Raw genomic sequence first — 60,928 nt, forward strand, 5'->3', positions numbered from 1 at the left:
GGCTCCGCTCCGGCTATGGGATGCGTGCAGGATTGAGTCTCCTTGGGGAAACGTAACAGCTATTCTTCTGAGATTTCGGCCTGTGTATGAGGCTGGTGAACACTCACCATCATGTTTAAATTGGGGAGCTAAGAATGAGTAGTGTAACTCGGTCATGAAAACCTACGACGACGACTGGGGGTTTGTCGTGCTGACCACACGTCACCCCGTAATTGGTTGTATGATCTCCCACCTCTGAGTAGGATCATGCGGCACGTGTTATGTATGTTTTTAGTTTAATCATTTCAAGGTGTGAGAAGACTTTGATTGTCAATTCTTAACTATGTTAACAGAAAATAGTAAATAGTTTTTCATTCAGTGAACTAAAACAATACAAATTGAATGTTCCAATATATTACTATCAGGGAAAAATGTATTTCATTTTTAAAATATATATACAGGGTGATTCTAAAGGTATAGTACAAACGAAAACTACAGATACCTCCCATGAAATAGAGACGAAAGTTCCCCTTCCACTTTGCCGAGAGATGCCTCCGTGAGGAGCTAGACAACGCCGAAAACGTGTGAAAATGAACTTCACAGCCAGTACCAGTGAAGATAGAAAGGCGGAACAAACGAAGTCAAAAGGAACACCAAAGTCGCCCATCCGAAAAACACTAGGCGGCAGCTGCGCAACGCATGCGCATGGGGTTCCACAAAGGAAATAGGAGTGTCCCGCAAGTCAAGTGAAAGGAAAGGGTAGCGATCAACAACGGTAGGGAGAAAAGAAGCTATGAAGCATGAAGTAACAATTGCACAGCGGGAAACAAACACCATGACTGAAGCAGTGCAGTCGAGAAAAGTAGTGCGGGGTTGCAGATCCACGGGAGGACGACGTAGGATGTAAAAACACACCGAGAATGCAAGCAAAGTGGTCCGTGACACTCGACAGGCAACAGACGCGTACATGGTTCGGGGCAGAAATGGTAGCGCTGGCAGTGCAGCGCAAGGGGAGTCCCCAAAACACAGTGGGGAGACACCGCAGCAAGAACAAAGCACGGTGCAACAAAAGAGAAAGAGGACCGGACGGGGAATGGTACCTGCCAAGGAGACAACAAATGCGGGACAAGGGATTCCCCGTAGCAGCACCGAGGGGATGTCACACAGAGGTCGTGCGCCAGCAAGACAAACAGCAACTACGGGCACAGGAAGTTATTGCTAATGAAAGGTGCACGTGCAGATAGGACCACGTACCCCGTACTGACGTTGTAACAAACGTCGTGATGGGGCCCAATCAGCCTCTTAGAAATGAAGCCGGAGGCACATCGCTGGGTGGGAGCGGGCGAAAGGCTGCTGGAGTGTCGTACGGACCCCACCACTCCGTACGGTGGACGACACTAATGGACGAGGTCGGAATGTTTCCAACCCGATCACCAGGTCCACCGTTCCCAGACCTGACGCGGCTGCTTGCTTCCGAGCGCAACCCCAGCCGAACAACTCGAGTCCCTCCTCGGCCGCAGCCTTCCCCTCCGAAACCAAGCGTTGCCTCACACCACCGCAGCCGCACACTGCCACGTGGGTGTGAGACCAGGCCGAGCAAGGCTGGACAGATAAACTGCGTGGGAGAATCGTGTAATGAAGCTACGTGGGGGTATGCACGTCTGTTCAACTGCTGGGTTACCCCACATTGGTGTACACAAACACCACACGATCGTACTTAGTGCTCCCCGTCGGCTTGAGCAAGACGGACGAAGTACGTGTTGTGGGTGAATGGGGGCAAGAATGAAGGACGCTACATATGTTCCACGATGACAAGGCCCCACCTGACGGCAGTGGTCAGGTAGTGAAGAGCACAGGCACGGGTGGCTCAGGAACGTCAGCTGATTGTACCACAGCGCCGTGCGGACTGATTGGAAGTGCAGCGTCAGGGAGCGTGTCAGTGAAAGAGCCGGTGCGGTGGTGGTGTGCTTGACGTACAACAATTGAGTACATTGTTTCGAAGCCGTTGTGACCAGTGTGTGTGTGTGTCACCTGTGCACTGCAGTACAGTATTCCATAATTGGCACTATCCTCACCGTACCATGGAACGCTACACATTTGTAGAACTGAGGGACATGCATTTTGTCTACGGCCTTGCAGATGGCAATGGCCGAGCAGCTGCATGCCTTTATCGCGGACGGTATCCGGAGAGGCGACAACCCGACAGCAGGTTGTTTTCAAACGTGCCCCGTCCCCTAGCCCGCCCGTTCGCCTGACCTCACACCAATGGATTTCTTCTTGTGGGGCCATGTGAAAACACTCATCTACGAGACCCCGGTGCCTGACAAGGAAACATTGGTAGCGCGGATACATGCAGCATCGGCCGAGGTGTGTACCATGCCAGGGATTTTTGATAGGGTTCACCAGAATTTCCTGCGATGCTGCAATGCCTGCATTGAATGTGGTGGTCGTCAATTTGAGCAACTTTTGTAACAACGTCAGACCGAGGTACGACTACGTACTACGTACTATTCCTATTTGTAAGTGCACCTTTGCGTGGCAATAAACCTCCTGTGCCCGTAGTTGCTGTGTTTGTCCTGCTGGCGGACGACCTCTGTGTGACATCCCCTCGGTGCTGCTATGGGGAATCCCTCGTCCTGCATTTGTTGTCTCCTTGACAGGTACCATTCCCCGTCCGGTCCTCTTTCTCTTTTGTTGAACCGTGCTTTGTTCTTGCTGCGGTGTCTCCCCACTGTGTTTGGGGACTCCCCACGCACTGCATATGTTTGTTTCCCGCTGTGCAATTGTTACTTCATGCTTCATAGCTTCTTTTCTCCCTACCGTTGTCGATCGCTACCCTTTCCCTTCACTTGTCTTGCGGGACACTCCTATTTCCTTTGTGGAACCCCATGCGCATGCGTTGCGCAGCTGCCGCCTAGTGTTTTTCGGATGGGCGACTTTGGTGTTCCTTTTGACTTCGTTTGTTCCGCCTTTCTATCTTCACTGGTACTGGCTGTACAGAGGTGTGAAGTTCATTTTCACACGTTTTCGGCGTTGTCTAGCTCCTCACGGAGGCATCTCTCGGCAAAGTGGAAGGGGAACTTTCGTCGCATACTAAGGTATCTGTGGTTTTCGTTTGTACTATACCTTTAGAATCACCCTGTATTTATAAACAACATGAAAAACCCAATAACACACAGTTTTGCCTGGGTTTAATCAGGTTTTATCTGAAAAAACCTCATTTTAAGTTTGTTTAGCTTGGTCCCCTGAAAAACGTAAAATTGAGGTGCCACTGTAGTATTTATGTTTTCTTCTCCATTTTCAGACCTTAAGAAGTCTATATTGTGTAATGCACCTAAATGCATTCTGCACACAGAGTGGTTCAGATCTCACTTTAACCCTGTAATGCCCAAGGTACTAACTTGTTAAGTTCCATAATTACATTTTCTATTTTTTGGACCCTTTTGGACAACATATAACAAATATATTCGATTTTTTAATTTTTTTTAATTTTCTAAAGAAATAACAATTTTGTTGCATTCATGATACACTGGGCATTTATTATTATTACATTTACAAAAGAATCCTGTTCGATGCCCACACGTGAGCAGTTACAATACAATAAGGTAAATGCTCACATGACTTCTGTTACACATGATAGTTGTAAAAACAATTTCTGTCTTTGTTGAGGCATAGATTTACTTTACATTTAATACAAGATACATATGTGTAACCCTGAGGACAAAATTTACATCGTTGTCGATTATTTTCCCATTGAGGAAAATGATTTACTGCGTCTCTCCGTATCTCTTTCATTGGACGATGCGATACTGCCTTCCTCTTTTTCACTTCAGGTGGACTTTGAGAAAGTCTACCTTTTCGTGCCTTGAAGCTTACAAGAGATTCTGCCAGAAGGGCTTGAAATTTTCGTAAGGGTAATTTGTCCTTATGTGGTATACTACGGAATTTGCTGTCTCTGCAGTATAGAAGCCATGCATTCACAAGAGCACTAGTTAGAAGATGATACCACAAGTACATATACCACCTTCGACTCTTTATAGAATATTTGTACAAGCTTACTAAACAATTATGAAGATCAATGCCACCTGTTGAGTTTCGGGTTCTTTCAGTTCTTCAATTACACAAGAAATGGAGTCAGGAATAAAACAGTATTAGCAACACGAACGTAAATGTATAATTTAGGAACACAGTAACATAATCAGCACAATAACTTACATTGTGATATGAAGATACAAAGTTGCGTCGCACAGGACGGCTATATCATATTGGACATGTTTGACAGGAAGAACGCACAGACTAAACACCAACAACATTTAATAATCAGGTCTGGCATTCGAGTTCAATCAGCATACGACACTCTCCCCCCCCCCCCCTTAGGTTGAAGAGACTCCCGTTTCATGTAGTTTGCCCATATTGGTCAGGCGGTCGTCTTGGTCTTTGTGATCTCCTAACCGGTTGATTGTCGCAGGCCGCATTCGGAGGTACCACTGGATCCTGATAAGCAGGCACTGGGAGATAATCTTCCTCTCCAACAAGCACTGGGTTTTTTCGGACAAGGATGTCTTTTCCGACCTTGTCGGGATACTTCTTGATCTTCGAGAGATGAACAACAATCGTGTCATTGTCCACAATCACCTTCGCCATCTTCCGGCCCATCAATTTAACAATTTCTGCGATTTTGTATTTGGATCCATGGCTGAATTGTTTCTTGCATTGTTCAACAAGCACCTTTTCCCCCGGCATAAACGGAACGGGACTAACAGGCTGATTGTCGAAACCATTTGGTGCGTCAAAAGCGGAAATGTCCATTCTTGGCCGAAACTTGAGCAAACGTTCTGCTGGACTACATCCGTGCACTGGAGTATTCCTTAATCTGCCTAAAAGCTCAAGAACGAACTTGTCCATCTCTCTCAACGTGATGTATGAACGATTCGAAAAGTTCTTTTGTAGTAAATTCTTCACCACCCCGACATTCCTTTCAGCTAGACCATTTGATTGAGGGGTGTACGGAGCTGAGTGAAGAAGCTTGATGTTCTTCTTTGAGCAATAAGAATTAAAGTCTGAAGATGCAAATGGTTGGCCATTGTCTGTAACATATGTTTTCGGATATCCAAAGCATGAGGAAAATTCCTCTAAGTAACCAATCATGGTGTCAAATCGCATATTCTTCACTCTCCACACAGATATCCAATGAGAGTAAGCGTCAACTAGCAACAAGAAATCCATGTCTGAGAAATGGAAGAAATCAAGATGAACACGCTCAAAAGGCTGCGATGCAATAGGCCATGTTTCGAATGCGGTACCTGGTACATTGGGCCTGTTATTGTATCGCAAACATGTGTCACACGAAGATGTAACCCTTTCAATATCTTCATTCATCGTGTTCCAGAAGAACGATGAACGAGCTATTTCCTTCATTTTGCATGTTCCCTGGTGGAATTTGTGTAACAGAGACTGGACACTTTGTATACAAGATTCAGGTACAACTAGTCTTTCGCCCACGAAAATACATCCCTTCTGTATGTGGACATCATATCGCCTGTCGAATATTTTCCTGATAGGATGACTTTTTGTTCTCCCTATGGATTGTGGCCATCTCCTTTGAACATATTCGAAGACTTTAGAAAGCTCAGGATCACGTTGTGATTCCAGCGAAATGCGCGTCAACACCGAAGATTCAATAAGATTAAGGACAACTGGCTCAGCTGTCAACTGACATGCGAAATCATCATGATAATCATGAACTGGATCATCTGCAACACAAATTCTAGATAGAGCATCAGCCAACTCAACATGCGGCGTGTAAACAGTTCTGAAGTCATATTCTTCCAATACTAACTTCCATCTGTTGATTCTGCTGATGGCTAAAGCAGGCAGGTTACTTCTAGGATCCAGCAGGTGAGATAAAGGTTTCGAGTCGGTGAACGCAACAAAATGTCGTCCAATGAGATACTTGTGAAAGTATTTGACTCCATGGACTAATGCAAGTGATTCCCTTTCTAATTGAGTGTAGTTCCTTTCCGCAGCGGATAAAGTACCGGCCATACACATGATAGGCTTTAGGACTCCGTTTATCTTGTGCATTATGGCTGCTCCCGTAGCGGTAGGAGATGCATCCGACATGAGGTATAAGTCTTTATCAGGATCATATACTGTGCGTACTAAGTCCTTAGATAGCAGATCCTTGACATCCTGGAATTCCTTCTGATGAACATCTGTCCATGACCAGCGCACCCCATTCTTCAACAAATCATATAAACTGGCAACACAGTCAGCTAGGTTTGGCAGGTACGAAGCGTAATACGTGACCATACCGAGAAATGACTTCAATTCGCCGACATTAGTGGGTGGCTTACATTGAATTATTTTATCAATGTTTTCTTTCAGAGGACGAATTCCCTCCTGTGAAAGAGAATGTCCCAGATACTTCACATTTTGTACAAAGAACACAGACTTTTGTTCATTTATGCGGACGCCATAATCGGAGAAAAGATTTAGCACCTTTCGTGCGTTATCATAGCACTCCTCAAGAGTAACTCCTCCCACTAAAATGTCATCTTGGAAAATGGAAACCTTGTCTACACCCATCAATATCTGCTCCATCGTGGCTTGAAAAATTGCACTGGCAGAGTTTACTCCGAAGGGAAGCTTCAACTGTCTGAATAACCCGAATTCCATGTTGAAGACAAGAACCTTCTGAGCCTGAAGAGATAGGCGTAACTGAAGGTAAGCCCTTCGAAGGTCAAATGAAACGAACCAACAGCAACCAACCATCTTGTTGAAAAGATCCTCTATTCTAGGTAACGGATGTCCCATCTTCCTGAGTTGCGGATTAACAGTGTTCTTGTAGGATACACATAATCTTAATTCACCGTTTTTCTTACGAACAACAACAAGAGGAGAAGCCCACGATGATGATTTGATCGATTCAATGACTCCATCGCTAACCAACTTCTGTAATTCATCTTTGACTGGGTCCTTTAGCGAGTACGGGACGTCATAATATCTCTTGAATACTGGTGTAGCATCGTCCTTTAATGGCAAATCTATCTCAAAACGCTTGATCGACTTGGACATGTCACCATCAAAAGGTATAGGGAAATCTTTCTTTAGATTCGCAACCAGTTCCTTTATTGATGACGATTCAAGAGTATTTGAAACCGTCTGAAGAGTATGTGAAACAAAGATGTTTCGCCATTCAGGCATGAAAACATCAATCCAAGACAAACCCATAATCGAACGATTCAATTTTGTCTTAACAACAATCATATCTAAGTTATGTTTCATTCCTCGAAATATAACTTCAACATTAACTTTTCCTAATACACCAAGATGGTTGCCATTTGCTGCTTTCAAGACGATAGGAAAATTGCATATAGTGCAACCTCGCAATGAAGACTCAAATTGTCTGCTATCAATTAAAGTATAAACAGAACCTGTATCCACTAGGAATGGAATCTTAGAATTGTTAACTTGTAAGTCGACCAACAACGATCCCTGTGTTTGCCAAACAGATTCACTCTCTTTAGTGATGAAGGTAGTGAAAATTTTTGGACACAGAGCATTACATTGGACACTAGCGGCGCTGTAATCAACAAATTCGCTCTTAGATTTTTCTTCTTGATCATCTGCAAATTTGTGATCTATGGGAATGCACGGCACATTAAAATCTGAAAAATCAATGGATGATTCTCGGACCATATGTTTGAAATTGCTGTGATTGTTAGGTACAATGGAAGGTTTTGAATTATCTTGCATATCAATAGATCTTTCATTGATACCTGTGTTAAGCACAATGTTAGTGCCAGAAACCAATTTGCTTTTACTAGAATTGTTAAATTCTCTCTTCTTGCAGGCAGTCAAGAAATGATTTTTCTTTTTACAATATCTGCAAGTAGCCCCAAAAGCTGGGCATTTCCCGTTAGGATGAAAAGAATTACAATTACCACACGGTTTACCAGAATCATTGTTTGATTTGTTACCAATATACCTTGAATCAGTTCTATTTTGTCTGATGTTCATTCGGAATTTGTCCTTGTACCTGTTTTGTATTTGCGAAGTGACTTCAGTTGGAGTTTCAGAATATTCCACAGCATTCTTTGAGCGACTTTGATTAATAATTCCCTCATTTAATTCTAGTTCATCGAGATACATGGCCGTATCTATTGCTTTTTTTAAGGTCAAATCAGGATCTGATAACAGTCTGTTTCTAACGCGCACACTTCTCATACCAAGAATAAATACGTCGCGACACATTGAGTCGATGAGATCACCAAAATCACATTTTGAAGCTTGTTCTTTGATTTGCACAATGAAATCCGGAATGTTCTGATTTTCTTTCTGTTTAATAAGAAAGAACTTATGCCTTTCAAGCACGAGATTTTTCTTGGGCTCATAATGGCAGATCAACATTTGTTGAATTTGGGCAAGACTGAGTTCTGATATAGATTATGGTTGTATGAGATTATATAAATCAGCATACGTTCTGTGCCCTATTGCTGCTAATAGAATATGCTTAGCCTTTTCATCTGGAATGTCTGAACCTTTGCAGAAATGCTCGAATCTATCACAATATTGCTTAATACTTTCCTGCTCCCTGCAGAATTCGGAAAATTGAGACAACCTCTGCATTGTATATAGAGATTTTTACCTCCAACAGACAACTTGAAGAACAATAACGAGAAATGTGTAGAATTACGAGAAGTAAGTATGTTCCAAGATCCTCGTCGCCATTGTTGAGTTTCGGGTTCTTTCAGTTCTTCAATTACACAAGAAATGGAGTCAGGAATAAAACAGTATTAGCAACATGAACGTAAATGTATAATTTAGGAACACAGTAACATAATCAGCACAATAACTTACATTGTGATATGAAGATACAAAGTTGCGTCGCACAGGACGGCTATATCATATTGGACATGTTTGACAGGAAGAACGCACAGACTAAACACCAACAACATTTAATAATCAGGTCTGGCGTTCGAGTTCAATCAGCATACGACACCACCCATTATTGAATTGTACTCTTGTATGATGTTTGGGCATGGTACATTTAGAAATTGCTTCATTTTCTTTTCCCATCTTCTAACTTCTATTACTGGTTCCAAACTAGCATAGGTAGATATGAGTATCACACTACGATTGTCATACCATTTCACTATCAATATTCTGTCATCTGTGTCTCTTCTATAATCAAAAGCTCCTCTGCCATTTTTCTTCAAATCTTTGTCACATAGTAGAGGACATCCATGTAACCTGTTGACACGTATGGTGCCCAAATAATGCAGCCCTTCTTCCAATAGTTTATCGGCCAATGGCACAGAAGAAAAAAAATTGTCAGCACAAACAATGTAGCCTTCGTTTCTTGGTACTTGCGAAGTCATTTTGAAAACACTGTCTCCACCCAGTCCGTACAAATATGGATTGGCTGACTTGCCTTCATAAACTTCAAATTGGTGAAGAAATCCTGAGCTACTTGCTCTTCCCCACAATTTGAATCCCCATGGATGGGGTTTACCCTTTATATATTGTCTTAACCCTGGACTTCTTGTGCCTGTGAATGGCACAATGATTTCATCAACACTTTGATGTTGTTCTTGACTAATTTTTGCAAAATTATTTTGTAATTGGGAAATGAATGGACGAAGTTTCCACACTTTATCCTTTTTCTGATCATCTGACACCTCTGCATTATTTGTAAAATGAATGTACCTACACAACTTTTCAAACTCATTCCGAGACATTACATCTGCAACAAGGTGATACCTACACTCTCTCTCCCAGTAAGATCGAATGTTAGGCATCTGAGCAAGACCCATTCTAAAATACAAACCAATAAACTGTTCAACGAGTTTGGAATTTACAACATACACAGAACCAGTTTCTTGCAAATAATATATACTAGTTTCTTTGGCTATTTCTTCAATCATTTCACTAGTGATAAACTCTTTGAAGTACAGTGGGATCCATGAGTATTACCGTGCAAATTGTCCATGACTATTTTCATTATTATTTTTTTAAAAACCTATGTGTTTTTAAGCGTCGGATTTTTATGTATGCTGGTGAAGAAGTTGTCAACAGCTTGTTTTGAGTTTTCTTTTAATTCTTGAAGCTGTTATTGGGTCAAATAAAGTGCACGAACATGGTGATGGACAATTTGCAAGGTAATACTCATGGATCCCACTGTACATGTATGGTGTCCACTCATCAGAAGAATGACATTCAACATTACCTTTAAATTCAGGGTATGGTTTATTCAAAGGTACCTTCCTCCATTTGTAGGAACTTTGTCTCTTACTAGAATTATTATTTGACCTGCTGTCGACACTGTTGCATGGATCTGATTCAGAATCTTGTCTCTTACTAGAATTATTATTTGACCTGCTGTCGACACTGTTGCATGGATCTGATTCAGAATCTGTAGTCAGTTTCATCTTCTGAATTTGATAGAGACTGGGTTTTGTTTTTATGGACTTCAGCTTCTTCTTCATCATCATCATCACTGAACTCAAAATCACTTTGGACATCATCAAGGGCACTAAGAATGTCTCTGGCATCAGTGAAATGACCTCGGTACTGTAAAATATACAAACAAAAGTCAGTTTAGTTGCTGCTTTATATTTTTTTGTCACTACAGTTAATGATACATTATACAATGCATTGTGTATGTATGTGACATAACATTACAACAACAACCAAGATTTACATAATTTATTCAACATATCAGATATGAAATTAATGCGAAATAACATGTATATCATAACTTCTCTACTTTCAAATTGTACCAAGAGTTTAGCTTCATTGACATATCTGTTTAGTTATAAAATGTCATTATAATCAATTGATATCAATTTTCTAGATGAAGGACAGTCTGTTTATTATTATCACTTTCTGCTTAATACCCCAGTTATAATACTAGATTTCTTCTTGAAATAGTTCTAAAGCAATAACACATGCAAAGATAAAAATTTAGAATTAGAATAAAACATAACTATTCCAAATAATGTACATTAGTTGCAGATATGCAACACTGAAAACATAGTTGCAGATATGCAACTCTGGGAACATATGGTGCAATTCTAAATGGAATTCCCAATGTTGCATTTGTGCAACATTTTTTATAACTATATTTTCTCAAAGAATGTACACTAAAATCACTAATATACAGGGTGTCATTTTAATGGCACAAACGGACCACAGATTCGTGTAGAGGACATGAAAACAAACAACTTTTCTCAGTGACATTTTTCACGTTGGTGCGTCAATTCGACGCTACAGCCGTTCAAAAAAGACCGTTTTGCCGCCTGGATGCTGGCAACCCAACACAACATTTGATCGTATCTGTGACGTCATTTCCTGCGGCGAAACAGCGCATGGTAGGGTTGCAAGGAACACACAAATTTTGTGAAAAATGACAAACTACCAACCACATTATTAGCTGTAAAACGAAGCGAGAAACGCGTCCAGTACACCGAACATCATAGCCTACCAGCCAGAAGATTAGCAGTCATCTATCAGAGGAAGGGGGAAGTGAACCAACGATATGAGAAATGGTAAAAACGTATTCAAACTGAAGAGTCAATATCGGATTTTGTCTCAGCCTACATGTCAAATATCAACAACAATAACTTTATTGTACAGTGGGATCCATGAGTATTACAGTGCAAATTGTCCATGACTATTTTCATTAATTTTTCTCTTCCATCCTGTGTGTTTTAAGCGATGGATTTTTATGTATGCTGGTGCAGAAGTTGTCAACAGCTTGTTTTGAGTTTTCTTTTAATTCTTGAAGCTCTTATTGGGTCAAATAAAGTGCACGAACATGGTGATGGACAATTTGCACGGTACTACTCATGGATCCCACTGTACTTACAACTTACATGTGGCTGTTTACGCCCAGCTACATGTCAATTATATTTGCAAATCTCGTTGCAAGGTTGATATCTACAGGTTTGTGTCCAGATGCCTTGTGGTACTTTGTGCTGATAACGGAAGTATCTGAGGTTCACGTTGTTACATTACGGCTAAAACACGTACAACCACAGTAACATTCTAATGATGAATCAGTAGCGAATATACTGCACTGTTCACAGTTGCAAACTATTACATGTGTATCCGGTGCGTAGATAAACACAGTCGTCGGAGAGTTTCTTTTACTACTATTTATATCCCTGTATTTTCAACCATTTTTGTCAATTGCCTCATAATGCCCTGAATATACATTATATTATGTGTTGCTTACCTTTGTGATATTGAGTTCTTTCATTTCTATTTTGTCATCTGTTCTGTCTGTCACAGACAACTAGTATCAGAAGGACGAAGTGGATAGACTAAATTGTAGATGCCAACTTGGTAACTAGATTTGCAAATATTTGACATGCAAGCTGATAATAAATTCGATATGACCACTTTCACTTGAATTCTATTTTCTGTCTACCATTTTTCGTATCGTTTGTTTACTTCCTGTTAGGTTACAGAACGTTTTTTCTCGTTTTGTGTTACGGTACATAATGTGGCTGATTGTAGCTATGTCATTTTTCACAGAGTATGTGTGTTCCTGGCAACCCTGGAACGCATCGCTTCACGACGGGATATGACGTCACAAATGCTATCAAATGTTGTGTTGGGTTGCCAGCATTCAGGCGGCAAAACGGGCTTTTTTGAACGACTGTAGCGCCGAAACGACGCTCCAACGAGAAAAATGTTACTGAAAAAAGTTTTGTTTTGATATCCTCTATAAGTTTCCGTGGTCCGTGGGCGCCATTAAAATGACACCCTGTATAAAAGAAATGTGAAAACAAAATACTAAATTAACAGAAAATTAATTATCTCCCAAAGAAAACTCACCGTGATGCGTTTGGTTTGTCCATTCAAAGATGACCCAGACGTGCCTGGTACTGCATCCATATTGAAACAACACACAGTGACAATTGACTAACAGTTTTCGATGACGGTAAAGGTTATATGTCAACAAAATATGTTTTTTGTACAGCACAAAAGTCAAACTTAGCCATAGACATTTCATATTACTAGAGAACTCTATACAAAACTTTAAAATCGGAATATGAGATGACGTTGCATATATGCAACGTATGGCATTACTGGGTTAAACTGTAGATCACAGAGTTGCTCTTCTTGTTCTTCCAACAGAACTGTATTCATGAATAAAAGATAAAATGCCAACCCTGCCGATGTCTGGGTGTGCATGGGCATCATGAAAGGACAGCACTTGACAACATGATTCTTTTGGAGGATGTGAGTACAGTAGAAAATCACAGGCGATAGAGTAGGGTGGGTGTGTGTGTGTGTGGCAGCACTTGGAACCCCATCTTTGCAATGGCGGTGGTTGTTTCCAGATTGCTATCCACTATCCAGGCATATGTTATGTTGCAAAAGCACACCTTTCGTCCACATCTGTTGAATGGCTCTACTCAAAATCTGCAGTGTGTGGCCACATAAAATAAATAACCTGTGGGTCAACCGCCCATTGAGGGCCAGGGCCTTCCTACCAACTGCCAGCCTCACTCACACACCAGAGGTGGGAGATCATCCGACCAGTTACAGAGTGATGTGTGGTCAGCAAGATGAACCCCCAGTCATTATTGTAGGTTTCCATGACCAGGTTACACTACTCATTCGTAGCTCCCCAATTTCCTCACGATGGTGTATGGCCACCAGACCCATTCATAGGCCAAAATCTCGGGAGAAAAGTTGTTACGCTTCCCCCAGGAGGATGGAACCTGCACTCGTCTTGAAGCCAGAGCCCAGAGCATGATGCTTTAGACCGCACGACCATGGTGTGAGCAGGGGCCACATATGCTGTGGAGGTCCCTGGTTCGAGCCAGTCGATGAGGATGATGCCCTCAGTGTTCCAAGAGCCCATTTGCTTGCAAGCTGAGGATGCTGTCCGGAATTTCTGGTGTTTCCATTGCACAACTTTTGTCTCTGGCTTATGGTATTGGAGCCATTAACAAGGAGGTTCCTGGTACTGCAACACCCACCATACTTCCCAGACTATTGCCTGTGGATCTCTGTGGTACTTGCACCCTCCTAAGAGAACCATGTCATCCAGTGTTGTCCTTGCTGACCACCTTCCCTGTTGTCAGCGCACACAAAGGAAATGCACTGTGCTCATGTGGTTTGGCCCGCTTCTGTTGTGCTGATATCAGGTGATAGACCAAGATACTAGTGACTGCCATGGCAAGACTAGGGTTACCAGACGTCTGCTTTTTCCCGGACATGTCCTACATTTTAGCCTTATGTCTGGCATCCGGGAGGCATTTGAAAAATATCATTATTGTCCTACATTTTGAGCATCACATAATATTAATTAGGATGTGTTTCAGTTGAAAAAAAAGAAATGATGCAAGTTACAAGTCCATGGACTGCACTCCCAAACTCTATAGTGGAAGTTATTTTGATTCAATCATTGCCCAAAAAGAGAATAAAAGTTTATGCTAGAAGAGCAATGTAAACAATTATGAACAAAGTTTTGAGTCCTCATATTGATGATGTAACTGTTCAATGCATGAGGGTAATTTCTTGCTTTGGGGTTGATAGTGATCGAACCAGATGTTTCCCATTCTTATTCAATATTTGGATTGTAAAGCAGGGGTATAGAGAACAAAGTTATTTAGGGTGTCTACCAGTCATGAAAGTCAACAAGTAGGTCCAGAAGTAAATAAATAGTCAAGAAATTTTACTTGTCAACAATTTTGCTATCACAATGACTGATTAGTCGATTTAGTTTATTTTACTTTACTTTACTTTTCTGCAGCTTTGGCTAATCGCGAAGATGGGGGTGGATGGTGGTGCGATAAGATGGATGTAGGGACAATCACAAACACATAGGGACAACAACAGCCCCACATAAGATTATACTTTCTGTGAGTATGTACAAACACCAGAGCATCGCTAGTCTGCCAAATGCATTCTAGTATTTATTAATATATAAAATAGGTCTAAATCTCTTATACAGCTTCAGTTTCATTTCAACTGGGCTTTGTGTTTTTTTCATTAAATAAATATTTATTTTCTTAATTGATAATTTCCAACTTTACCTAAGTAGGGATTGAATAAATAAAGGTTAAGAAAAATGCCTGAAAAACTCAAGAATTTTTGTTATTCAACTAAAAGCTACGCAAGATGAAACTTCGGGAACCATTTCAAATACGGTAATTGCTGAATATTTGTTAGCCATCACAGGACATAACGTAAATGTTCAGACATTATACTTTCATTACCATCAGCACAACGTACTCACAAGAGAAATATTTCTTTTCATAAAGTCTGTAAAAAGTTTGGTACTGGTCCACATAATTTCAAAGAGTTTGACTGTCCAATCTCTAGAGGCACATATTTTTGGTAATTAAAAAAGCAAAATTTCGGTACAAAAACTGAGTCAATTTCGGGTTCAAAAGCGGTAAATAAAATGAAATTTCGGTGTTATAGCGGTGAATAATCACATGAAAAGTGCTATATAAAATGACATTTTGGTTTTAAAATTGTGAATATAATCCTAAGTTTGATTTAAAAACTGCACTTATTACACAAAATAAACTTATCCCTTCTAATAGCACATTTATGTAGTTACCAGAGTATTAAGTTTATTCCTGTGTAAAGGCGTTTATTTTTGCTTCTCAAATATTTACAGCAGAATTAATCACTTTTCTGTGAATTGCATAACTTGCAGGATACTTCAGACTTCAGAAAGTGTCGTGTCGGTATATAAACGGTAAATTTTGTGTTTAAGAGTTCATTTCGCATTATTTCGTGACAAAACATGGTCACAAAATGCATCTCACACCTTTCAAAAACATGAAAAATTAACACTACAATGTGTTTTTTCACATTTCGTTTTTTCATCAAAAACGAAATATGCATGCCCCTACCAATCTCATAAATATATATAGTTTGACTGACCTGAAATTTTGAGAAAAATTGGCTCATCTTACCAGTTAAAACGTGTAGTAAGAGTGCATTGTTTAGTATGATTACAAGTTTGGAAGTTTTGCATTAAAGAATTAGTTAAGAAATCTTTTCTTTAACTATTAAGAAATCTTTTCTTTAACTAAAAAGTGTCTATTTTAAATTACTCTCTAACGTGTTTTATAGAAATATGTATTATTTATTGTGAATGTTTTGTGTCCTACATTTCCCTTATAGCGATCTGATAACCCTAGGCAAGCCCAATGGTCGATCATGGAAGCAGGGCAATGAAAATTGTAAAAGATTATGATATGCCTCTCGTATAAGAGAATCATAATTCAAGTTGACTAAATGGCAAACAGTTATTTGCACAACTTAAGAATTCATCAAGTTGAGAAAATTGTCCTTTTTGCGAATTTTACCACACACACACGTATTTATATAGAAAGCCAAAAAATGCACCGGCATCTACAAGCTATGGCAATGCACTCGACCAACCAAATTGATACTATTCCTGTTTATAATGGTTTTTGCTCCTGATGGCATATACAGTAGAACCCCGATTTTACGTTCAGGATTTTAAATTTTCCCACATTATACATTCAATCTTTGGTGGTCCCAACATAGCAAAATAATGTAAAATTTTCCTCAATTTTACATTTTCCCTCATTTTAAGTTTGTTTAGCTTGGTCCCCTGAAAAACGTAAAATCGAGGTTCCACTGTAGTGTTTTTGTTTTCTTCTCCATTTTCAGCACCTAGGCATGCAATGCCATGCCTTTCATGCTGCATTTTAGTGTTTTCTGTGATTTTCCAAAAAAAAAAAAAAAAGGACCACAAAAGAACATGCTAAACCTTAAGAAGTCTATATTGTGTAATGAACCTAAATGCATTCGGCACACAGAGTGGTTCAGATCTCACTTTAAACTGTAGATCACAGACTTGCTCTTGTTCTTTCAACAGAACTGTATTCATGCATAAAAGATGCCATAACCTATATCAATGAAGGTAGTCTACCTTTGAAGCCAATTGGTCACAAGGATAACAGCAATGCAAAAACACAATATTTTCACCATGTTTCCTGCACCACATTACACACTCCAAATTGCCTATCAGAGCATGAAGTTAACTTAGAAAGTTAAAGTTTTGCCAAATGCAAGGAAATCTCTTTTTTTTCCTTGCATTGTGTGCAGGGTTGGCATTTTTTTAAAAACAAGAACCGAAAAAAAATGTCAAGAAAATTCAAGAAAGGACTGTGTTCCTAGTTATAAAGTAAACGCTTGACTAACTTCATACAATACCCATTTTTGTTAATCTTAAATCTCTTCAAGAAGCTTCAACTAATTCACAGTTGCCAAGTCCACTCTATCCATATGGTACCAACTATTTGACATTTTACAGTGAATGCAACAAAATATTGACATTAGCAACTATGTACACTATATTAAGTGAGAAACAAAACAGTTCCGTCCATATTATTCAGGTTTAAACACTTGTCAAAAAACCTAGCCAGGTGTTTTACAAGAGACCCTCCACATTCATCATAATATGTTTCTTTGTTAATTGAATATAAATTTTCAGCCACTAAACAGATTTCTGTGCACAGTAAACAAAATGACGGATTGAATGAAAAGACAAAGCTACAAGACATGCAAATAACCACAGATTATCATACAAAGTCTAAAGAAACATGTTGAAAACAATGTATTTTAAACATCTGTAAAAAACAAAGCCATGTGTTTTAAATCTTTAAAACAAATCCTAATTGTGTGTATGTATGCTCAACACTTGCAAAAGGTGTCGTAGCATCAACAGCATGAATATTCTGGTTCCAGATGTTAAAAAAAACAAAAACTTTTTCTTCTATTTTTTACTTACAAACACCAACATACATATATAAACATTTGAATTACATAACAATCCTTGAAGCACCAAGAAATTCTTCACTAAATTTGATTTACCTTTAGTAGTCTCATTTTTATGTAAAAAATCATTAGAAAAGGACATTATAAAAATCCATTTAAAGCAATAAATTAATATAAATTACAAGATACTCCAAAAATAGAAAAAAAGTACTGAAAATGCCTGGTAAAGTTACCAATCATTTTCATCACTGAGGTCATCGTCATTTTTTGAGCCTTTGGTGGTTTTGTTTAATGAATCAAAAAGAACATCTCGCACTTTTGGCCGAGGGTCCGATTCTATTGTAGTCTTCACAGCACCAGCTTCTCCCAGCATCCACTCCAACTCTGCAATAATGTGCACACATTTTAGTAACATTGTCAGGCTTTATTCTAGTGAATTAAATATGGAATCATAATTCCAGCACTGATACCCATTCTTGATTCTTGGTGGAGGCACATTGTGCAATGGTTAGATCCTAGTTTAAACTATAAATTGTCCTACTTAAGCATAGACCAATTTTAATTGTTTGTTCTAGCTTTTGAACAATAATTTAATTGGTACACTCCTGTTCAGTAAGGGCCATCTCTCCTGATGTAGTGTATAGTGCCACAGGCATAACGACCTGAGCATACCCAGTCCTGTACATCATACTTGCACATGGAGGGGAAGATCTGAAGATATGGGAAGGCTTTTGGTCGAAGATTCTTTTGTTTGTGGTTACACTATAATCAAGGGGTCAATCACCAGTGGAGGCACATTTCACAGTGATTCTGAATACTGTATCTGTTCAGCAAATTTAAAACTTATTACCTGTTTTGATAAAAATGGCATATCCTCGCAAGCATGCCACTATCTAAACAAGAGTGTGCATACTAACCAATTAAATAAATTAATGTCAACTTCATATTAATGATTACCTAATGATCTTTAAAACATAATGTATACCACTATTTGTAATATGTGTTTAATTATAATTATTACTTATTGCTTCATAACAATGCCCACCTTAATATAACTGTGCATACAGTGGATACACACTATGTGCTCGCTCTGAAATTTGAGGGTGTAAAACACCCATTGTATATTCTGGACTTGGTGCCATCGGACTTTCACTTGTTTGGACCTTTGAAAGAACATTTGCAAGATAATAGTAAGTTTGCAAATAATAACGACATAATGGAGGCCGTGCAAAGTTGTTCAAAGGCCACACCAAAAAGCTTTTTTCTAGATGACATCCGCAACCATGTATACAGGTGGACCAACTATGTTGCAAAGCAGGATGACTATAGTTGTTCCGGCCAGAGAATGGACTTGGGAATTCTTTTTTTATCTTTTCTGTCAAAAGCCAAAGAGGGTCACATGAACCGCTGACCCAATTGGCTTTGTCCAGTTGCCATGGTGACACATTGCCAAATTTTTCGTTTTGAGTTGTTTTCGAAACAGGTGGCACCCTCACCAAGGCCAAGCATAGCGGTGCCTAATGGTTGCCGCAGTGCAGCAAGCGAATAGGTCTCAGATTCCCTTCCTCTCCATGAAATGCGAGCGAAGGGGGAATGTTGACAGGAAGAGGTGTCGTGTACGACTGGCCAAAAATCAGGCAACACTGCTATCTCCCCTTGAACTGGAGGCGGAAAGTCTGGGTTTCCTCAAGTCCATTCTTTGGCCGGGTGGACTTTAATGCAAAAAAATAACGAAGGAGCTAAAGGGCCTAGAATGAAGGCAAAGTGAAATTGTTAAGATGCACCGAATAAACACACTCTCGTGTCATTTACAATCCCAATTTCATATTTTCATGCATTATACATTCAATGTTCATGGTCCAAATACCAGCAAAGTGTTTTAAAATTTTTCTGCTGCATTTTAGTATTTGACTTTGGTCACCTGAAAAACTTAAAATCATAATTCCGCTCGATGCTTTTCATGCAAGTGGTCCCAGGTTTGACTTCTGGCGAGAGCTGCAAAATTTTGGTTCACCTAGCATCATGAGGGAATTCGGGAGCTACTCAAAACCAATAGCAACAGTTTCTGCTCTAATGAACTGGATAAGGGGGAGGGGGGGATTGAACATGATGTGTTGGTCATGCGTCATCCAACAAAAAGCTGCTAGGCAGGCCTTGACCCTTCAATGACCATTGCGCCACAGGACTAAGTTTACTTTTCTAGTTTGACTAGACTATGAGATATTGCTACTTACTCTTAACAGAAGTTCTTTTACTTGAAAATATTAATTAATTTATACACATACCGTCTATTGTAACGTTCATTCCTCTAAGTTCATGTGGTCCTACAATCTGTTTCTTCATCTCGCCTTCAAAATAAATAAATATTGTGGGAAGGTTCTTGTCTGGGTAATTTGGTATGCATGTCGTTGATATACTCTTCAAAAATTTTGTCGTGGGGAATTTTAAAGCAAGCTGAGTCAAATACTGGTTTAGGAGAGTGCACAGAGGAATCCTGTGAAGAAAAAATGAGTTTATTAATTATTTCGTGTCAACTTCATACAGTTTAGTTATTACAGGGTTGCCAGTTATTTGGCAAAACAAATTCTCTGGAGTTTCCAGGCAATTTGCAGTACATAGCAGACCATTCTGTAGAGTTAAAGAAACGTTTTCAGTGTTAAACTTCACTCACTATTCATGAGAATCAACTTTATTCAACACTTGGAAATAAACTAACAAAATTAAAGTATAAGTTAATCAGGAAGCTGGTTCATTCCTAATTCCTGGAAAGAACATACACCCTTTATTTTCCTACACTTTTCGATAAATTTAAAGATTCCATGACTGTTCCAGTTCAGTGGGAACCATGCATTATATTTACATTTTACTGATTTGTCTCGGGGTTTTCCTGATATTTCTACTGATACTGATAACCGATATTTTACTGATCGAACATAAAATTTAAAAATGGTCCATGAAGAAACTTTTAAGATATGGATACATTGGATTTGTGATACACCAATAAGTAACGACTAATATGTCCCATTGCTAATATTTGAACAATATCAAACAAGTGACTTTTCTTAAATTGATGTATAAAAAAGTTTTCATTCATTTATTCATTGCTCTTTTTACTCATATTTCAATATTTATGTCAGAATGTTACAATACTGAAATATATATATATATATATATATATATATATATATATATAAAAGAAAAAATAACATGCTTGTAACTAATCTGTAGAGGCATGCATATTTCGTTTTTGATGAAAACACGAAATGTGAAACAACACTTCGTAACGTTAATTTTTCATGTTTCTAAAAGGTGTGACGTGCATTTTCCTACACTGTTATCTCACAAATGGATGCGAAATGAACTGCAAAATGCAAAAAAGACTGAAACACGAAATTTACAGTGATTTACCGACGAGACAATTTCTGAAGTTTGAATTATCCTGAGAGTTATGCAATTCATGGAATTCTGTAGAAAATACCCCCTTTATACAGGAATAAACATAATACTCTGGTAGCTACATAAATGTGCTATTGGAAGGGATATTTTTATTTTGTGTAATAAGAAAAACAAATTTAGGATTATAGTCACAATTTTAAAACCAAAATGTAATTTTACGTACCGCTTTTGAACCCAAAATTGACTGTTTTTGTACCGAAATTTTCCTTTTTTATTTACCAAAAATATGTACCTCTACTAATCAGAATTTAAAATATACACTATGAGTAATAAATTACAACCACCCATTTGTAATGAAATATTCAAGTCCAAAAATTTTCTCTCATTCTACCAGTTACTTGACTGGTGCATCTCTTTGGACATGGACCTGTGATGACATTTCCAACTGCCACAATGGACCACAGGATTGGCAGGGGTTACTACAATAGCGCAGCTATGAGAATTTTTTAAAATCTACCTCACGTACATGGGACATCATCAGTCAGTGTACAATATAATGACATCTTGCATATCAAGAAGGTGGCTGAAAGATGGGTTCCCAGATTGTTGACTCCTTCCCAACAACAGCACTGTGTGGAATGTTGAACATTTTGGACCTACGCAAGAGAGATGAGGAGGACTTTTTAAAGAAACAGATCAATGGCCTTGGATGAAACTTGGGCATGTCTATTTGATCCTAAAATGAGGAAAACATGCCTCATCATCAACCCCCTTAAAATATTAAGGTGCAACAGTCATCCACCAAGGTATTGTCTGTGTTGTGGAACTACAAATGTATGACATTGGTCCATTCAATAGCAGGAGCATACTACAGGAACTAGCTGCAAAAGTTATGTGATGGTATCAAGAATAAAATACTAAGTTTGCTATCAAAAAATGTCTTGCTGCTAGCTGACAATGCACAGCATGCTGCAGCTATGAACCTTTGCACCATTCACCATATTCACCTGATCTGGCACCTTCTGATTTCTACCTCTTTCCAAAATTGAAGAACCACTTTTGGGGAAGACATTTCAATGATGATGACGATATCATTACTGAAATGGAGAATTGATTTTCTGCCAATTCTGCAAACTTCTACGAAGATGGTATCAAAGAACTGTTCCAGAGATGTGAGAAGTGTGTGGCCATAAGAGGTGGATAAGTAGAGAAGGAAGAATCGGTGGATGAAATTTCAGCTTCTTGACACACCCAGGTCATAGGGTAAGAACGTTTTGGCCTCCCCTCGTAAAAATGAGATATCACTAACAAAACATTTCTTACCCTTGTTTGTACAGGTGCAAAACAACCCAGATTCCTTCGCCAGCCTTGTTAACCTGCTGGACATAGTCTTCTGCACTAATTTCCCTCACATCTCTGAACTGTGTTTTCATTGCTTGAACTTTCATCTCGTTTATTCTCTTCTGACGATACTCTAACAGAACTCTCTCGTCTTCCTCATCTTCCAATTCATCCAGCTCATCCAAATTCATCTCATCAATATTCTTTTTGCCTGTAAACATGAAGAAAATAGTTCATACACTGATTACGCAGCAATTCACATACAACCTGAAAGCAAAGAAAAGTGGCAGACAGGAAGTAAAATGTAACAATCTATGTGAACATGTGAGGATGTTTCAAAATGTTATATCAAACGCAAATATTCAAAATGAGGAACCCTCATTTCCAAAAAAATTTACAAGATGTTCATGCACCCAGACAGGTAGGAGTGTGCATGTGCCTAAACTGACTTGTATATGAAGTGAAATCTTTTTAACGTGTAATAGACTATTTGCAATTTGAACTTCACTGTATCATCTTGTGTATACAATGAGTTACCAACCCATGCCACCCCCTCTTCCTCCACTGTGTTTAGCATCCCAAAGCTATCACGCCTGCAACCACCTTCTTCATTCTGTAGAAGAAGCGAGCCCAAAATTATGTCATGCATTTGCAACACTCAGAAAGTTATTTTCTATTATTTCTTGCCCAACAAATCCCACTGATACACATCCCGTGTAACAGGAGGTGCATACTCAAATTCTGCCCGAACAACACAGTTTTTCTCAGTGTCGCAAAACGTTCCGTTACAAAGTGAAAAATCATGGGAAATGGTCATTTCACTTTTACAGTTTTTTGTAAAAAATTATTATTACCAAAGAAATCCAACCTGATAATTAGTATTTGCACCTGTTTATATATACACGTTATACCCAGTGACATAGTGAAAGCATGCAAGGTTTCATGGAAGCTGTTCGAATTATTCCAAGCATAATCATAGCTCCCCAATTTCCCCATGATGGTAGGTTGCCACCGGTCCTATACACAGGCCGAGAACCCAGAGACTGAACCCATGCTGTCCCGAAGTCGGAGCCCAAAGCACAGCACCTTAGATGGCACGACTACAGAGGAGGACATGAGTAAATACAGTAATCAAATTGTTCTAGTACTAAGGCACATTTGCGTTCAAAGGAACACGTACTGAAACTGTCCATAGGCAAAGCTCTCGACAAAACCGAGGATACACTGTGCAACACCACCAATATAAAGCAATCTGTGATCGTCCACAGGATATAACACAACAATGAATGAAACTAGTCATGGGCAATTTACATCCACTGTGTATCTCTGAACATTCCTTGCCTGACAGACAATTTTAACCAACTTATCGACATTATTCCATTAGCACACGCATTTAATAAAACAATACATGCATATTTTGTAAAATAATTCATTATTCTAAAATCTAACAAGTATAAGACATTGAAACAATATATATTTGTGACAAATTTCTTAATTTTACTGCAAACATTTACAAATCACATTAGTATTTAGGAGTGAAGAAAATATATTCCGAACCTTGTCCCTGTTTCTCCTTAATGGTTGATTCCACAAGTTGAACAACTTCATCTTCTGTAATCTCCTTCTCCTTTGGTGGCAAAATACCTTTACTGCGAAGGACATCATTCCACTCTGTATCTTCATTTGGGTCCTGTAGTACATACATACACATACATATGGATCACACGAGGATAAAAATTACTAGTAGGAGCACAAAAAGAAAGCCCCCACCCCTACATCGTCAACCCTGCAGAGCACCAATATCGTAAAAAGAGGTACTGAACAAAATAATCTGAACCACAGGTAATAAACCCATCTGAAATGACTGCCCTATGGCAGCACAAGAGGAACAAATGTACATGAACTCCAAAAAGAGCGAATTAGGTAATGCTTTCTTAACTTCTGTTAAGCCAACAATCAAGTAAAAAAAATTGTAAAACTTCAAATTGCGTGTTCAGAAACCAAAAGGGGAGATTTCTTCTCCATTCTTTTTTAAATTGGCAATTAATATTACACACAAATTCACAACTTGAATGCTCTCTTTTGTCCATTATAGGCAAACCATTTACTTAATCACTTCATGCAAGTTTTGCGCAATATGTAAAACAGGAAAGGAAGGAATACATAAAAAGGAAATCAGAAGACTAGTACTAATTAGGTTGTAATGTACATTGTGTCCTTTAGTAAGCTCCAGACCCCTCCATTCATTATTCGGGCCCATTTACCCACTGTACTCCCTCGAAAATTACGTTGAAATTTGTATTAATCCACAGATTTTGATGTTTAACGTAATATAAAGTTAATTCAATCACAAGGTATGACCTGCGTATCGAAGTAGCCATTCTTAGTTTTCAGTAGACTCTGATATAAGCTTCTGGCAGATTTTCATGTGACGCTGGAAGGGTGTTTCGTTTTTGGGATCAAATGTTACATGATCAGGAGTTACAAACACTTAGGATGTTTTATTAATGCTAGAGCTATAATCTGATCCACCTAACAAGGAAAGCATACATATGGTACCTCGCACCCTATGAACGTAAAGTACATGGCAGCATCCTAGATGACTGTAAACGATTGGCTGTTGACAAAGACCCATGTAGGAGTATAGGCCTAAGGAAGGGGAAGAATCGTTCTCCAGAAATCAGTACGTAATCACTATACGACGCATGCTTTTAGAAGCGATATCGGGCGGGGCCACACAGAGGGTGTGCGTGGCGATCAGCCAATGGCAGGAGTGCAACGTTGTACAGTTAGGAGACTGCGGCACGGAAGTTAAAAGCCGTGTTCTGTATTTTTCTTGCACGCAAGAAGTTTTCATAAAATTCGCCACATTAAGGTTCATCATACGATGGGGAAATACATTTTGAACCTGACTGCCCAAGTCCCATGAATTTCCGTCGCGTACAGCCGGAGTTATCGTTCCTTGAAGAAACAAGGGAAACATCACCTTTCATTTCCTTCAGCCTGTTTTTTTTTCGTTGCCACCGTGTTGACGCAGCTGAGTTGTTGTGTCTAGGGAAAACTGTGGGTGTTAAATTCGCCTCGATATAAACAATGACCCTTCATTGTTCTGGGCATTCTCGAATATTGAAAGTCTGGGTCAGTTTGAGTTCATCGTAGCAAGGCCGGTGTAAAATTATTCACTTATCGTTAACTCGTGCGCCACAAAGAACAGTTTGTGAAGAGATTTAATACAGCCCTTTCGTGCAATACGTGTTCCATGTGTTCTTTTTATTTTAAATAATGTCACTCTCAATACCTAGCACCAGTAGTACAGGCACCAAGGGTGCAAAATCTAATCATTAACCTCCAGGAGAGTGACTCGGAAATCTGTGACAAGAAGACCGAGGAAGACAACGAGAGCGGTGATGAATAAATACCTTCGAGCTTCTTTCAGGTATGGGTTTCTCGTATATGCTACAGTGATGATGATATAATCCCGTGTAGAAATATTCACTATATTATTTCACTGTACTCGTATATACTGTGCATGCATTATCAAAATAATGGACACATCACGAATTTTCTGTCCTTCCCTTGCGCTAGCAGTTAGTTTGGCAACAGCACAGTGGCACTGGCTGGGTATTGGCCGAACTCATGTTCCTTCTAAAAGCGTGCGCTGTATAAGACTCTGACGTATGCATTTACAGGCACAAATAGAAATGAAACCAGGTGAAAAATGCCCAGGTACCATGATTAATTCGGACTTAACATCGGAATTTAATAATAAAATAGTGCACCTAAACATAGTACAATTTATAATTTTATGCATGGGTAAAATTTCAGTAACTGCCAAACGTCTGAAATTCCTTTATGTTCTTCTTTTTCACATTGGTACTTATGTATTCTGCATTCCTAAGGATTCTTGAAGGTACCATTTCTTTTTTTGGTAAGAATTGACAATATAGAGAAAGTCTCCAATTTCGTTAATTTTCAGTATACTAACTAATTTTGGCCTCCTAAACACGAATCTGTTGTAAAAAACCGAGGGTCACGTCTGGAAATTGTACATTTTGATGAAAAATTGTTTGTTAGCCCCAAAAACCATCCACGGATAGCCCCATAAACCATTGACGTTAGCCCCAAAAACCATTCATGGGTAGCCCCACAAACCATTCACACGAGGTTAGGTTGGGCCTGTTAGGTTAGGTTCCATTAGCACTTATTTCACCCCTAAATTCATCGAAAAAATAGGGATCGTACTAGAATTGAACATCATAAATCATTTTCTTGTAAAACAACGGCGTGATTGGACACAATGACAGGAGATTACATTTTTGTTCGTAAAACTCCGCATATACACCTATATATAAAAAAAATTCAATCGGCTTTTTTTCTAATTTTCAGACGTGACCCCCGGTTTTTTTCAACAGATTCGTGATTAGGAGGTCAAAATTAGTTAGTATACCGAAAATTAACAAAATTGGAGACTTTCTCTATATTAAATTCACTCCCTTTTTTTAATGCAAATAATCTCAATTTCAGACATATCAAGTAATTTTTGTTTGTTCGTTTTCACTTGCGTTACACGAAATATGGCGGAGAAATCTTGGTACTTGTTTACTATCCTTTGGACACATTTATTTATTTTTACAGAAGAAACTACTTACCGTAATAAGTTCCTGTAGCATTGTTGAACATCGGGAAGGTGTTTTGTGTGATGTGGGAATGTTTCATAGCTGAAATTCATGTTGTTCGTTGAAAATTAATTCTCCGACGGAGAATAGCCCTACGAACCATTGGCACGTGGATAGGTTAGTTCTGTTAGGTTAGGAAACACAGTTAAAATTTGGTGTCGTGTTAGTATGAGGATCTAGAAATTGGAAGTAATTGTGAACCATTGGCGCGTGGTTAGGTTAGTTCTGTTAGGTTAGGAAACATAGTTCAAATTTCATCAAAACAATGTTGATACTCCTTCAGGAATGTTCCGCGAAGCAGATACGCAAGTACGAATGTCAAAAATTGACGAAACGAAAAGATTAGAGGTGTCCGAAGGATGGTAAATTTTTATCGAAATCTTGACTAGCATTGTCCATGATCAGTGGTTATGCAGTGTTGCAACCTTCATCATCGAAAAATACCTACTTTCGTGTTACTGATTTTGTATATTTTTTTTCAGGTTCGAAAACCCCACGAATCATGTACGGATAGCCCCACGAACCATTCACGAATAGCCCACGAACCATTCATAAATAGCCCCACGAACCATTCATAAATAGCCCCACGAACCATTCATAAATAGCCCCACGAACCATGCATAGCAAGGTTAGGTTAGGTTAGGCAAACAGTTAAAAGTGTCATGTTCTTGAAAAACAACGGTGTGGTTGGAAACACTGACTGGGGGTTACATCATCGAACGCACACAACATTTGATTCACATACTGGAAGGACATAGAGGTAACAGCTTTCGTGCACTGGAGAGACATTAATCTTCAAAAATACATGATTTACCGGCAAAATAAATTACCCAATGGAAAAAAAAACTTCCACGACCTTTCAAAATTGTACGGAAAGTACTTTCGGTAAAATTTTCGTTATCCCCAAAACGTATTTCTTCAATTTCACAGGAGAAAGTACTTACTGAAATGGGTTTATTTATACTTTAGGAAGGCCTTGGAACTTTGTTTCCACCTCGTTGAAATTTTTTTGCCGGTACATCATGTAATTTTTGACATTAATGTCACTCCGATGCACAAAAGCTGTTCCCTTGATGTCCGTCTACTACGTGAACCAAATATTTGCGAGCGTTTCATGACGTAACAACCGGTCAGTGTTTCCAAACACGCGGTTTTGTAACTGTCTAACATTTCTAGAACATAAATAAACGTGAGTTACTGTTCATCATTTCTGATTACGAACTTGCGACAACATGACGTGCACAGGATCAGTGGCGTGCTCAATGTGAGGTTGATGGGGGTTATAAGCCCCCTTTCGCCCAGTATCTCTAAGGCTATGTATGAATGGTTCGTGGGGCAGGTTCGTGGGGCTATTTATGAATGGTTCGTGGGGCTATTTATGAATGGTTCGTGGGGCTATCCGTGAATGGTTCATGGGGCTATCTGTCAATGGTTCGTGGGGCTATATACGAATGGTTCGTGGGGCTATATATGAATGGTTCGTGGGGCTATTTATGAATGGTTTGTGGGGCTATCTGTGAATGGTTCGTGGGGCTATCTATGAATGGTTCGTGGGGCTATCCGTGAATGGTTCATGGGGCTATCAGTGAATGGTTCGTGCGGCTATTTATGAATGGTTCGTGGGGTTTTCGAACCCGAAAAAAAATTCTAATTTTGAAAAACAAATTTAACTATGTTTGCCTAACCTAACAGAACCTAACCTAACCTTGCCGTGCATGGTTCGTGGGGCTATTTATGAATGTTTTGTGGGGTTTTCGAACCTGGAAAAAAATACAAAATCAGTAACACGAAAGTAGGTATTTTTCTATGAAGGAGGTTGCAACACTGCATAACCACCGATCATGGACTACGCTAGTCAAGATTTCTCCGCCATATCGCATGTAACGCAAGCGAAAGCGAACAAAATAAAATTACGCGATATTTCGAAAATTGAGATTATTTGCGTGCAAAAAATGGAACGCGAACTTGAAGAACCTTGAGGAATGCAGAATACGTATCAATGTGAAAAATACGAAAATAAGGGAATTAGAGACGTTTGGTGGTAACTGAAAGTGGCCGCGGTGGCTCAGTCGGTAACGCGTCTGACTACCATGCTCAAGGTCTCGGGTTCGATCCCTGGCCGGTTCAAATCCGGGAACTTTTCTAACGGTGGAAGTGGCCCCGGCGCCAACCCAGCGTCGAATAACATGGGTACCTGGGGGAAACCCTGGGGGGTAAAGGCGGTCAGGGGCGTAATGCTGATCACATCACCCTCACTCACGACCGGATCAAGAAAGTGTGGGGCGTTACCCACACACCCCCTATACGCCTTCATGGCGTGGTGCTATGCACAGGGGAACACTTTACCTCTTTTTTACCTTTTTTGGTGGTTACTGAAATTTTAATAAACAAAGTTCTCGTTGCACAGCATGACCTATTTCTCAAGCTACACGTGACTCACACAGAGTTTCCAAACGGCTGGTATATGAATGCAAAATATTACCCAATTCTTTTGAAAGACTACTCAATACTTTAAATTAACATCCTCTTAAATAACCACGAGCAAATAAATAATACACAAAAAACCGTACAGACTTAGTGAGAACCTCACAAAAGCTCTGCATTGAATGCAATTTGCAGAAAAAAATCAACAAATTTTCATACAATGATTATATTTTCTTACCATACCTGCATGTTCCAAGTTGATAACACACCCACTATATTACATAAACAAACAATCTAAAAGAAAATTACACGTGCTTTCTACAAATGACATACGTACATACGTAATGGTTTGCTACTAGTGCTACCTAGTGTTGCCACCACAAATCTAAGACCACTATTCTATTTTCCTGTGCAAGGAACAAAATTCCCTGTTTGGTCCAATTTCCCCCATTCATATGAAAAAAAAAAACCTCGAAGCCGGACCGGACCTACCTAATAATTTGCCTATTAAAATAAAAACTGGTGGTACTATTTTTAATCGAATTTCCTCTTTCCCTATTCTCTTAAAATCCTTCCTTCTAACCTGCAAATGAGAAATTTCCCTTGGTTTAGCAACACTGTAGTGTGCAATGGCTCGGTTATGAATGAGCAACCAAATTGCCCAGCCGTTTGTTCTTGTTTCATTTTGATATTATCTGTGTCCGTACACACACACAAGAGAAAATGACCGAGGACAATTGCTGTACTAACGTGAACATGCAGTTTAAATGTAAGTTGAATTAATGAATAGATTAGAAAGTTGCATGGTTCAGTGCCTGTCCACCTCTACAGCAGGATTGTTAAAGGTTGATAAATTATATTGGGTTCTGTAACAGGCTCGCACAATTTGAATTCGGTCTACGTTGCGCATTGTTTCATTTCAATACCGAACTTGAAATGTATTTAAATTGATCCGGAAAAGGGTTCCGGGACAGAATTGAAATACTTTCAAAATAAAAAGGTTCTTAACGGTCCAGAACCCGTTTACGCTTGCTGATTTTCTCTCCCGGACCGGAATTGAATTTATTTACAATTCCTGGATCTTTAACAACCCTGGGATTGTTAAAGAATAAATTCTAATGGGTTCTCTAACAGGATCGGAACATTTTTCTTGCACAATTTAAATTCGGTCCAAGTTGCTCTATCATTTCAATACCGAACATCGACCATATTTAAATTGATCCGGAAAAAAGGTTCCGCCGGGACCGAATTGAAATATTTCACAAATAAAAAGATTCTTTTTTTACGATTCAGAACCTATTTACCCTTGCTGATTTTCTTTCCCTGACCGGAATAGAATTCATTTACAATTCATGGGGGCGAGTTGCATTTACATTTTACATTGGTCAACTACTTCCACTTTTTTTCATAAAGAGAAGCTTGTAGGGCAGTGGTTCCCAAAGTGTGCGCCGCGGCGATTGTTCCAAATACATGTGCTTATTTAGGCGTAGCTACCTTGTAATGAAGGGTTCCCGGGTTCGATACCCGGTGGTTCGGATCAGATCACACTTTAAACTGTAGGTCCAGTTCCGATTAGCCTTACTGTGCATGAAGTAGACTTAAAACACCAACTCAATCAATCAATCAAAGCAAGTATTAGATAGCTAGACTTACATTCTGACTTGAGTGCCGTGAAAAATTCTTGAAACACTAAGGGCGCCTTGAAACGAAAAAGTTTGGGAACCCCTGTTGTGGACTATTTAGTATTTAATAATTATCAACCTGATGGTCGTGTCTTAGAGGTTCTAACCCCTCCGGTGGCAGAAACTATTCGTAAGTTGCATAGGCTACATATCCCATTGTGCAGTGGGGGCGATTGGATTCCAAACCGGGGGCCAAAGACAGTATATTTTCCTTTGTATATAAGATTTAGCATAGTGTGGGGGCAAAAGTGACTAAAAGTGTGGGGGGCAACTGCCTCCCCTCGTCATTGTGTTCATTGTTCACGCAATGTTAAATGGAATTAACGATGAAATATTAAAGAGCAACGAGCTGAGAAGTGGAGAAAAATTGAATAATTCTTAACTAACTAACTAACTAACTCTCTAAACTTCTTAAATCCATAGGTTCATGGCTGCAGCAACACAGGCCTTCCATATTTCCCTATCTTGAGCAAGATCTATATACTCTTTTCTATCCCTACCGATTTCCCTTAGGTCCATCTCAATGTTGTTCCTCCATCTTCGTCTTGGCCTTCCTACAGGTCTCTTACCATCTGGTTTCCCAACAAGAATCCTGTAAACTCCTCTTTCCTCTCCCATTCGTGCCACAAGGCCTTCCCACCTAAGTCTTCTTGATTTAATTATTCTAATAATATCTGGACATGAGTACAAATATTTTCCTAAGGATCTTATTTTCAAATACTCTCAATTTATGTTCCTCTTTCAATGCAAGGGACCAAGTTTCACACCCATATAATACTACAGGCAAAATTACTATTTTGTATATTTTAACTTTTAGTTTCTTAGATATTAAACAAGAAGACAAAAGTTTATGATGAGAGAAATAACATGCATTTCCTGAATTAAGCCTACTTTTTATTTCCTGTTTAATATAATTTTTATTTGTTAATATTACTCCTAAGTATTTGAATTTGGCAACTGGTTCAAACGAGTTGTTATCAATAATTATATTTTGATTATTACCTAACACTTGGTTTCGGCCTGTAAGCATATATTTAGTTTTCTCTTTGTTAACTTCCAAACCTCTCTCTTTAGCAGTTTTGAAAAATATTTTAGCATTATTCTTAATTGTATTCACATCATCCCCCAGTAAGTCTACATCATCTGCATATGCTAACAACTGAGTCACACCATTTAATTTTAGTCCTTCTTTAGTTTCTTTTACCTTCCTTACAGCATATTCTAAGGCAAAATTAAAGAGCAATGGAGATAATGCATCTCCTTGTTTTAACCCATCATGAATTATAAATTTGTCAGACATATTATTACCCACACGAATTTTACTTTCTGTTTCACTGGTGCATATTTTTATCATACTAACAAGCTTCTTAGGTATTCCAAACTCTACTAATATATTATATAATTTATCTCTTTTGACCGAATCATATGCTTTTTTGAAATCAATGAATAGCTGATGGACATTTTGATTATATTCCCACTTTTTTTCAAGTGTCTGTCTGATGTGAAAAATTTGATCTGTAGTTGATCTGTTACGTTTAAATCCACATTGATAATCACCTATAATTTCATTAGCATATGGGGTTAGTCTTGTTAAAAGAATGTTAGACAATATTTTGTATGTTGTTGAGAGTAGAGAAATTCCACGGTAATTATTGCAGTTCATTTTATCACCTTTTTTAAACACAGGAACAATTATGGATTCTTTCCACTGTTGAGGGATTTCTTCTTTATTCCATATTAAACAAATTAATTTATGAATTTGATATATTAATGAATTTCCACCATATTTAATTAACTCAGCTGGTATTAAATCAATGCCAGGTGCTTTGTTATTCTTAAGCCTTTTAATAGCATCTTTAATTTCAGTCAAGTTAGGTTCTGGAACTAAAGGTTCTGCTGTGTGTACTTCATTTACTTCTGATTTATCTCCTACATGGACATTTAGAAGGTCATTAAAGTAGTTATTCCATCTATTTAGAATATCGCTTGGGTCAGCTAGAAAATCACCGTCTTTATCTTTTATCAAGTTTACTTTAGGTTACCACCCCTTTCTAAACTCATTTACACCTTTATATAAATCTCTGATATTTTTATTTTTGCTGTTTGTTTCAATTTCGTTAATTTTGCTTTTGAAGTAATTTCTTTTTTTACTTCTAAACGTGCGGTTAACTTCTCGCTTTATTCTATTATAATTGCTTAGATTTGTATCATCCGAGTTATTTAACCATCTAAGTCTAGCCTGATTTCTTATTTCTATTAGATTATGACATTCATTATCAAACCATGGCTTACTTTTTCTCGGTTTATGGTATCCTATACTTTCTTTAGCTGCTGATTCTATTGCATTACGTATGTGCTCCCAATTCTTATTTACGTCTGTTTCATTTATATTTTCATCATCATTTAAATCCTGCAAAACCTCAAATCTATTTGACAGTTTAATTTGGTAATCTTTCTTAATTCTTTCATCAGCAAACTTTCCTGTATCAAATTTTATAAATTTTAGATTTTGTTGCTTATGATTTATCACTGAGAATCTTTCTCTTAATTTAGCAATTACTAAATAATGGTCACTGGCACAGTCAGCACCTCTATGTGTACGAACGTCAATCATACTAGTATGCCTTCTCTTATCAATGAGAATATGATCTATCTGATTATGAGTTTTACCATCTGGAGAAGACCAGGTATATTTATGGATATCTTTATGTTTAAAAGTGGTACTTTTCACAATTAAATTCTTTGAGGTTGCAAAAGTAATCAATCTTACACCATTATCATTACTTATTTCATGAAGACTTTCTTTACCAATCGTAGGTTTAAATGTATCTTTTTTGCCAATCTGTGCATTACAGTCACCTAACAGAATTTTCATATCATACTCATATAATTCTTATATATATGAAAATGAAATTCGTGTTTTCAATGGTGTAATCGCAGGTATATTAAAAACAATGATATGCATATATATTTGTATAATATATATATATATAATTCCACAACCACCTTCCCTTTTGGCTAAAAAATATCATTCCCTTAAAGAAAAAATTGCAGCTAATCAAAAAACACCTCACAGACAGAGCACTAGTAGTTATGTTCCCGGATATAGTCCGATAAATCAATTGATTGGAAAAGATCGATGAAAGATCAATTGATGATAAAGGGCGGTGGACAAGCAAGCATTGTTTGTATTTTGGAGAGAGGCCAGAAATGGGCGGGGTTTGAGATATGGGTGAGAGATTTGATTGGTTGTTTGGATGAGGAGATGATGACGTCATAGGTGTTTTGAGTTTTGATTGGTTGAAGAGTTTTTTGACCCCGGAACGGGAAATTCCCGAGCTTGATTTCAACAGGAAATTACTGAGTCAGTTGAATGATGATTAAAATGTTGTCTGAGAAAGGTGAAAGGTTATAGATAAGAGGTTGAGGTTTAGAAAATGTTGTGTGAATCACGTGAAAATCACGTGATAGGAAATTGTTGATTCGGGTCGATTCTGAGAATTTCCCGCCAAAATCACGTGAAAGTCACGTGACCGGAAATTCCCGGCTCGGGTTAATGTTCGAGTGAACAAGCAGATATTGTTATTATTTGGCAGGGTTCCAAAAATGTGTGGAGTTTGAGATAGAGGTTAAAAGGGTATAGATAACGGATGGGGAATGTTTTACTGTTGTTTTTTATTTTATTATGTTTGTTTTTCGGTACAGAGGTTGATTTAGGTTTTCGAATTTAATGACGCATTCAGTATAGAGGTCAACAACCTGTCTTTGAGAAGCCGGGAAAATGTTGCTGACTTATTTGATTCAAAGATCGTTGTATTAATTTAAGAATACAAAAAGTATTTATTTGGACATGTTTAAGGAAAATGACGTAATAGGAAGAAGGGTATATATATGTAGACGGTATAAAAAGAACGAGAGTGTGTCACAATGGCAGAGTATTACATAACGTTTCCGGAGAAAGCTCTGAATTTCTACGAGATAAGTTACGATGAGTTTTGGGAAGTCATAGAATCCTGCGGCGATATCGATACCGATCGTGAGGCTGTACAGCGAGTGTTGAAACAGTTCCCGTTTATGTACGTAGCACTACGTGAAGCTCCATGGTGCGGATGTTACCTGTTCAATAGATCGGGAGAAGCAGTCCATCATTCCTGCGAGACGTTGAAGGAGATAGTGGAAAGAAAAAAGTTTACGGATGAGAGAACAGGATTTCCCAGTCACAAATGTTCGTGTGAACTCATTCAGAGGAAGGATGAAGATGAGATTGCTGAAGCTTTAAAACAAAGAGTGAAAGAGTGGCTTGCCGTGTTAGTGAACAAAACTATTTTGTGGTGTACTACCTGCAACCGTTCTCTACTACGTAAATTAGAAGGACACCCCTGTTTTCCAGTGTTATCTTCGAATCGTCTTGGTTTTTCCAGAGCCCTGTTCGATAGTGATGTAGAAGATACTGTGCCGGTACCGTTATCACCAATACCTGGAACCCCATCACCTATTGTATCAGATTGTTTTTCTTTGGCTGATTTATGAAAGTGTTCAGTTACCCCTGCTACCGATTTTCGGGGCATTGTAATAACTACCTATCAGTCGATTCTCGATACAAAACTTACGAAAAGTGGCCTGTAGGATTACAACAGACACCTGAAGAGTTAGTGACTGCAGGATGTTACTATTCAGGCCACGGTGATAGAGTACTGTGTTCATATTGTTTTTATGGCTTTTGTGATTGGACACCGGAAGATTGTCCTGTTATAAGACATCTGGCAGCAGTGCCCCATTGTAGTTTTATACAAAGTGTTGCATTACTACATTATAAGGTCGAATGTAAATATTGTGCTAATAGAGAAAAGTCTGCAAAAAAAGTTATTGAAAAAAATGCAGATTCTGTAATGATTTGTAAAATCTGTTTTTTGAATGTTTGCGATATAGTGTTTCTCCCGTGCAGACATTTTGTCAGTTGTCGATCCTGTGCCTCACAACTCGATAAGTGTGCTATATGTCGTGGATCTATTAAAAATACATTGACAGTTTTTACCTGTTGAACAATGGATGTATGTTTTTTGGACGTTCAAGGTTTACGAGGAAAAGACGGTGAATTTGTGTGGAAAGAAGTCGGAATATTGAAGGCTCCTTTTGAATGTACATTTGATTATTTAGTAAAACCTCCATATGGTCTACATTTGTTAAGTGAAAAATATCGTCGTGTGAATTATTGGCTCCGTGCAAACAAACACGGACTCTCCTGGGAAAATGGTTGGGTACCGTATGAGAAGTTAGGAGATCTTTTATATTCTGTACTTGTAAATGAAAATGTGTATGTTAAAGGTACTGAAAAAACTAAATGGTTGGAAAAATGTATCGGAGAAAAACGTATGAGTACGTTAACCGTAGATAATATTGAAGAATTTGGGTGTCCAAAATTGGAGAGTGTGAAACTTTCGGTAGAGAAAAAGAAATGTAGAGAACATAGTGAATCAAAAAATGTGAACAAAACCTGTGCAGTTGAAAATGTTTGGAAAATGTACCATTTCTACTGTAATAGAGAAAAATAAAAAAATGTTTAACCTTTTTTTCAAATGTTTTACTCACAATTTAATAATATACATATAAAGATATACATTTACAGTAAAAATACATAATGGATAATAAAATTATTTATAATATCAATGAATGTCCAAGATTGTGTTGAAGATATATTTCAATCATCAATTCGTTGTACCAGAGAACGTGAAAATGGCTTATCAGGTTTTCCGGTACTTCTTTTCTTTCTGAAAACATATTCTTTTCGATACAATGCACAAAAGTCTGTATATGTGGCTGTAATTTATGATAACGTTCGTTCGTTAATTTTCTTAAGGGTGTGAAAAGTTCACAAAAAAATAAATGTAGTTCCGGGGGTGTAAAAATAAAAGCATCCGGTGAGGAATGTTGATACATGGAAATACAACGTTTTCCGAAAAAATTTACAGCACTGACAGTAACATTCCCTGTGACGAGATAATTAAATCGTCGACCTGTTTCGATGTAATTAAGTACATCAGATTTCAAAACACACAATTCTCTAATCTGTGAAGAATTAATTCGTACGGGTAATCTTCCTTGTTGCGAAAACTCCCATACCAGATTGAAAGGTGTTTGTTTTTCGAATCCTACTGCTACATATTTGTTTTTTTCTGTGTTCAGAAAGTATATATTTGCAAGATAAAGATCCAAACAGACATCTATGTTGTGCAGTTCCGAACATTCGGTTTTATTTTGGGAAGAACTGTTTTCTTGACGTATTTTCATGAAATCACAATCCTTTGTCACATCCGGTTCACTCTCGATCGGTTCAGTTTTTATAACAGGAATCTCAATTTTGGTAGGGGGCAGACGTCTACGTTTTCTACATCTAGAAACACCATCCTTATGAGTAATACGGTCTAGAAGCTGATCATGTTTTTCCATTGTAGAATTTTTGACCGGTTCCATGATGTTTTCACTAAAGGTGTCAAGATGATACTGAGAGTGAGCAGAATCATCATACATATTTTATATAGAAATCACCTTATACACTCCCGAACTGGTTTGATGGAACGACACACTTGTGCTCCTTTAGGACACTTTGAATGCGGTAAACATTTGAAGATCTGACGAAAACGGTGTAAAATATATTCATCTTTACTGACACCCGGTGGGAATATCCGGATGAAATCCCTGGTTGTGACGTGATGTGCTTTATAATAAGCATATACACAACAGTAATGTCCGCAAGTTGTAGCAAATATTCCTTGTAAGGGGGTATTATTGTGAGTCCAAATAGAGGAATGACGGTTCAAGAATGTTATGAATTCTGGGTAATAGGGGTGGAAACCGTATGAATCAAAATATTCTGCCTTATTGTTTTTGTCGAAATAGAAAGCAACCCAGTGTGTTCCTTCGGAATCGGAAGTATCCGTGTTTGCGATTATCAAAGCAGGGGTGGAGAACGTTCGAGGCAGAAGATCTCTCGGGTAAACACCATAAAAAATTGTTTTGGTGGAACAATTGTGAGATAAAATATGTCTGATCTGTGATGTGTTCATGTCGGATACGTTTATAATAAAGTACACAAACACGATAGTCTTTTTCTATTACGATACAGGTAGGTTTCTGTGGCAGAAAACAGGAATACACCAAATTTATAGAGTAAAATTGTTAGGTTTATTAGTGAAGGATAGCACCTCTGTCTTTTGTCACATCCAAGGCCACTTCGAATTCAGCATAGAGAAGACAGGTAACATTTTCCGACAGTTGTGGAGAAAACTGCATTTCTACTCCTAAGGTACCTTGTTCCTGTAGACTGATGTGTGTATCGTTTCCTGAAAAATCTGGTGTAATGTCGTAAATTAGAAAAAATGATCCGTTTTCAAACATCTTCCTTGTTATCTGATGTCCATAATTATTGTGATGGATACCTGTGCCGGAAAAGAGAGTTTGGTAGGCACGTGTTACTAAACCGCTATTTCCTCCTGTACTGATTCGTAAAGGTTCAGAAGGTGTGAGCTCTCCATTTTTTACAAGATGGAAAGAAGATAGGTTAAAACTTCTAAAGTCGAACGGATTTTTTTTACTGTCTCCGAGAAAGCTGGCGGTGGATACCATAGTAAAAAGAATAACATTCGGAAAAGGACCTTGAAAAGCATTGTCGATAGAAATCTGCTGCGTTCCTGCAACGTAAGAGTATGCCTTGATAATACTTCTTGTGAACGGATAATGTGCAGGAGCGTAAGAAAGTGCTCTGTCTATAGCCAAACTGGTGCTAGGAGTAGGAATGACGTGATTTATTTCGAGAGCAGCTTTTAAAATTTTTATTTGTACGCTAGGTGAATCTTGATCTCCCCAGATATAAAAAGCATCACGTGACTTGATAAGTTCGATACGTACTTCCACACCATTGAGTAGATATTTAGGCTGATTGAAAAAATCTATGTGGAGTTTTCCCATAAGTTCCATTTCGGCTGTTACTTCCATAGGATTTCCTGATGACGGAACGTACTGGAAAAAATTTTTTCGGGTGGTGAAACCTTCGTTATTGGTTGTGATTTTATCTTGGTTTCCAGGCGTGTCCAGGTACCATAAAGCATTAGTAAGATGTGTATTTGCAGCATCAGTACCGTAATTGAGAAGTACCTCAAAAATCGATTTGTATGCATAATTGTTGTCAGCATTTGTTACAGATATACCGTTGATAGCAACGTTACATTGTGAAAATATAGTATTGAGGAGATAATTTACTACCCCACAATTTTTTGTGGTTGCATTATCGGTCGGCAAAGCACTCATACGACTCCCATCTTGTTTGACCATCTCCACCTGTAAACGAAGATAAACAGATGCAAGATCCAGAAAATCTGTTGCTGTTGCAGGTATGAGAAATGGTATCACGTTCTGGTTATCGATGGATGCAATAGGTTTGTAGGTAACAGTGTAGGTTTTTTCGACATTTTGTTGAATAGGTTTTTTCCGAAAAAGATCGAACTGTGAAATCATACACGTGTTGTCCTGCATCATTGTGTAAAAATATTTTTGACTTTGATAGTCTGTTTGATTTTTCTGATCCTCGAGGTTCTAACACGGGTACCTGAATGTTTTAACATCGAATGAGTATTTTTTCTTGTAATTCTTCTTCTTATACCCGAACCTGTCAGAGAATCGATTTTTTATCGGACGGTAGAGTTCTCATACGACTTCCATCTTGTTTAATCATCTTCAGCTGTAAGCGAAGATAGACAGGTTCGAGAAACGAAGTTACATTCTGGTTATCGAAGAAAGCAATAGGTTTGTACGGAATAGTATGTTTTTTCTGAAAAAGGTCGAACTGTGAAATTACCCAGGTGCTGTTCTGTATCATGATGTAAAAATATCTCTGACTTTGATATTTTGTCTGATTTTTCTTTTACGTGTTTTCCTAGATTTCGATGATGTTTTTCGACGTTTTACGGATGTACGTTTTTTCTTGATTCTCGAGGTTCTAGCACGGGTACCTGAACGTTTTAACACCGAATGGGTATTTTTTCTTGCAATTCTTCTTCTTATACCCGAACCTGTCAGAGAATCGATTTTTTGTTGTGCTCTAGTTTTAAGATTCTGACCAGCTTCACGTATTCGCTGACGAACAATAGTTTTCGGGGTTTGCTGACTTGTTGCAATATCTGTAACAATATTAGCACCAGTTTTTAAAGCTTCTTTTCCGATAGCTTTTGCACCACTCCAGAGAAGAGGTTTCACCATTCTGAAAAGTCCAGCAAAAAGAGAACCTAATCCTCTTCCTTTCTGAATTCTGTTAGAACGAAAAATGGGTCCGATTCCTCCATGTATTTGGGTTGTGTAATATTCTGCTTGCGAATTCATGATGACTCATTCGTTTACCAATATAGACTGAGAAAATAGTGTTATGTCGGTTTTTTAAAAGGATTTTGTTTTTTTACGAAAATGTAAAACAGCGATAGTAGGAACGGAACCGTTTCTTAAAGGTAAAAAGTTTCCTTTTTGATCGTTCAAAGTAATTTCTATTGTTTCAAAAGAACTTTTATCCAGAGAAACATAGTGAATCGGATTGAATGTGTGATGAGCTACAGGTATCGTACATGTGGTATCTACTTCTGAACATTGTTTTCGAGTAAGACGTAAAAGACGTATCATTTCTTCACCGACCAACTGTTGTTTTACAATATCTGAATATACAAATATGTAAGGATTTTTATCGACAACGTTATTAGATATTACGTGCGAAGAGTAGATAGATTTTAATATATCATATCGAAATTTAGCATAGTCGTCTGTTAAATCTATCGGTGTTATTGTATTGTCTACAGAGGCATCGGGTTCAGGGTCGAGCATTCCTGTTTCGGACAAGTGTTTATATACGGCAGCTTTAAAATAGAATCGAAGATGAGTAGGAATAGCTACATTTGCAGGGTTGGTTTTCAGGAAAAAAATAAGATCATCTATTGTATAAGTAGTTGCAGGAAAATAAAACGGTTGATCGTTAATATATAGTGTGTTATCTGTAGAAACAGATGACTCGAATGAACTCCATTGCGGGTCAGCCAGAAGATGCCAGAATTTGTAAAGCACAGATTTTCGTATTTCTCGATTATCGGGAAGGGAAGTTACGATCGACGAAATCAAGTCGTCAACATTTGTATATGTTCGAACAGGAAATGTTAGTTGTCCTGAATCTGTTTCCAGAACGTTATCATAAAGAGTTGAATGACATAATTCTGCTAAACCGACTTCCCACAAATCTGGAGACAGATCGATACGTTTTGCCAATTTTACAGTAAAATGAGTTAATGTGTTGTTTGAAAAATATTTTTCTGATGAAGACGATGGGAGGTAGATATAGAAATTATCATCCATTCTGACTGAACAAGAAGAACTCACTGATTCGAAATGGTGATATATTTCGATATATATTGAGGTTTAGTTGTTTGCTATCGGTTTTAGCGATGATGCCTTGATCCATGAATCAAAACTGGAGGGATAACCCAGCCAACGAACAAGGTATTCTAAATTTTTACCTTTACCTCGTGTTTTTAAAATTTTATCAATTTTATACTCTTCGTCAGGATTCGAATATACTTTCTGAACCTCCTGTTTGTAAAATGTTCCTTTTACAGGTTCACCATTTAAGTCGTCCAATATGTAAACAGGTACCGGCTGCCGTTGAACGACGGAATGAATCTTAAAAAGTTCTCGTGACCACGATTGTTCGTATCCTTTTTCGAAATGTCCTTTAACAACAGAAATTCGCACAATGTCCCCAACTTTCAAATCTGAAATTGTGTGTGAGATACGGTTGTTGTGTCTATTAAGATGTTTCCACACTGTGTAAACATTAGTTTCGTTTACATCTTGAGGTGCCATTCCTATGGAACGATGGATCGCAGTATTGTAACCTTCAAGAAGTTGAGGTAAAATATCTATGTAACGTCTTGTCTGTTTTGCTGTAAAATATTTCCACATTCGTTCTTTTAACGTTCGGTTAAAACGTTCCACTATACTTGCTTTTACAGGGTGGTTAATTGCGATCGAAAAGTCTACTTGTTCATTTTTCAGAAAATTCTGGAACACAGAATTCGTAAATTCTGTTCCTTGATCTGTCTGTAATGTGGCAGGTTTTCTTTTGCTTTGTTCAAAAATGGTTCTGAAAGCTTCGGTTACAGAATTACTTGTTTTATTTTTTAGGGGTAATGCATAAGCATATTTTGAAAATACATCGATCACTGTTAGGAGATATTTAAATCCGTCGTTATGTTTTTGTATCGATGTCATATCGTTAAGATCGGCTTCCCAGAGCATATCTATGTTCCATACATTGTAATGGTTTCGAGGAAACCTTTTTCGTGCACTTTTGTGGAGAGTGTATGTTTCCTGGTGCATTAACCAATTTTTTACTGTATCACGAGATATATTCCTATCTCGTACAGATTTCCATAAACGATCCACAGATGAAAATGAGGCTCTGTGTTGAGGATCGTAATATATTCTAGCAAGAATTTTATCATGTTTTACTTTAGGGACTCCCATGATTGGTCTCTCTGTCTACGACTTTTTCCTAAAGGAACGAGTTTGTATGCATCAGGTGTTCTCAAAAATGGTGAAGTTTTTCTGGAAACACATAAGACAACATTTTTCTTCTTTTTTTTCGCAGGTTTTCGTTTACGAGACGGACCAGGAACCCCCGTTGGTGATGATGACGATGAAAAATTTAAAGATCTCGGTTCCGGAAGCGTTTTTTCCTGATCTTTTTCGATTAGACGTTGGGCTGTAGATTGATACTCATCAATAATATTTTCTAACTGCTGTCTTGTATTACGTGGTAATGTTTCTACCAGGTTTGGAGGAAAATATGTTGATCCTGGTGAAATACTAGAATCACCATTATCCTGGATAATAGGAATCTCTAATGGTTCTTTCGATTTTCGACTCAACCATAAATACTCATCCAATTCTTTTCTATAAAGACGCCATTTTTGGTCATCTGGTATATTTTTCATTTTAAAAATTTCGTTCATTTTTTTTATCCAGAATAGATAATTTTTGATGTATAGACTGTTCGGAACCGCGAATACGTGTCAATTGTTCTGGTGAAAGAACAATCATTTTTTTGTAAACAGGTGTCATTATTAATGTGGAATGAGAGTTCCGAGAAGACCAGATAGTAGAGATCCTAAAAGTAGGGGTAGAAACCCTCCTCTTTGAACAAGAATTTTTCTTCGTTTTTCGATATCTACTTTAGGTTTTACAAGTCTACGTAAAACAGTTTTGTAAGGTGTTAGACGGTGTTTTACAGACGGTCGAAGTTTTATATTACCTTTTAAAACATTCAGACAACATTCACTGATAAAACGGATTGTTTTTTTTGGAGCACTTTTCAATAATGTTTTACGAACTTTTGTTGGGGAATTTTTCAATATGTGCAAAAAAGGTGAATGTGTTTTAAAAGAAATATTCTGTTTAGAACGTAAGTTGGTACGTCTCTTCCTCGTTTTCTTCATCTCGAGGTTTCAGGCATTCCTGAGGAAGATATATGGTTGAATGATCTATATTAAAAATATCTGTTTGATAACGTAAAGGATCCGGTGTTGACTGGGAAAGATCAATATACAAATAACTGTGAGGTTCTATTGTTGCATCTATATATACTTTTTCAAGTTCCTTCATGCGATGAGGTTGAAGCTGTCGTGCAAAAACAGTAAATTGGTTCATATCTCGTGGATTTTTAAATATAACAAAATGTTTTACGTTCAAAGAAATATCTCTACAATTTTTTCCTTGGTGAAAAAGATTCTGTGTTATAAAAACAACTGAAATATTTTTGTGGTGACTACCTTTCGTAAAAAGGTCTGCAACTTTTTCTCCTTCAGCAACCATCATAAGATCATCTAGCACTATAAGGGTAGGAGTTTTTCCGTTCCATGATTGCCAATTAACAATTCCTTTATGATATTCCACATCACCAATATTTTTTGGGATACTATTTTCCTGATCGTAACACCACACTATTTTTGTAACAGGTTTTTCGACAAAAGAAAAAATAGAATTGACAAGTTTTGTTACAAAAGTAGTTTTTCCACTTCCTGATGCTCCACAAACCATCATTGTAAAAGGATGGATAAGTTTAGGAAACATTTTATATTAAGCAAAAATTTTACAGATTTGTATCCAGGAACTTGAAAGAAAATGACGGTTTACCAGACTATTACTACATTTTATATTTATTTTGTACAAGATTATATAATACAAGTATACAATATAAAATACACTGAAACAAAAATTTGAACTTTGGACCTAAAACCTATTACAATACCTATTACAGATTAGGTTTACAGACATATTTATAACCTAATCTGTACGGTATCCGAAAGGAAATGATAAATGTCGGTGGTCAAAAAAACGTTTCATTAATACTGGCTGAAACAATTTCTTTTCATTTGTACTGATAACTTGAAACTGTTTTGTTCTTCTAATTCTAAAGATATTTTCTACTGTAACGTCAGATTTTTCATTGTTCATCATATCACACATAGTATCAAAGTTGACCAATTTTGATGTGCAAGTGTTTAAAGTGATCCCTTTAACTTTACAGATATATTGGGGTTCAGAAAGAGGTTTTTTAATTTTCATACTGTAACTTTTTGGTCCTGTTGAGACAAACTCTTCACAAATTGCATCGGGACCAAAATCACTTAATTCATCGGTGAGATCCCCTAATTTATCACCTGTTCGGGATGATATTCCATTTCAGGACTATCTATGTAAATCACCGAATCTGTGTCACAATAACATACCCTGTCATCCAATTTTTCAAGAAGTTCATACAGTTTCAAACGAGCATGACATGTCGTAAAAGCTGCAATAGGAACGTTTACTTTTCTGTTCAGGGTGATTGCCTCTTCAACATATTTCCAGTTTACTATAACAGTATCCTGATTGATAAATATAACTCCTCCGATAATTATATTAGGATCGGTCATTTTATCGAGGAAATCTTTCGACTCCTTGATAATAGATGTTTGGGAAAGGTTATCTCGTTGACAAAATTTGCCCCATAAAGAATTAAGACAAAGTTTAGCCAAAGTACGTTTTCCAGGATTGATCTCAATATTGTCTTCCTCCAATAGAATCCCCTCTTTATCAAAGTAGTCCTGTAGGTATTTTTCTTTATCCATTCTGTTTTGACACCAAGTAGGCCACCCACTAGCTTCCTGTTTTATTTTCAAAAATGTGTTGACATACTCAGCAAACAGTCCTCCAGTTTGTGTAACAGGATTGTACATAGATGTTTCATATTTCCACACTTCCGACATCTCCAACATTCTGTAACCTAAACTGCAAGCTTTACGTACTTCTGCGATAACCCAAGTTCCTGAAAGTGCACGCTGTTCATCTGAATGTTCACAAATACCTTCACATTTTAGTGTGATAGCACATTCTTTACATAATACAAACATCAGTTTTCCATTTATTTTGGAGGGTAAAACAGGGTGGAGAAGGGTTGTAGGGGGTAGAATTGTACATTTAACAAGTCCTTCCATGTTTAAAACTTCATCGACTGGAGGAATAGAATTTCCTAAAAATATGGTAGGATGCCTTACAGGATAGGTACAATATTTGTTCACATAAGGGTACAAACTTGTAAAATCGTTGTATTGTAATTTCTCATTTTCTTTGATTCTGTAATAAGTTCTGACTGTTTCAACTCTTCCGCCATATAAGGCATCTCTTGGATTTAAAGGAATACAGCAGACAATAGGGTGTGTAGATAGATGTCTATCGAGTTCAGGATCAGTTTTTAATATTCTATCAAAATCGCATTCCCACATTGTGACAACATGGTAACCTTCAGAACGTAAAGCTGCAAGTTTACGACATGTTGTTTCGTATCTAAAAGCTGCAGTGTTTAGCATGTCACTATTAGTTTGACCGTCATTTTCCTGGGTGTTTTCATCTTCCGTGATATCTTTAGGATACATATCCCTGTTTGTTGATATGCATCGTCTGCAGCCGTGCCAGAAGCAACCAAGCGCTTCGTACACTGTATTTGTCTCCTCGTGATATCCATCTACTTTATAACGTCCTCCTAAAACATATTTTTCACGAGTACGTCCGCCGTGGAGAAGTATTATGTGATTTTGTTCTTCAACATAGGTCAACCATTTCAACGCAAATTTTGACATTTTATCTGCATGATGGTAACCTCCTTTAGGAATTATTCCTATAGTGTCAGCGGGCATAAATTTATGTCTGTAAATTAATGAACACGCTGATGCTATAGTGATACAATTCCTAAAAATATCTATTTTACATATATCCAGAAAATTCTGTCTCAGTTTCAGACATCCTTGTCTTAACAAAGTAACATCTTTAATACAATATTGGAGTAGTTCTGTTTTGTTGTTGAAAGGCATATTTTTTTTTGCATTCAGTATCATACCAAGACATGAAATTTGTCTGATCTTCAATTGTTTTCATATATTCATATCCGTATGCAGAAGGAGGAGGTGTAGGTCCTATGTAATTTCGATTTTTGTATGTGTTCCACAAATGCGGATAATATCCTTTCTGCACTGGAAGACCGAACAGTTTTGAAAACCCTGCAAGATTCGTTTGAACATAATTAAGACTGTCGATAAAGTAGAGATTTTGGTACGTCATACTGATGATTTTGGTTCCATCCAAGATTATACGAGGTTTCATCCCTTTTTCCAACATTTTTCTCAATATAAACGTGCAATCATAACCTCGTGCATTGTGTGCACAAATAGTTATATTGGAAAACTTATGTTGCAGTTCGAGATAGGAGAGAAATGTTTCTACAGGATCATCCCAGAATATAAACTGTCTTGTACCACAGACAGAACACGAAACTGCTAAATCCTCTTCGTTATGACATGCATGGCAGGCTGTTTGTACCACGATCAGATTCGGAACATGAAGAAAAGTTTTTTCTTTATCGCAGTACGGAATATCAGTATAACATTCGAAATCATAAAACACAAATAGAAATTTCGAATTCTGTTTAGCTTTTGGAATGGACATGTAACACATATGATTTATAGGTTTCACACAGTTACAGACAGTACAGTATTTCATGTTACACCTATGTACTTTCTCATACGAATTATTTGTGAGAACAATTCTAAAACATCGAGGACACTGTTGGATTTCACTACATACTGTACCGTTTCGAAATAGTGTAGAAACATGATTTGTAAAACATTTCTCATTTTTGAAAATTCTGTGACATGTTTGACATGTTTTATAAACTCCTGTTTCAGGTACGCATGGAGGGATTGCGCGGCACATGGAACACATTTGTTTGCACTGATGAATATGTGGTTTACAAAATATAAGTTCGTTACATCCCTGGCATTCCTGTTTTGCTGCAAAAGCTCCAACACGGTTCACAATAACATCGTAATGCTGCCGAGTACTGTCGTATAGAAGATATATGTATTTGGAGACATTCTCGACCTCTCCTTCAAAAAGAATATCTTTAACATCACGAAGGTTATTGTACACAGTGATTTTATATTCTGTAAGAACTTGCTGAAATTTTTTGAGTTCAGGAATTCCACTTCCGACACACGTATTGTCTGTTAGATTTACACCTGCCTTTCGCATTAGTTCAAAAACAGGTCTAAGAAGATTTCTATTTTTTCTGTATTGTGTATACGATGGATCTTTATCTACATAGGCTTTCCCTATAACCAAAGCTTCAGCTAAACAAAGAGGTTGTTTTCTATTTGGTACACTGACAACACTTCTCTTCAATGTACTTAGGATATAATTTGGTAAACAATAGGCACGCTTACCGTCTCCTCCTCCTCCGACAGGTATATCAACACGGTCAGCGCGTAAAATTAAACGGTCTGTACTTGAAAATGTTTTTGCACTTTGTAGTATTTTATGCATAACAGTCCATACCATATCACTATGTAACTGATCACTTCTATGCCATCCGATATAAATATCTTTTACATTTGGGTCGGATATGTTAGATAGTGTTAAACCTATTTTATCTCCGTCCTTAGCATTCTTTTTCACATAGGTGAGAAGGTTTTCAACACCTTGACGAATCCAACTATGAGGGTCAACATTTTCTGGAGGATGTGAGAAACTGAATTCCACACGTTGTCCCTTGGAACGAAATTTAGGGTATTCACGCTCCTGAATATTGTGTAACAATATATTTCCTATGTGTTCACGAGGTATTGTATCACGTTTTCTTTTCTTACCTCTTCTATGTGATTCAGAAATATTCTGAGGTGACTGTTCAACTGTCGGTAAGGGGTCCTCTCTCCAAGACGGTCCAGGTAGAGGTTCCGGGTCTGGTCTGGATACGGCATTCCTTGAAGTTCCTTGAGATGATGCAGTATCGGATGTGTGAATATTCGGTGGCGATGATACTCCTTTTCCGAAAAGTTCAGGTGTTGTTGTTGTTGTTGTTGTTGTTGTTACTGCCCGTAGTAATTGATCATACTCTTCAACTAAAGAGACACTCTCTCCTTCAATTATCCTTTGTGCGATGTACGCCAGTAGTTTCCGTAACTGGTCAGCTGTTTTGTAATACCCGTTACGATATAACACTAACAATTCGTCAGCAGATAACTGTAAGTCCATGATAGGAGGATAATAGTATTCCAGAAACTACTCACGAAAGAGGGTGTCTATGTTATATACCTCAGCATCACAATACTGATTCTAACGGTTTTACTGTCTGATTTATAGGTTTCCAGGAAATGAGTAACAATCTTTCCGGTATCTACGACCCCTTTTGTTTTAATGATTTATCTAACGGTTTCCTGGTTGTATTGTAAACTTTCTAGAAATGTGTAACGGTTTCCTGGTTCTTATCTATAAACAAGGTTAAAGTCTTCGATAATGAAAAGATATTTGTAATAAAATAGAACAACAATTGCAGAGGTCGAATTGCCTGATAACCTAAAACTTGGCAAAATTTCAGAAAACCTAAACATTTCAAAGGGGCATAGTCGTGTTGCTGATCGAGTTAGCCTGAAAACCGTTACAGATTTGGAATCTGCACATCGAGACCTTTTAGTAGAGTGGTCGGAAGGGGAGTCTTCGATTGGTATTAAAGGAAGTAGGAAACTGTTGATCCTAGAATGATGAAACCTTTTCCAATAGAAAGAGGACTTTATTCCGAGTTCAACGACCTATCGATCATCCTTCTATCTCAATTAGGCACGGAGATATAACGATTTGGAAATTTGCAAAAAAAAAAAAAAAAAAAAAGTTTTAAAAAAAAAGTCCAAAAAAAAAAAGTTCAAAAAAAAAAAAAAAGTTCAAAGGTCGGGGTCAAAGGTCATTCACCATTTTCCAAAGGGCCCGGGCCGGCCCTGGTTTTTACATACAGTAATAACCACCAAACGTTATTCATCATTTCCTAGGGGGCCCGGGCCGGCCCTGTTTTTTAACATGCAGTGATAACTTCAGTAATCGTTATTCATCATTTCCTAGGGGGCCCGGGCCGGCCCTGGTTTTCGATATACATACAGATATAACGTTACGATGGTTATTCACCATTTCCCAAGGGTCCGGACCGGCCCTGTTTTTTAACATGCAGTGATAACTTCAGTAATCGTTATTCATCATTTCCTAGGGGGCCCGGGCCGGCCCTGGTTTTCGATATACATACAGATATAACGTTACGATGGTTATTCACCATTTCCCGAGGGTCCGAACCGGCCCTGGTTTTTAACATGCAGTGATAACTTCAGTAATCGTTATTCATCATTTCCTAGGGGGCCCGGGCCGGCCCTGGTTTTCGATATACATACAGATATAACGTTACGATGGTTATTCACCATTTCCCGAGGGTCCGGACCGGCCCTGTTTTTTAACATGCAGTGATAACTTCAGTAATCGTTATTCATCATTTCCTAGGGGCCCGGGCCGGCCCTGGTTTTCGATATACATACAGAAATAACGTTACGATGGTTATTCACCATTTCCCAAGGGTCCGGACCGGCCCCTGATTTTAACATGCAGTGATAACTTCAGCAATCGTTATTCATCATTTCCTAGGGGCCCGGGTCGGCCCCGGTTTTCGATATACATACAGAAATAACGTTACGATGGTTATTCACCATTTCCCAAAGGTCCGGACCGGCCCTGGTTTTAACATGCAGTGATAACTTTACCAGACCTTGTTCATCATTTTTGGGGCCCGGGCCGGCCCAGGTTTTCAATATATATCATTTGACACAAAACCCGGTTCCATATTTTTAAAGTGTCTGTTCTGTGTAGTTTCGTAAAAGATTGACCGCAAATAACCTCCTTAGGGTTTATTCTTCTTGTAAACCTTTAACCCTTATCTCAAAACTGTTGATTACAATTGCATCCTTAACTTTTAAACATTACTACGTCTACCGAGATATTGAAACACAGAATTTATAAATACCGGGGAATGAAAAAGACTCGAGAGTTTATCGACTCCTTCATTATTTCTCAATACTCTCAAATGTGACAGAGAACCTTCTCGAGACTGTTAATTGCTACGTAACCTCTAACCTTTAGAATGATACATAGAGATACTGTCAGAGAATGTCAAAACAGCTTGTAAAATATGTTTCCTGATTCCCAATTATAATTTGACCGCTAACCTTTAAATGATACACGGAGGATGTTACAAAATTTGGATCAAACTATACCGTCAATATATGGAATATTTATAGCAGTCTTTCTTCACATTTATCGTCTGTAGCAGAACAGAATGGAGAACGGAAACTTGGTAAGTAATTTGCATGTTTGTCTGTTTCTAACTTATTTTATGTAAAGAGACTAATCACAACTAGACCTACAGTTTACACCGGGGTTTCGAATTGCTAGATCTCTCTGATGACACAGTGGTAACGTCATCGTTTTGTAATTAAGGGTCCCGGATTCGATTCCCGGTGGAAACACATTTCGGATTCCATTTTAAACTGTAGGTTCAGTCCCGATTAGCCTTACTGTACATAAAGTGGACTTTAAACAACCAATCAAAATTAAGAGTTCCAATTGCTGTGTATTTTTACCTTTTGTAATCAAGGGTCCCGGATTCGATTCCCGGTGGAGACACATTTCGGATTCCACTTTAAACTGTAGGTTCAGTCCCGATTAGCCTTACTGTACATAAAGTGGACTTTAAACAACCAATCAAAATTAAGAGTTCCAATTGCTGTGTATTTTTACCTTTTGTAATCAAGGGTCCCGGATTCGATTCCCGGTGGAGACACATTTCGGATTCCACTTTAAACTGTAGGTCCAGTCCCGATTAGCCTTACTGTACATAAAGTGGACTTTAAACAACCAATCAAAATTAAGAGTTCCAATTGCTGTGTATTTTTACCAGGTGTCGAACCCGGGACTTTAATTATGAGACATGTCACCATAGTAAAATCGGATTCGAACCATTTTATGGAATAGTAGATCTGGAACTCTGATTATAAAACAGTTATGTCACCAATGTATTATGAGAAAAACGTAACCAACATACTGGTATTTCATATTAATATAAAAATAACATATTTTCTGAATATATTTTATTATAAACATTTCATATCCATCTAGTTATATTTTAAAATATATACATTTCATTTACTAAATCATTTATACACTTTCTCATTTAATTTTTCGGGTGTAGACAAACGAAAATCGGACAAAAGTGTTAGTGTATTAGTGGTGTTAGTATTTATTTGTCCAATTTTCTTTTCTTTAGAAGTTCTGACATTTTACTCTCCATCTCCTTTTCATCGTTCTTTTTTGTCTCCTCCGTTTTTTGTTTTCTAATATTTTTGAAAACTTCCATCATTTCGAAACATACACGAAGGGATAAATGAGATGGCACATACTGTGCCTGTTTTACATTTTCCAAAAAATCCCCAAATACTGGGGACGTGTTCTTTTTTTCTGATATGTAACTAAACATTTTAGTGAGCGTGTCGATTTGGACTTCCATATCACGGCAGACCTCCTCCAGGTTCTTCATCAGGTTCTCTGCTAACCCGTTCTCCTCGCAGAAATCTATGTAACATGCGATCTGTCTCTCCACTTGGCGAGCTTGGACCTTGCTCCACAGATTCCTTCGTTCCCCGGAATGTTCTGTATCTTTAAGATTCCCATGCAATACATTGAATTCAAATGGTAGGGATGCCATATCTGAAAATATAAAGAAAATATGTTAGATATATCGCACGTACACCTTGATTACAGTTATACATTTTTGTTTTAGAACAACCGGAAGCTGGCCCTTTTCGAAACCTTCCTGTTATATGAGATGTCTCCTGTTGCTGCGCCACCTTCTCCTGCTGCTGCGCCACCGTCTCCTCCTGCTACGCCTCCCATTATAGATATCACCGATGAAGAGGATGATTTATAGCCTAATCAATAAATATAGGTAATATTTTTTCACACCTTTTACCTTTACACGTCTTCAACTTCTGATGTGTCGGTCTCCTCGATGATATCCGGGAATTCACGGTGAGGTGAGGTCAAAGTTCTCGTAAACTGTTCTTCTACTTTATGAAGACTAGAAATAAAAAAGATATACCTCTTACATCATCTCGTAGTAATGTGTTGTAACAATAATCCACTAATTCTTGCATTAACATTACAGATGGTCTCTTCGATGACGCAGTGATAACGTTGTTGCCTTGTAATCAAGAGACCTCGGGTTCGATACCCGGTGGAGGCACATAGTGATTCGGATCCTCTTTAAACTGTAGGGATAGTCCCGATTAACCTTACTGTGCATAAAGTGGACTTAAAACATTAAATCAGTCAATCAATGTTCGGATTCTACTTTAAACCGTAGGTCCAGTCCAGATTAACATTTACTGTGTATAAAGCGGACTTACATCACTAAACCAATCAATCAATCGATTAATCAATGAAAACATTACAGCAACGTAATAATTTTGGCGCAGTGGTAGCGTTGTTGCCTTGTAATCAACGGTCCCGGGGTTCGATACCCGGTGGAGACACATAGTGATTCGGATTCTACTTTAAACTGTAGGTCCACTCCAGATTAACCTTACTGTGCATAAAGCGGACTTACAACACTAAACCAATCAATCAATCAATCGATCAATCAATCAAAACATTGCAGCAACGTAATAATTTTGGCGCAGTGGTAGCGTCGTTGCCTTGTAATCAAGGGTCCCCGGGTTCGATACACGGTGGAGGCACATAGTGATTCGGATTCCACTTTAAACTGTAGGTCCACTCCCGATTAACCTTACTGTGCATAAAGCAGATTTACAACACTAAACCAATTAATCAATCGATCAATCAATCAAAACATTACAGCAGTGGTAACGTCGTTGCCTTGTAATCAAGGGTCCCCGGGTTCGATACCCGGTGGAGGCACATAGTGATTCTGATTCCACTTTAAACTGTAGGTCCACTCCCGATTAACCTTACTGTGCATAAAGCGGACTTAAAACACTAAATCGATCAATCAATCGATCAATCAATTAAAACATTACAACAACGTACTAATCTTGGCGCAGTTGTAGGGTCGTTGCCTTGTAATCAAGGCCCCGGGTTCGGACCCGGTATTAACCTTACTGTGCATAAAGTGGACTTAAAACATTAAATCAATCAATCAATGTTCGGATTCTACTTTAAAGTTAATACTGTGCATAAAAGGCCTTCAAACACTAAACCAATCGATCAATCAATCAATCGATCAATCAATCAAAACATTGCAACGTAATAATCTACCATCATATACTTACTATGATATACCTGTTAGATCACTGATATTATCTATTCGAAACTGGCTCCAAAAGGTAGTCTCTGGAAGACGACGATGGCCACACAGGGTGCTCACTGTTATGTAAACATAAACAGATCAATCGTCCTTATATACCTCATCCTCCTTGCTTATCACGCACCTATTTTCTCTGCGCATCCTCTCGCGCAAAGCGTCCAACGCCCACGTACCCCTCCTATCCTCTTCCCACCCCGGAATACTATACACACTATCCCCTTCCGCAAATTGTACTTTTTTTCTATTTACTTTATTTACTCCCTGTTTCTCCACAACTTTTTCCTTTTTCACTTCTCCCTCCATCGGTCGTTACCCTATACGGTCGTTACCCTATACCGACCACACATACAATGACGCCACTATCGATAAACACGCAAAAACATCTCCCGGAAACATACAACGAACTTTATCTCCAACCTTTACACCGTCCACAATACCTCCTTTGTTCTACCCCACTTCCATATCACCCAACAGTCCCACACTCACATCCTGATTTCGTCATTCCAACAGCTCATCTGTAACCTTTCACCTTTCTCGGGCAACACTCTCACTCACCAGCCCACGCCACCATCTCCCCATACCCCACAAACCAATCAAAACCCATCCACATATCTCAAACCCCGCCCATTTCTGGCCTCTCTCCAAAATACAAACAATGCTTGCTTGTCCACCGCCCTTTATCATCAATTGATCTTTCATCGATCTTTTCCAATCAATTGATTTATCGGACTATATCCGGGAACATAACTACTGCACTGTATGACATTAATGAACTATAAATTACATTGGGTACAAACATAAAGTAGACAAATAAACAGTGATCAGAACGCTACATTTTAAAAGTAGCTTCGCTACAGCTACAGCTACTCTTCCAAAATGTAGCTTCGCTACAGCTACAACTACATTTACCAAAAAGTAGCTCGCTACGCTACTCCTGTTCGCTACTCGCTACTTCGCTACTTTTTGCGCTACTTCTGCATAAAAAAATGAAAACAACGGTATTTAAAAAATCCCCTACTATAGATCCACCAACTCAACTGAAACCCTAGCACGGGAGCAGTGGCGCTAGTGTCACTAGTTAAAGCTACGGGGAAGCCTGTAGTTCGCATAGTTTCCGAGGTTTCAGAAAGCTTGGTGGATCTATACTGGTAAATAGATTCTGTTATTTATTATCATGATTCCAGTCATTCGATAATTTTGATAGCAGTGTTACTTCAGTTACTTATTTTTACTATAGTTTTTGAGAATACCATACCTATGCAAGTGGCATATCAATTCAAATTTGATATATGAACATTGCAATTAGGGTGTTACCCAAATTAATGATTACAACTATACACAAATAAAATTTGGTAGGATTACGTATTTATGTTCACATCAACATATTTTTCTTTATAATAAATATTTCATTTTTTATAGACTGATATGAAGTCAGCATTTTGAATGAAAAGTACCTGGAACCCTTTGACTACAAAAGGGCCCCAGGTTCGATACCCAGCGGAGGCACATAGTGGTTAGGATCCAGTCTCGATCAGCTTATCTATGCATAAAATGGACTCAAAACGAAATCTAGGAAAAATGCCAAGTTGGGAGGATGAGATTCTCCATTCCCCACACTGCTCATCATTCATCATTCTTCCTCGTTCTCACAATTAGCCGAAAGTGGCAGAAAGCGACTATAGATAAGATAATAATTAAATAAACCATTCATCCTTCATTGTCATAATTGAGAGAAGTGGAAGAATAGATGAGGAGGTAAACAGAAGAGGACAAATGGGTGGAGGACTATATCAAAGCGTTTGAAGATTAATATGGAACAGGGATGTACCTATGAAATGCAAGAAGGTAATATATAACACATACTATGTGCCAATAATTACATATGGAGCAGAGACTTTGACAATGCCATAGAGAGACAAAGAAAAGATGCAGGCAGTGAAGATTAAATTTTTAAGGAGTTTTTTGAGGAAGACTAGAAGAAATAGAATAAGGAATGAGGAGATCCAACAGACAGTGGGTGTGGTGAAGCTTCATTACAGGATAGATCAGGCACAGATAAGGTGGTTCGGACACATGAAGAGGATGGATGCATAAAGACTACCAGTAAGAGCTTACCATGCACAAGGAGTGGGAATAAGGCCAAGGGGGAGACCAAGATGTCAGTGGAAAGAGCAGATAGTGGAGAGTGTTAGAAGAGGACAAGATTGGAACACTGTGGAAAGAGAGGAGTGGTAGTGGTAGGAGACCAGAAAAATGGAGAGGCTTGACTTCTATGCTGACCCAGCCAGAGGCAGGAAACGGCGAAGGATGATGATGTCATGATTAGCAAAAGTTACAGAAAAGTGACGCAAAATTGGGAGAAATATATAAATTTGAAAACTATGTATATTAACTAAAGAAAGACCTCCCCGATGGAGCAGTGGTAGCGTCATCGCCTTGTATTCAAGGGGTCCTGGGTTCGATACCCGGTGGAGGCACATAGTGGTTCGGATCCCACTTTAAACTGTAGGTCCAGTCCGATTAACCTTACTGTGCATAAAGTGGACTTAAAACACCAAATCAATCAATCAATTAACTAAAGAAAATTGTTGTTTCTGCAGGAAACACACATACTTTTTGCAATATGATAAAATTATTGAGGAAACTGTCTTGTAAACCTGAGTGTTCTAAACGTATTGTAATTTTAAAATTTGTGAACAAATACTATCGCGAAAATAATTGTAATTCCAGAAACTCTTATCATTCTTGTAACAATAATTTATTGCTGGCGAGATCCTATATACTGATGATGATCAATGCTGTTAACGTACTGAGCCATTTATTGCTGGCACTATTCCCTTGTCAGTGCAGTAGAAAATCCATCGCTCGTTTCTGCATTGCAAGTTGCGTCTTACACAGCAATTAATGACATTTTGGTGTCTCTTACACCATGGATATCCACAGGATTTGTTCCTGGGGTGACGCAAACGAGGCATGTTTCTCCCCAAAATAGCGATGCAGCTAAAAAACGTAGCTGTTAGCAGGAATATATTCATATATGTCAGTTAGTTATCTGGATATCTGAATTATTCACATACTAATTAAATAAATTACGCAGATATCTATAATCTATAGTCTAGATAATCTGTATCTCCATGTAATAGACTGTCTTTAAGAACCTCCTGCAAAATTAAGGGATATTGTTGATTTTTTCTGACGCTGTTGCCACATTCAAAATTCATTTCAAAATGCTGAGAAAAAATGTAGCTGTAGCGAAATTTTCGCTATAACTATAGGAATTTTGTAGCTTCGCTACCGCTACAACTACAATTTTCAAAATGTAGCGTCGCTACAGCTACAGCTACAAATTTTGTAGCTAGCTACAGTAGCGACGCTACAAGTAGCTCGCTACTTCTGACCACTGCAAATAAATGTATTCATGCCATAGAAGAAACCATGTAACTCTATACAAAAAAGTTATGCATGTACAGTGGGACCCATGAGTATTACCGTGCAAATTGTCCATCACCATGTTCGTGCACTTTATTTGACCCAATGAGAGCTTCAAGAATTAAAAGAAAACTCAAAACAAGCTGTTGACAATTTCTGCACCAGCCTACATAAAAATTCATCCCTTAAAAACCCACAGGATGTAAGAGAAAAATTAATGAAAATAGCCATGGACAATTTGCACGATAATACTCATGGATCCCACTGTACTATATATATATATATATATATATATATATATATATATATATATATATATATATATATATATATATATATATATATATATTATACAAATATATATGCATATCATTGTTTTTAATATTGTGAATATAATGTACAATTTATTTTTTTATTTCTTATCACTAGAGCTCGGAAGTTGAGGAAAAATCTTTTTTTTCCAAGTGTCCGAAGACGAGTCCCAACATAATATATGTTCATTTTGGGTCATTGTAGGCCAGAAAAAGGTGGGTTTTATTTTCCTTTTTTTGCCTTTTTCGGCGTTTTTAGGCTTATTTGTCCCTTTTTAGCTTTTTCAAAGGGTCTTAACGGCTTTTTTTTTTGCAACTTTACCTTCTTTCGACTACGTTTTTCGAATCATCATCAGTTCATCACCTCTTAAACATCCTTTCTGTAGTAAAGAAATAAAAAAAAATATATAGCTATTTTTGTATTAAGCAGATATTCTCCCATCGTATTTTCGTCCTTCTTTTTCTTGGTAACAACCATTTTAAAATTATAATATCTGTAAATAAGATACCGGTAGCCCTAAAGGTTGCGAGACATGAAACAGAAGAAAAAATATTTTTATAATAACTATTCTTGACAATAAATGTGTCTATATAAAACAAAGGACCATATTTACTAGCTACGTGGAAAAGTATATCACATGAAAAAAAGAAGTCAGTTATTAAAAACAACTATAAAAATAAAAGTAGAGTCGCGCGGAATTATTATACATTATTCTTTACCGGATTCACAACAATAAATCACTTAAATTGTGAAAATTGCGAGTGACGTAAACAAGTGCTGTGGAAATTTTAAGGCTTTTTTGAGTTCCGATATCTTTTCTGTTGTTGACGATCGTCTTTTCAAAAGTCTTACTTTTACAACTCTGATTATTCAACTATCATGTTCAAACATCATTTCTGAGGTTAAGATGATATTAAACTTGCAATTTAAAGTAATAGCAGCACGTTCGGCATCAAATTCCCCATGTATTAAATGGGAGAACAATTCGCGATTAAAATTAACCGATATGCCATCTGGTGGGATTTCCAGGAAGTACTCTAAGTAGGATACGTTGTGTTGAAGTCGTTTAAAGCATGGGGAATATGCGAGAGAGTAAGGTCTATTGTTCAGTTTTTTTTGTTGTTTTTTCTCTAAACCGATTTATGGATCAGAACAAATTAAAAGTTTTCATGTGTTTCCACCCCGTGGAATCAACAAAATGAAATTTGTTAATAAGTCAAGGAAAACGTAATTGACAGAAGATTTGTGTGGGGGATATAACACTGTAATTCGGCAAGGAAATTACGAAGAATGCACGAGTCTGCTTACTTTATTTTTTGAGAGATAAATATATATTACCATCAGTGGCGCAGGAACGTTTTTCATTTGGGGGGGTACAAAATTCAGCCTCCCACTAGTGTTGCCCACGAGACGAGACTTTTGGCCTGTCTCGTCTCGTGGAGTCTCGTGAAAATGCTGTCTCGTCTCGAAAATATTCGTTTGTCTTATGACACATGGTCAATCTCGTCTCGTCTCGAATTTTTAAAAGCATGTCCCGTCTCGTCCCGTGGGCAACACTACCTCCCACATATATATATACATATATATATATATATATATATATATATATATATATATATATATATATATCCAATCAAGTGTCGCAATAATAATAATTAGAATAATTATATTTAATTACATTAATACATTAATTAATTAAAAGTGTGGGGCGTTACCCCCACACCCCCTATACGTCTTTTTTTTTTTACTTTTTACATTAATTAATATTGTATTGTTATTATTGCATGAATAGGTAAAAGATAGTAAAAGAATAAAAATATAACAGCAAGTATTCATTATCTAGCGTACGTGTAGTTAAGATCGCCAAGATTTGCACAAAAACAACTGCCCTGGCAAGGAATTTAATGTCAGATAGAAAAAGAATTGAATATTTATTGAATAACAAAAAAAGGAGTTACATCCAATTAACGAAAAGTAAAGTTCCTGATTAATATTTTATGGATATTATCATTAGTAGTGTGCATAAATCTTTGGAATCCTTCAAAGCCATATGAGCCAAATTCCTTGCCTTCCAAGAAGTTCAGCGGAGAAAACCATCGAGTATACAGGGTGCAGCAGAAATAACTCCCGGATTTCATTCAGTGAATAACAAAGCAACGATAGATGTTATGCAAAATTTTATTTCACAGTTGGAAAGAACAAGGATTACCATTTTGTTTCCCATATGTACCGAGACTTTATCTTTATATCTTTAAACAATTTATGGCAGATGTGTACCACATACAATGCCTTTTAGAAGCCATGTATTTGGTATTTTCTCAGACATTTATAGGGTGTTGTATTAAAAAAGAAAAACATGAGTTCAGATGGTTCCCAATCAACTCGTAAGAAGTCTAACTTTGAAAGATTTGTGAAAAATTTGACAAATTATTTATTTGTAATATAATTAGCTGTACCTAATGACGCTCTTCAAGTACTGAAAGTAATATCATTCGGTACATTTACAAAACCGAAATCCTTCAGCTCTCAGAAGTAGCAAGGAAAGCCATACGCTCAAAAGTTTATTCTTTCTTTTCAATTTCTGGTGGACAATATGAAGAGCCAGCCAAGATTTATTTTCGTATGCAGTGGTATTAAATGCAGATACATGCATGTGTTTTAGGATGACATGTCATTTTCTCGTTTATGTGAAAAGGTAAACTTTAATGTAAGCAGAAGCATATGCGCGTCACAGTAAAAGATTTTCGCATCTACAAAAAGAAAATACAAAACACATTCCCATCTCGCCGGACTCCGTGGCGGAGGGATTAGCATAGCGCGCTATGACGCCTGAGGTCATAGGTTCGAATCCTGGCCTGCCCATGGGTGTTATTTTTGAGTATCCATCAACTTCATCATATCATCATCACTCATCCTCATCTTCGCGATTAGTCAAAAGTGGCAGAAATGCGAAGTTAAATAAACGAAATCAATCAAATATTCCCATCTTACTCCCAGAGACCTTGTAAATCCAATCCAAAATCTACCAATAGAACCTGCAGTGAGTCTCATTTATCTCGTGCATTCATCTGACTAATGTAATTTTCTTACAA

General features: G+C 37.8%; 1 protein-coding gene across 2 annotated transcripts; it reads right to left on the bottom strand.

Moving 5' to 3' along the window:
- Window positions 1-17,909: 17,909 nt before the first annotated feature.
- viaf (viral IAP-associated factor) lies at window positions 17,910-29,983 on the bottom strand. 2 transcript variants are annotated; one of them, XM_083115057.1, is made up of 5 exons: window positions 29,845-29,983; window positions 24,064-24,196; window positions 22,489-22,717; window positions 20,055-20,263; window positions 17,910-18,153 (listed from the first exon to the last, which is right to left on the bottom strand). In XM_083115057.1, exons 1-5 carry the CDS (start codon window positions 29,845-29,847, stop codon window positions 17,999-18,001), a joined length of 729 nt encoding a protein of 242 aa, XP_082971183.1. In that variant the 5' UTR covers window positions 29,848-29,983; the 3' UTR covers window positions 17,910-17,998. The 2 variants fall into 2 exon arrangements, with proteins under 2 accessions (XP_082971183.1, XP_082971182.1); XM_083115056.1 differs by having other exon boundaries at window positions 29,850-29,977.
- Between the last annotated feature and the right edge of the window lie 30,945 nt (window positions 29,984-60,928).

This window comes from Lepisma saccharinum, chromosome 30 (genome assembly GCF_977018435.1).
Source record: "Lepisma saccharinum chromosome 30, izLepSacc3.1, whole genome shotgun sequence".
Classification (NCBI taxonomy): domain Eukaryota; kingdom Metazoa; phylum Arthropoda; class Insecta; order Zygentoma; family Lepismatidae; genus Lepisma; species Lepisma saccharinum.

What these genes read in the sequence shown, in the direction of transcription:
- viaf (XM_083115056.1), bottom strand. An exon ending in TAAGGAGAAACAGGGACAAG is followed by an intron (nt 22,718 to 24,063) that starts GTTCGGAATATA and finishes TCATGTTTACAG; the next exon opens with GCAAAAAGAATATTGATGAG. An exon ending in AATGAACGTTACAATAGACG is followed by an intron (nt 18,154 to 20,054) that starts GTATGTGTATAA and finishes ACATTATTGCAG; the next exon opens with AGTTGGAGTGGATGCTGGGA.